This window comes from Micromys minutus, assembly GCF_963924665.1.
Source record: "Micromys minutus genome assembly, chromosome: 6".
NCBI lineage: Eukaryota > Metazoa > Chordata > Mammalia > Rodentia > Muridae > Micromys > Micromys minutus.
In genome coordinates this window covers 48,392,452-48,464,540 of record NC_137975.1, presented here as the reverse complement: position 1 = coordinate 48,464,540, position 72,089 = coordinate 48,392,452, and the positions used below count along the sequence as shown (strand labels likewise).

At 39.5% G+C, this 72,089-nt stretch overlaps 2 protein-coding genes across 2 annotated transcripts in view; both read right to left on the bottom strand.

Annotated features, from left to right (window-relative positions):
- CUBN (cubilin) overlaps positions 1–19,270 on the bottom strand; it is a gene marked incomplete at its 5' end in the record, with an annotated part of 201,706 nt that extends 182,436 nt beyond the window's left edge. Inside the window, 10 exons of the mRNA XM_080917996.1 lie at positions 2,151–2,252; positions 3,432–3,563; positions 6,025–6,187; positions 7,026–7,152; positions 13,660–13,763; positions 14,408–14,509; positions 16,717–16,755; positions 17,269–17,364; positions 18,625–18,754; positions 19,158–19,270. Coding sequence (XP_080774122.1) covers positions 2,151–2,252; positions 3,432–3,563; positions 6,025–6,187; positions 7,026–7,152; positions 13,660–13,763; positions 14,408–14,509; positions 16,717–16,755; positions 17,269–17,364; positions 18,625–18,754; positions 19,158–19,270 — 1,108 coding nt within the window. The remainder of the gene's footprint in view (positions 1–2,150; positions 2,253–3,431; positions 3,564–6,024; positions 6,188–7,025; positions 7,153–13,659; positions 13,764–14,407; positions 14,510–16,716; positions 16,756–17,268; positions 17,365–18,624; positions 18,755–19,157) is intronic.
- Positions 19,271–37,864: 18,594 nt separating this feature from the next.
- On the bottom strand, positions 37,865–71,138 carry TRDMT1 (tRNA aspartic acid methyltransferase 1; the record flags this gene model as incomplete). The annotated part of the gene is made up of 11 exons (XM_080918190.1): positions 71,034–71,138; positions 59,558–59,667; positions 50,733–50,809; positions 48,794–48,865; positions 48,187–48,252; positions 47,446–47,515; positions 46,628–46,711; positions 45,188–45,531; positions 42,395–42,452; positions 42,012–42,141; positions 37,865–37,965 (listed from the first exon to the last, which is right to left on the bottom strand). Exons 1-11 carry the CDS (start codon positions 71,095–71,097, stop codon positions 37,865–37,867), a joined length of 1,176 nt encoding a protein of 391 aa, XP_080774316.1. The 5' UTR covers positions 71,098–71,138.
- Positions 71,139–72,089: the final 951 nt, after the last annotated feature.

Below are 72,089 nucleotides of genomic sequence, written 5' to 3'. Positions count from 1 at the left end.
AAATAAAATGCAAACACCAACACTTTTTTAATGTTTTTTTTTTCTAAGCTTTTTACTTCCATGTCACAAAATTCAAGCAAAGACCATCAATGCGGCTGGAGGACAAAGCTGATCAATATGTTTAAAACAATGATTGAATCACTTAGTACCATTAATAATTATGAGTGAGATAAAGGATAAAAATAACACTAAAACATCCAGGATTTTCACTTTCATTCTGTGGTGCCTAGAACAAGTAACCCTTTTAATATTTTAGGCGATTCCACTAAATGTAACATCCAGAGACTTTCAGATTCCTTAATTGCTGAAGGTCACCTGTCACTGAGGAAATGAATTGCTCTTATCACTCTAAAAGAACTGGAATAATTCATGAAAATTAATATGATGAACGTAAACACATTTTTCCACCAGAAAATACTGATGAAAATGGAAAGAAAATCTCGCTGAAGAATTCAACTGGAATAAATTATTTAACTTGATGGATTTACAGCACAAATGGACACTGGTGTTTTTATGTCCCCTGTTCATAGCACTTTCAAGATTTGAATTTAAAAATAAGACATACAAGAATCTTTCCTACATAAAGGAGTGTGTAAAGCTACATCCTTTTATCTATTTCTTTTAAGGTATTTACTGAAGGAAAAGAGACTCAGACCCTGTCACACTCTGCCTGGACATCTGCTACAATCCTCAAGCAAGGTCACAGGCTACCGTGAAGATCAGTAAAGAGCGTGAAACGCTACTTCACATCATGTAAGATATGACCAGCTCTTGTCCATAAAACTTAACTATGTTCATAACTGTTTCATTTTGGCCTCCCAAACTGACTATTACTGGAGCTACTGCTGTCCGGAGTTCACAGAAGGGAGAACTGGAGTGTAGGAGCATGAGAGAGATGTCTTGACCATCATCAGTTAGAAATAGTATGATGGGACCAAAGGAGAAATCAAACTGTTCTCTGAGGAATGCTGCGCTTGACCACACCACATCACTACTCTGTTAAACACTTACTGATAATTTAGTCACTCATTAGAGTGCGATCTATACAACCATGTATGTACACACCTGTGCTCATGTGTATATTCTCATCTATGTATGCACATTAAAGATGCATTCATAAAAATAAAAATGAAATTTTGAAACATCAAGGAATGTGTCATATTATTTTATGAATAAGGTTGAGTCTAACCATTTGGATGGAAATCATTAGGTTTTCCTTTTGACACATAAACAACCAATAAATTCTAAGACTGTCAAAGATCCTGATCTATATATCAGGAGAAAACATAAGAGGAATATGACCAGATGATTTGTGAAGAGTTCAATAGGAAAGTCCCTTCTCAGCAGGAGGTTGGTGGGGAAAGAAGGAGGAGGAGGAGAACAAGAGGAAAAAGAAGAAGAAGAAGAAGAAGAAGAAGAAGAAGAAGAAGAAGAAGAAGAAGAAGAAGAAGAAGAAGAAGAAGAAGAAGAAGAAGAAGAAGAAGAAGAAGAAGAAGAAGAAGAAGAAGAAGAGCAACAGCAACAACAACAACTTACTCTTTAGCAATACAATTCTTAAGTCTTTGTGGTACCAGGGAAATATTAGTGATCCCCCCAAAAGAGACAGGAACCCACCTGATGCTAATCACAGCAGGGTCTACTTTCTATCTGAGGTAGCTTGATCCCACCCTGCTGTGCACCCCCATCAAGCAGGGAGCCCCGAATATCTATTGGAGCAAGCCTTTATAGTCAGCACCAGACTGGCAAGCATCTACTTGGGAAGTTACTATTTCATTTAACACAGTTGGCTGGTGCTGGGAGTCCTATCATAAATTTAATTTCTGCTTTCCTCTGCTTTGGTGGTCATTAGGCAGGGGGTGGGCTCGTAACCTGGGAGGGTGCTGGAAATGCCGATCTTGTTCAGAGACAGCCTAGAGCGTGGAGCTAGGCTCAGGTTTTGTTGGGAAGTAACTTGGAAACTGGCAATGTTAGTTTGCCAACTCAAACTTAGGTCAGGTTTTTTTAAATGGAGTCTAAATGTAAAAGATTCTGGTCTCCCACCTCTATATAGAAAATACTAGTACAAACTCCAGAGAATTTATATTTAGAATATGAAATTGTGCAAAGGGTTTGAATGACACATCCAAAGACAAAAGGGGGTGAGTCATTACCTAGAACAGGAGATGAGGAGCAGGTTGCATCTGGATGGCAGCCTCCATTATGGATCAAGCAGATGTCCAAGGGAGTGCACACTCTCCCATCACCACTGAAACCTAACCAAAGCACAGCAGAGGGTGAGAAACAAGGTCAAGAACACTGGAGAAAGACAATGGCTCTCTAAGCTTAGAACCCAGGCAAACAACACTGAAGACCCATCTTCAAGTAGATAGAGATATGAAACTCCACAAATGAAATCAATCAGCAGAAAACAAGGTTGGCATGGTTAAAAATCTTATAAAATAGCACTGTGGCTTTGGGTGTGCACACATATATATGTACAGATGTGTGTGTGCATTTGTAGGCTTATGTGCACAAATGGATGTGTGTGCTTGTAACTGTGAGGTGTCTTAGAAGTGGCTGGCTCTAAATTGACACATCTTAATTTCAGTGGCTAATGTCCTTGGAGGTACATTATTACAGATGTCTAAAGTACTATTTTTCATGTTATTAAAGGACCTGAGTGAGGAGAAACCATTATTGGAATGTATGGTTTTATACACACACACACACACACACACACACACATATTATATAAATACATGCATATATATACATATATATTCCCTTTGTTATATATAGTATATATACATATATATGTACAAATATTATGTTTATTATGCATATATATTATTGCTTAGAACTCTCTGAACTTCCTGGAGATTGGTTTTATTTGAACTGGAGGGCAGTCAGAATGACCTCTTTCCAGAAGAAAAAAAAACTGACATATATTATGTTTGTAAGCCCTATCTATGAACTGTCCACAAGTGTACATATTAAATAAATACACGTGAATGGGAACAGCGGAGTGATGGATAAATATTCTCATGGAAGCGTTTCCCAGTTCCGTGCTTTTGTTTGCTCTTGACACTGTTTTCTCTCCCTTACTTTACTGCTGCATGCTGAATCTACACTTTAAGTTAAGCATCCTAGGGCTGCAGAGATAGATCAGTGGTTAAGAGCACTGACTGCTCTTCCAAAGATCCTGAGTTCAAGTTCCAGCAACCACATGGTGGCTCACAGCCATCTGTAATGAGATGTGATGCCCCCTTCTGGTGTGTCTGAAGACAGCTGTGGTGTACTCATTTATTCATATACATAAAAAAATAAATGTTTTTTTTTTTTAAGTTAAGTGTCCTAGACCATTTTTCCCCTTAGAAATCATTTTAAAGAGAGCACTGATCCTCTTTCAAGGGCATTGCCTGGTGGTGGCATCAGGAAGCCGAGTGTAGTACCTGCTGGACAACTCCCACAGGAGAATGATCCAGGTGTGTTCAGGCAGGGGACCAGTGGAGCCTCCGAACAGCCACCATTGTTGATTTCACATTCGTTGATATCCTGGCATTCATAACCATTTCCTTGCCAACCTAGAAAAATATTGAGAAGATTTAAAAGATTAGCACTTGCTAACAACTTAACAAGGAAGAAATGCAAGTAGTTAAGGCATACACAAAGTCATTCTGAATTGGCCACGTTGTTCAGTGGGTAATGATACTTACCACTAAGCATGACCATCTGAGTTCAGTACCTGGGACCCACATGGTAGAAGGAGAGAACTAACTCCAATTTGCCCTCTGACCTCTAAAAGCATGTTATGGCATTTACCCCCCAACCCAAATAAATAAGTCAAATAAAAGTTTAAAGAATTAAAAATAAAATGTGATAAATAAAGTTTTGTTTTTCACAAAACTATAGATTAAAATGAGATATTTCTAACAGGTAGCTCAAAAATTACTTTAAACACATAGAATCTAATTCTGGTAAAAGTAGTTAATGGAGTTCACTTGCAGACTATTGATTAGATGTTAATTTTTAAAAAGTTTTGAATGTGACAACATTCATTAACTTTTAAAGGTAAATTTCTTAGCAAGTAAATTTACTTCTTGAAATCTCTTCTTTGTAGATAAAACCATCAACAAATTACAAAATGCAAAGAAAGACCTCCGTAGGCATTGCTTATGGGTGTGATAAAAACAGTTGGGCCCCTCAAGACTCATCTATGGAACTGCATTCTAAAAGTAATTTTAGCAATGTTCATACACCTGCAAATTCATACATCTGCTCCTGTACAAACATTGAACAAATCTTCTCATGCATGGTTTAAGCATATACAACAAATTATAGAACAATATGAAGAGTTGGGTCATACTAGTAACCTGGAGGAATGACTGCTTAAAGCTGTGCCTGTATCTGTAAAAGTAAAGAAAAATGGAGGACCAGATTAAAGGAGAAAAAAGTCATCTTTAAATTTTTCCTGTTGTAGTCTATTATGACATTAGTATTACTCTCATGATTCATGATTGTAATTGTATTTAAATATCTTCAGCCTGTAGCACATTTATAATGTCGGGGCTAAGTGGGGTATCCTTCGTAACCTGACTTAAGGAGATGATCATGTCTGAGGGTGGTTCGGTGAGCACACAAGGAATTGCTGAGAGACGTGTACTCCAGCCCTCATGACAGTCCTCACAGTGATAAGACATAGTACTTTGCTCTGCCTTTTTACAGATAATGCTTGTAGTTCCTAACATTTATAACAAACATATAGAGCCTTTAAGATTCAGCAAAAATAGAATGATTAAAGACAAAAGTGAAAATTTCACTTTCAATTTCTTTCTTACAAGTTCTGCTTCTCTTTGTTCTCTTCAAATAAGAAAAAGAAAAAGTAAGCACACACTACCCATCCTCTAATTTAAACCATGTGTTTTATTTGAAGTCTACTGTTTAAGGATTATCATCATAAATGACCTTCCAGAGTTCAGTGATGTGTGAGTTTTGTTCCCGCAATGCAAGAGAGGAGAACTTTCTTCTCCTTAGCTTTGTGAGTTCAAAACCAACACCAAGCAAGCACCCACTAAACTACAAGTGTCTAAATGCAGCTCAAGGTGTACATGTGCCTCAGTGTGACAGAACCATGGTGTACTCTGCAGTGCAGCTCAGATCCAGAGCCAGGCAGATCCGGATTTGGATCTGGCCTTGAATAAGCTTTATGAAGGTGGAGAAGTTATTTAATCTCTCTAAGCCTCGACTTCCCCTCAGGTAAACAACTCTCTTACCGAGACTTGGCATTTGTTGAAGCTGTGGAGTTGTAACAATTGTTTAGGCTTGAATAGCACCTTAATGGCATTTCCATAAAAGAGCAACTGCTAATATGTTCTTCCATCCATGTGCCACTCTCTAGGCATACCCAGGAGTAGGAAGCTGCTTATAAGCTCCTTGACATCAGATTAACAGCTAACCAACAGCACACTACAGTGCTTTGCTCATAGCACATGCCCTACAAATCTGTATCCAGTGGTAGAGAAAGTCCCATGAGGTTAAGTATACTGTAATATACTACCTCAGATTCTTCAGCAACTCATACAATGGGTTCCCTTAAGGCTCAGTCCTTGGGACTAAGGAAGCAGAACACTTCTATTTATAGCAAAGTTAGAGGATATTCAAGCATACACAAAAGCAAGAACTGCTGGTTTGTATCAGAGGCACAAAGTAGTCAAGGGATTTACCCAAATTTCTAAATACCTGACTAGTAGAAGTAGGATTATAGTGTGTGGCATTTTACTATCAGCTAACAGCCACAGCGATGCAAGATCAGACACTCCAAATTCTATGTCTAGTTGTGCCCTAAAGTTGGATGCTAGCACACTCTCTGGCAAATCTCCAACTCCAGGGACCTGCTCTACATTAAGGTGTCCTTGAGTAGGACATGCAGGGACGTTTAGGCACCTCTGAAAATGATCCTTGTGTTCATCAGTGGTAGAGAAAAATTGATTCCAGTACCTTGTCTGTGAGCTATTCAGAGCCTAACATGTGTCCCCAAGAAAATACCTTTTGGGCAGGCCCCACAATAGAAAGAGCCTTGTGTGTTGAAGCACTGTGCTTGTTCTGAACAAGGTGAAGGCTGGAGGCTACATTCATCTTTGTCCTCTGTACAGGAGACACCATTTGGCGGTGTTGTCCACCCAGCATCACAGATGCAGTTAAAATTTGGCTGAAAGGAAAGCAATAAAGTAAATAAAGGCTTTCGGGAAGAGGAGAGAAAGGGGCCTGAAAATCTCACCAAACCCTGAACTGTTCATTGTCCAAAGTTCATTTACATCAGGCCCATTGAGTAGATTCTCTTTCTCTCCCCATATGATTTGAGCATTTAGACTAGATCCTGGGAAAGAAATATCTTTATTTTGGGATAAAGGGATCCTATAATTTATCCCAAAGATGCCCAGGAAAGAGTAACTGTAATCAAGAGCTGTAATTACAGTCAATGGACTCAGCCAGCTATGTATTTAAAGGGTAAACACCCAACTAGATACAGACTTCGGACAATCATTTCCGTCTTTAAAAAAATAAAATCTCCACTCTTCAGTCCTCCCCTACACCCTTACTGCTAGAAGGGACTGTTTTCTATCGCTTAAGAATTCCTAAAAATAAATTCAAAAATAACTAAAATTCATGTAACATCAAACTAGCCAGACTACCCCGAGAGTTAGGCATCTAGGACCCAGAGCTGAGAGAAAGACTAGAGATCTAGAGCCAAAAAGTGAGCCATTCACAGGGACTCAAGGCCCCAAAACTCCAAACTCCAGACAGCTCCAGATGCTGTTGACAAAAGAGAGCCTGCATTACTTCCATGTCTTGTCACTGTTAAACACACAGGCCCGGAGGCCAGGCCTCACAAATTTCTGAATCCAGTTTTTGGTGTAGATCATCTACCCCTTTGCTTATATATGTCCTACTAAGGGATGGAAGGCACTTCACCTCCAGAGTCAGCAACAGCATGAGGGTCAGTGACTGTGGTTTCCAGGAAGGAGCACTGAGGGGAAGGGACCCACCTGTCCATGGTGTGTTCGTTGTAAGTCCTCACAGATGCCATGCTTACAGAGCTGCTTAGAGCCTTGTTCACAGTCATTGTATTTGGATTCACACTGAGGTCCATACGTATCAGGTGTGCAGTCACATCTGTTGGTTATACAAGAGCACAAGCTCAGGGGTTTGCAGTCTTTAATACCAGAATCTGTTCATTGGCATAAGTAATAGGTACCCGCCGTTGCAAACCACTAATGTTAATCATAAACCAGCCATGCAGTGTTGCCAGCTGCAACCTTAGGATAAAATACCTCGGCTCAGCTCGCCTCCGAGCGGAGCACTGAGTGATCATGTTATCTTTGCAAATCAACTGTTAGAGAAACATGACTCGGTGTTTCATAAGACTAGAGCAATAAATTATTGTCTCATCTCAGTCACTAAGCAGTACTGTCAAAGGTCAGGTATCTGTAAACCATGGGTGACGGAGCCCTTTCAAGGGAAAAGGAAAGATCAGCAAGTTCACCAAAGTCATCCTACAGCACCTACCAAGAAGCACAAGTGATGGTCTACGCCAGGTGCCTTACATTATAGAGGGCATATACATTCTTTCAGGAAGAGATGTAGTCAATAGTGGGGACATTTTCTTCACAGTCATGTTGTAATGCATAGCAAATATAATTACCTAAATTACCAAAATATACAGTACCTAAATACTAAGAGATGCACCATCACTAGAAAACGTGAGGTAAGCAAGAATCAAATAGGGAATGTCTGTATAGTTGTTGTGACTTTTTAAGTCACTAGTTTAGTTGTATATCTGCAAAGCATAGGAAAGAGAGATTGCAAGGTTGGCAGAAGGGACAAACGACTCACAAAGCTAAGTGTGAACAGACCCAAGAGAGTGAAAAAGCTAAGCACTGAGGGTGTAGTTAGACTCCAGCAGAGAGTCTCCCCAAAGGGAACTGAGTATCAGTGCTGATGCCAGAGAGGAGGATGAGGGAGGATCAGCAGGGTCAGTCTGTCTCTCATGCCAGTGACCTTGAGCTACTTTCTGATGGTCCTGGAAAAGAAGACTTGCTACATAGTAAAAAGGTTGTCTTAGCAAGATGCATTCAGTACGGGGAGTCCTGCTAATAATCACAGATGTCAAAGTGTGGGTATTAATGCAAGAAATGAATTTGAAAAAATATATCAAGGCATGCCATGGCTAGACTCAGGAACAATTGCTTGGGTGACACCTCTGAATCACTGCTACATAAAATAAGATCGATGTGTATTGCCAGAAATGGAGAGAACGGATGTAGGGGACCACATCTATGCACTTCCATTTAGCGCTGCCAAACTTGCCAACTGAGAACACAGAGGACAGTTAAATTCTATCTCAGGCAAACGAATATTTGTAAAATATGTAAGTATGATCCATGCAACTGACGGCACCACTATGCAATTATATGAAAGTTATTTAATTAATAAATTATGTCTAGGGGAATTCCAAGATTACTTTACTCATTAAAACCAGGCCATATAGTAATAGACTTACATTTGGTGTTAGCTCCCTATCTAGTAGACATTCACCCTTGCCCATGTTTTCCCATATGCTCTGTTATCTTTCCTCTCTTATATCTCATTTTTACATAGAATAGTCCTCCAGGAAAGCTAATTATACTGCTTGAGATTATCATACTTTTAAGCATTTCTTATACATACTTAAGCATTTGATTCATTGCTAAATATTTACTCTGTAAGTTTAACATGGAAAACAAAACAACTCAGAACCAATTATTGCAAGTTTTTCTAAATGCATTTTTCATGCAAGGAATATTAGGCTGTTTGGAAATCCCTGGGACTAGGTTCATGATGCCTCTTCTACAGGCCTTCCTCTCAAGGAAGCACTCAGAAGTGCATTTCTTTTATACCTAAGTTCTTAACCACTGGAAAAGTACTTATGATGTCAGAGGAGATTGGGGCCAAGTGCCTGAGGGCACCCTCTCTCCTTAGCTCTCATTTCCTTCTTCCTAGCTATTGTATTTGGAGCTGAGTAGACATAAATCATACAGTCTTTTTAACCAGATACAAGGTAGACTTCTTTCACTTACATTTAAACAATAAAAAAGGAGAAAGGGGAGAAGAGAATAAAAAGAGGAAATGGAGGAAGAAGAAAATGAAGAAGAAGAAGGAGGAGGAGGAGGGGTGAGAAAGAGGAAGGAGAGGAGGAGAAGAAGAAGAAGAACAAGAAGAAGAACAAGAACAAGAAGAAGAAGAACAAGATGAAAAACAAGAAGAACAAGGAGGAGAAAAATGAAGGAAGAGGAAGAGGGGTGTGGAGGAGGAGAAAGAGAATGAGGAGAAAATAATCCAACCAATTAAAGTATAAGCTTCCTTGCCATGATCTTCAAAAGCATGTGTTTTCATCTTATTTTACAGACATGCAGCAAATAAAATTGCCCACATCCATACAACCAATGTGTGAGAGAAGATGGGCAGAACCAAGGTCTGTTTTACTCCAGCACCATTATATTTCCGTGTTACATTTCTGTTCTCAAGGGAGTAAGGGAGTATGAAGACTTTCCACATGAGTGTCTTTTTACTACAATCAGTATTTGCATTTGAAATATGTTTTCAAAGTGATTCACTATGTCTTTCCAAGGAATGAATATTTACAGAGCATTAATAAAACGCATATGTGTGTTTTTAAACTACCTTACTAGTATTCCTGACTTTGATATTAATTCCTTTTACAATTTATTTATTTTGTGTGTGTGTGTGTGTGTGTGTGTGTGTGTATGCATGATGTGTAGGTTGGTATGAGTATGTGCACACCACAGTGTATGTATGTGTGTGTATGTGTGTGTGTGTGTGTATGTATGTATGTATGATGTGTAGGTTGGTATGTGTGTGTGTGTGTGTGTGTGTGTGTGTGTGTGTGTGTGTGTGTGTTGAAGTCAGGAGTTGATCTTTCTTACCATAGGATCCAGGGATCCTATTAGGTCATTGGGTTTTTGCAGCAAGTGTGTTTACCTGCTGATCATCTCTCAAGCCCTTGGTTACTAGTTCTTGTAAAAACTTTTTATTGATGGATCCATCCTAATAGAGTGAAACTAAGGTTTTGGGTCTTCAGAAAAAGCACTTGTGAATTGAGAAGACACCAAAATGTCCTTCCACAGTGCTAGTTAATTTGTCTTCCAGTCCATGTCTCAATATCAGTTCATACTTAACAACTAAGAAGAATTAATACATTTATTACCCAACTACCATCTGATACCAAACACAATTATCTTCTTTGCTTCAACTTCGTAATACTTTAAATTCTGCCAATAATATGGAGATAACACAGGGTGTACCAAGTCAGCATTATGTGCCTGGGGAACTGACATAGCCTGTGTTCTTCCTAGAAAGTCATGAAGGTCCACACTCTAAGTCTATGTACCATCCAGAGATGGCAGACTCAGACTCCAAGAGCTATCTTGCGAACAAAGCAAGTCAGGAGACAATCCAAAGCAACTTTTACAACAACTGGGAGACAATGATACTGAGAAAAGAAAACTGACTTTCTGTTGGCTTTCAGAGCAGCGGGGGACAAGACCCAAGCCACAGGAATGACTGGAAGAAGATGAAGGTTTATCCTGTTCAGTACCCGTCACTCTAAAGAAGAAATTATGCCAAAAACAAACAAGCACAGGGATCCCAACTAATAGCCCTTGCATGATGCCTCATCTTTGCAAAGATGTTTATAATTATGAATTGTGAATCTTGTGAAGAAAGACTTTCATTTCCCCAACTAAGCTGACATAGAATTTTCTATCTGAGGCGGGTTTGCCCACCACACCCACACATTGCTAACTCAGATCACTCAACAGCAGTTCATGTTTTCCTCATCAAATCCATGTAGCAGTTTTCCAAAGGGGCTTCTGGGCCCATTGAAACTACTGGTAACTAAGCATTTTAATGTCACAGACTTAACAGAATTCAGGAAATAGTTTAAATGCTCATTATTATATCACATACAGACTCACAAAGCAATAACTAAATTTTATGCTCATTACCGTTACATATTTTATCCCTTCAGGACATTAATTGAGGGTGGGTAATGGTTTAGTTAGTGAATTGCTTGTCTTGTAAGTATGAGGACTAGAGTTCGATGCCAGGAATCCATTAAAGAAGGAGAGGAGACTAAGGTCTAGGCATAGTGGCTTGTGCTAATACTCTTGGTATTAGAGCAGCAGAGGGTGGTAGATCCTGGGACTCCCTGGCCAGCCAGCCTAGTCAGCTTGGCATTTTCCGGGCCAATGAGACTGTCTAAAAGTAAAACAGATGAGGGACTAGAGAGGCGTATAGGCAGTTAAAGGCACTCTCTGCCTTTCCAGAGTACCTGGGTGTGGTTCCCAGCTCTCACAAGGCAGCTCACAACCATCTGCAACTCCAGATCCAGGGGAGTGAACACCTCTTCTGGCCTCTGTAAGCACTAGACATATATGCAGGCAAAGCACCCAGACATATAATTTTTTTAAAAAAATTACAATAACAAAAACAAACAAAAACCAAGGTGGATGTCACTCAGGGAGAGACATCTGAGGCTGCTTTCTAGCTGCCACATACATGTGCATCCATGCACACCCATGTATGCATCCAGGAAAACATACAGAGACACAAGTTCCTGTATTTACACCCCAATTGGTATTTAAGATCCAAATACTCAACTTGGATTCTCAAGGCCACATAAACCATTTTCATACCAAGTTAGAGTTAAATATTCTGCTCTCGAATGTTCCCCAGCAAATCTATGAGGGGCAGTATCTAGAAACAATAAAGAGCCCAGAGTCAGCAGAAGCCCTTGTGTTTACCTTTGCAGGGAAACAAGAGCAGGTCCAATACTGTCTTGGAAGGGGATGCTGCCTCCCTCCAAGTAACAACACTCTCCCTCCCTCTCTTCATCTTCCTCTTCCTTCTCTTGCATGTATCTCATTCTTGGCATGCAATGAGGAGTTGTGAATTGTGAATGCTACAGAAAAGCAATGCTTAAAACCAATAGCAATGGCTTGTGTGAATGGCTCCCTTTTCACCCACACCATCATGGCTTTACTGGCACAGAACATACCAAAAGGTGGTGATGATAAAGGAAGATTAGAATATCTAATCTCCAGGACATTACTAGACATTGGGGAGGCAAGTAATTATATGTGCTATGAGTCAGTTTGGGACACTTGTCACCGATATCTCCAATTGGACATTCTGCTTGATAAATGGTCATAAACAGAAACCCTGTGATAATGCTTTCAAGGGAATGAAAGTCAGCTGGAGCCAGGATGTGAATAGCAGCACTGTTATTGGGCACCGTTTCAATTCGATCCAAAGTCTAAACAGCAAAGTCCTCAAGTGAGCTCACGGATTGTCCTTCAAAGCCATGACTTTTGTTAATGTCTCAGCTCATCATGTAACACGGTCAGGCCTTTCAGATAACATAGTATTAGATGTAAGGGAGAGGGGGTCATTTTTGGTTTTGCACAATAATTGAATTTATAAACATGCCTCATAGAAGTTTGCATGAGTCAAACTTATTAACCTAGAGTGAACCAAAGTTTAAAAGCTCAGATCAAAGGAACAAAAGGACCATGATTAGTTTTTTTTGTTTGTTTGTTTGTTTTTTGAGAAAGTATGTTAAGAGGTGACAGGGGTTAAACCAAAATTATTACACTCATTTCTACAGGATCCTGCTACAAGACACCAGAGGTTTTTGGATGGGAGAAAATAATTGCTCCTTAATCAAGTTAGATTATTCTGCCCAGCAATGAGCAGTTCACTTGGCAGCAAAAACTGGTTTCTTAATCCTTATGGAGCCTCAGAACACAGGCAGCCAGCCAAAATATAGCAAAAGATGATGTCAAGTTCTTCTCAGAACTGATTTTATGAAACTATACACTAGTAAATCTGACAATGACCAAGCAAGAGCTTCCTGACTTGATTATCAGAATGTGCATTGGAGGCAGCTGGCTTTACTGACCAACACTGCTAAAGCCCAGTGTGAACACAGACGCTCTGTGGTGTCTAGTTCAGTTTAAGGGATGGTTTCCTGGGAAAGACTATGGGTGAGGTAATTGGAAGATGCTGTGAGTGTGTCATTTAACGAAAGTGAATCTGATAAGGGGACAAGCTGCATGGGGGACTGTAGCTGCTGGGACCTTATGGCTACTTGAGAATGCAGTAGATTGAGTCTCTGAATGTCCCTTCAGTCGTTGGTGCTTTGTTCAACTTTCTTACAGTGTGAATGAAGCACCATCTTGCAAGCATGCTAGTTCATGAAATTAGCACAGCATCGGGAAACAGGAGTCATGGACTCTGCCCATTCCACGTAAACTCATCTCATAGCTGCCCTTTAAGGATTTGATTCTTGCTCAGACATCAGCTCAGCTTGTACCACAGTTTTCTGACCACTCTGTGACAGTCATGATGGCCTCGTTCTTCCTCAGAGACACTGCCAAAATGACTTCTTCATTTTGAATAGTTGTTATTTATTTGAGCAAAACATATCTACGAATATGTTCAATAAAAGTCCGGTCATCCCTACGGGGTGCCCAGTTTTCTGGTACTATAAATGTTAACTTGGATACTTTTAACTATTTTTCTCTTCTGGTCCACCAGAATGACAGTTTGAAAAGAAGTTACCTGAAACCCCCCATTGTGTTCACACAGGTGGATCCACTCTGGCAGCCAAAGGGTGTTCCTGAGTAAACTGCACACTCGTTTACATCCTCGGAGCAGAAGAGGCCCTGCAGAGATGTAAAGAACCCAGTCAGGCACCACGGGACATGGCGTTTATGGAATAATATTTATACAGTCTGCTTAATGACTTATACGTGGACAATAAGTCCTTGGTAAAGTGAAAACACAATATTAATAATATTAATCTTGGGCTAAGATTCTTCTACAACTCAGATCGGACCCAACGGGACCAAGATGCTCCTCACAAGAGTACGGGAGGTCCTAGGAGGGAATCTTTACGTAGACCAGTCTTTATTTCAAATGCTGTTATGCTTCTGGGTAGTTCCTCAGTGATCTCGTTGATGTCCATGAGAGTGGTAGGAATTCTCACTACTGCTAAGGGAAGAAAACTCACATATGCACTGAGGATTCAGCCCGTGCTTTTCAGAGCTGAACCACTCAAGCCAGTGCTGGCAGTGCCATCACGCCCAACCACTCCCTTCTCCATCTGAGAGAGCTGCTCAAGATGGCACAGGGTTTATTAAATAGTCAACCCTGCCACTAGTTAGCGCAATTAACTGTGACTCTCGAGGCCACAGAATCCTAGAAAACTGGTGGATAATTACATGTGTCTGAAGGCATCCAAAGAAGCCACTGCTGGTTCCCTGCCAGCTGTTCTTTGATTTTTTCAGTGAAAGTCCGAGTGACTCACCTTCCACTGCGAAGGGCAGATACACAGAAAGGAGTCGTGTAGGTTGACACAAGTGCCGCCATTGCGGCAGGGATTGCTACTGCAGACTTTTCTCTCCACATTCTGAAATAAACAACAGGGCAGGTAAGTCAGTGAGAGAAATTGTGAGTGTCCTCAGTACACAGTGAAGGGAGCTTCTGTTAGCGTGTGGGCTTCTCGTCATCTGTGAGGGCTTCCTCCAATGACTCACTTCTCCTTGTAGTCATTTCTCTCATGAAAATATCACTCACGATCACTCTACATGCATTAGAGATGGATAGCAAAGAAGCTTCCCTGCTTCTTAGGGGCATCATTCATCTGAAAAATATGTGCTGCTAGATAGGAATAGAGATTTCAAGTGTGACTGTTCCTATTGCACTCAGAAAATGAAATGGAAATTTCCATGCTTTTGCCTAGTGGTCTTATCTCAGGTACCTCTAGATAAGCCTTTGAAAACGGATCATCTTTTATTACCACCCCCTCCTGTCACTGGCTCAGATGACTGTTTTCTTTCCAAGCCCCTTTGTTTGAAATGTGGCCAACTAAGATACACCTTTTGCCCTCTGCTCACCTGACCGCTTTTAGACCAGAGCAGCAAACAGGCCTACCTTTGTCCACACAAACTGGGGATCTCACCCTTCGTCAGCTACTGGTTTCTATTCTGTACAGTTTGTAAAGATTTGGGGGTGCAGGGGCAGCTGTGTCATAGAGGGCAGTCAAGGCATTTTGGTATATTGATCTTAGTCAAATCCTATTAAAAACAGGAACAACGAGTTTGTTACATCCATACGTATGTACCAACAAAGGCTCAGAGAAAACCAACTTAGTTCTGAGGCCAAAATTCAGAGCTAGTAGATCTCCAAGTGGCCCAGTGCTGTTTATGGCAAAGCCCATTCTTGCTCTGCCCTTGTGAATCCCAGGATTAAGCATGCATGTGTCTAGTTATGAACTCTGCTATCTTCCCTCCTTCAATTTGTCTCTATCTCAGAACCACCGTGAGCTGTGTCCATTAAAGGGCCAAAGGACATTGGTGAGAACATTGGCTACAAGCTTATGAGTTTTCTGGTGAATGAAAACAATCCAAGGACATAGATTTGGGCAGTGGGAGGGGGGCTTCTAGCACAAAGGAAAATAAGTTAGCAGTCAGGAGGAAGGGGGGTGGAGACTGTGCTGACCTCGTCCTATTCCAAAGCAGAAGGAAATTGACATTGGAAACTACAATAGCCTCGATCCAGATGGTGGCGGAGAGGACAGCGGAGCTTATGCTAACCATAATCTTGACCAGTTCTTGACCAGCAATGAAACTGGGAAGCACTTTAGGAGTTTGAAAACTCCCATGATGCTTTGCTCCACAGCATTCGTTGTCCTTCGCATGTTCTCATATGCTCAGCTATTCCCTGAAGCTATGAAGGCTGAGGTACAACCCATTGTCAAAGTGATGAACAGAGAACAAAAACTTGTGGCTCTCAGAGCAGGTATTATGAACTGGGAACTGCAGAAATGTCATTCAGAATGGTAAATATCGGCAGATTCTAGACATTTCTTTGTGCAGGAGGGTTACTATTTCAACAGAAGTTTTAGTCATTTGCCCACAAGGAAGGTGGAAATCATAACTTTACATATCTGTGTCCACACACGGCAAAGTTATAGTGTATTTGCTCTGGGAAGTGCTTCAAGCCGAATTACCAGCCAGTGCAGTTTTAAGGAACTGAGAACGCTGGTTACACCACCAATATTCTGAGCCCAGTGTGGATAGGCTATGAAGCTTTTTGAGACCCAGTTATTTATGTCACTAGATCACTAGATGGCCAAGCACACACAAGTAAAGCCACAGTGGCTTAGCTAAAGGACTGCAGTAAGGGATGGGGTCTGAGGGCTGGGAACTTAGTGACCTTAGGGTGGCATACTGCCCTGGGTTCTCATGAACATCCTAAGAGACATAAGCAGGAACAGGAATCAAGCAGTGGAAAATCAAGTCCTTGGTATTGATTATCTTCCCCTTAAAATGAAACTATTGACTCAAATATTTTACTATTGTTGTTGTTTTGTTATTATTATTATTATTTATTATTATTATTATTATTATTATTATTATTATTATTAGGTAAAATCATACTATATATCTCAAGGTGGTCTGTGACTTTTTGTGTACCCTAAGCTGAGTACAAACTCTCAATCCTCCTGGCTCAGTCTCCTGAGTACTAGGTTTTCAAAGGAGCAACATTCATATGTACCTTAGAAATACTGCTTACATATTTTGGGTGACTGTCTATCCTTAATTCAGAACTTACCTGCTGTAAGCTTTGAAAATCTCTCTCAAGAGCCAGGAGCTGTAGCAGTGGGGGAGGAAAATGCACCAATTAGCGAGCTCGGAGACGTGTCACGTGGTGTTAACCCCTGCTATGCTGCTCCTTTAGGAGCCCACTTCCCTGGGTATCCATTCATTACTTCCCCTCCCCCCTCCTTATTCCCCTCTCTTCCTTTCTACCAGTAAATGTTTAAAGGTCTTTTCACAAAGACCTGCAGCCCACTGATAAGCTGACTGCTGCTTCCTCCACATGGTGATTAAGGCACAAAGACCATGATAACCCCCTCCTTCCACAAGGGGGATGCTCTCAGGACTTAAACAAAGCCAAGTCTTTGCAGTGCTTACTGCTTTCTGCCACTACCACTCCCCAGCCTCCATCACAGCAATGCCACTTGACCCCAAAGTTCATAACTAAGGGTAAACAGCTAACAATGAAAGATCAGACAGTTCGCCTGAAAAGCACACTACTTACAAAGCTGGATTGACAAGAACTCATTTGCTCTTTCCGTGAGCGCAACGCGTATGTCAGCCTTACCTTCGAGTCAAGTTGGTGGACTTGACTAAGAATATTTTGAGGAAGACCCGTTGTATTCTTTTTTAAATCTATAATGTCATCTTTGTTTCTCTGGATCTAATATTTAAAAGAAAGAAGAAGAAAGAAAAGAAAAACAATATGAAAATATTTCCATCTTATAGGAGCAAGCACTAAACCTTCATTATTATAAATTCCAGGGCAATACTATATGTAATAATAATTAGACTAAAATAGATGTGGCAAGTTTCTGTTGACTCTTCTATAGCAACATATTGATGAATTTTTTATATGTATTCTCTCATTATATAATAGTGTTGTAGAGTGTGTATTAAGAAGTGTGGTAGGCTGGGGATATAGCTCAATGAGAGAGAACTTGCCTACTATGTAAAAATTCCCAGGTTCAATCCTTAATACCATATATACATACATATATATATATATGTATATATGTGTGTGTGTGTGTGTGTGTGTGTGTGTGTATGGCTTTGAATGAGACCTTTTGAATTTCAAATCTTGCCCCAATTATTTATTGTCTATTTTTGGATCTTAAACAGATTTGCTCACTTTGTAACTCATAAATGAAATAACAATAAACACGGTCATGGGGAAGTTCTGAGAGTTCAACAATATAACAAGTACATGACCCAGGCGCAGCTCCACTTGCGGGTCCTAGCATTATGGGGGATGCACAGCGTATAGTGTGAGTAACACTGAGCACTGAAAGATTCAGTAACACCTGAGAGTAACTTCCTGCTCTGCTGTGCGTATAGTGCTGCAGAACACACTTGTGCCTGCTCTGGTCCCCTCATCATCCCCCAACACACCTGTGCCTGCTCTGGTCCCCTCATCATCCCCCAACACACCTGTGCCTGCTCTGGTCCCCTCATCATCCCCCAACACACCTGTGCCTGCTCTGGTCCCCTCATCATCCCCAACACACCTGTGCCTGCTCCAGGCCCCTCATCATCCCCCAACACACCTGTACCTGCTCTGATCCCCTCATCATCCCCAACACACCTGTGCCTGCTCTGGTCCCCTCCTTATTCTAGCCCTGAAGAACACATCTGAGTTTTATGTGCCACCTATGGTCCCCTCCTCCTTCTCTCCCTGGTGAAGGAGCTCTGTTTGACTTTCTGGATTGTCTCTGAATTGTGGAATCTGTCCCTAAGCAATAAGCCTCCTCTTCTGGCATTGGCCCCTCTCTCCCCACCATGAAGTCTTTATTAAGGCTTCTTTTTAAGAACTCATCTTCCAGTTTTCTATGCTCGGCATTCAAGGTACTGACTAATACTGAACTGGTCAAATAAACTGTATATTAATAAACAAAGCAACATCTGTGTTTTTCCAGTGTATTACCTGGTGTAAACATTCTCCAAGGTCTTCATTATTTAATTTGATTTTCCCCAGGGATCCAGTTCTAAATTCAATGTTTTGGGCAGAACTTGTAAGAAACACTAAGTTTCCCTCCTCTGTAGTCATCCGAGGCCTATACAATTTTAGCAGAGATTTCATCAGTAATTAGCACATAGAATTTTAAATTTTAAACCAAGTTTTTGCTGAACAATGACCGACTTGCTGTACATATATCCACCTTGCACTCAGTCCAACCAAACCTACTCCGTTCATCTATCATTATTTCTCTGAGAATTTCTTAATAATATTTCCCAGGAATTGTAGATGTGACTCATTCACAAGTAGACAAAGACTATTTGTAAATCGGAAAACAGGTGTTTATACCAGCCCAAATCTTCTCCCCAGTGGCTTTTTTTTTTTTTTTTTTTTTTTTAACATCGCTGCTTTCTTCCAGAAACTGACTTCTCGGGTTACTTGTTACAGACAGCAAGGACAGACCCCAATCCCTTAGCAGAAATAAGGCACAGTCTACTTACTGGTGGAGTTCGGCGATCCTTTTCTGTCCCTTCGGCTCCAGTTTTGCAGGTTCGCCATCTAATTCGGCTATCATCAATAAAGTGACAAAACCCCAGAGAAAATGTGAGGACATGTTCCCCACCAGCCTCCCAGCTCTCGGGCAGGAGGGAGACAACTCCGGCCCACAGAGTCCAGAATTTGAGAGCAGCAAACCAGGAGGCTGCACCTCGGTCAGCAGAATATTAACTTTTCACTCTTTCCAAGAATGCTTAAGTTAGTTTTTTGCTTCCTGAAGAAAGTCAATGATCACAGATCTCTAGTACTGTTCAACTTGAAGGGGTCAAAATCTACCTTAAGCTATGTACAACTTAATCATTATTTGTTTAACCTTTGAAACAGTAACCAGCAGCTTTGGAAACATCCACTGAAGGAATTCTTGCCTAGGAGTCCCTCAGCTTTTGGTAAAAGGTGCTGGAGAAATAGAATTTCTGCAAAAGAAGTGATTTCTTTATCTCATACCATGAACACTTACTGCTAAGTGTTCTTCAAAGCCCCAAATTTAAGAACTAAAACTATAAATCGATTAGAAGACAACGGGGAAGAAATTATTCCTGTGAATTTGCACTCATTTCTCAGCCCTGAACCACAAAAGGAGGAACAGTAAAAGGGGGAGGGGGGAAAGAAAACAAAACAAAACAAAAACAAAAGAAGGATTCAGTGTCAAAATTCTAAACTGATACATGTCAGCAAGGACACTTTTCAAGAGAACTCAAAGACAACTTACATTTTCAAGTTTTTCAAGAGAACTTCAGGGTGATCAGCTTACAACAGTGGGGAGCGACAGTAAAGTGGCCCCATTCTCCAGTAAATAATCCTTACCATGGTCACATAGGCAACCCAAACTAAATCAGTAGGTCACACAGAAAGGCATGAAAGCACTAAGAGCATTTCTTTAGAAAGGAGGGGCTCAGAGGGAGCGGGGAGAGAATAAGGGAAGAGACAGAGCAAATACGACCAAAACACGTGAGAGACGTATATGAAATTGTCAAAGAAAAAGAACTGTATTTTTCAAGTCACTCATTGGAAACTTAACACTTAATGGAAGTGTTTGGAAGCCACATATGCCAAATGAGATTAATTCCCAGAACTTAAAACATATCCCACAATTCAACAACAAAGTAAGCAACACGATTTGAAAAAAGAAAGAAAGAAAGAGCCAAAGAACTGAGTGGGAATTCCATCAGAAAAGAGGTACAGACATTCGTGACGATAAGGTTAGCAGCTCTGGTCATCACCTGGTAAATGGCACCGCTGCTATAGGAAAGAGCACAGAGATCCCTCAAAAGTTCAACAAGCACTTAACTCGTGATCCGGTAATTTAACTTCTCATTTACGCCCATGACTATTGAAAACAGGGACCCAGAAAGTCACCTGCACTTCAGTGTTCACAGCGGCCGTACTGACAATGGGCAAAGGCAAAAATCAACCCAAGTGTCCGTCTAGGGATGACGTGATTAAAACGGGCACACACTGGATATAGGACTTTTGATTTTATTGTGATCACGTTGGCTAGACTGGTCTTAAGCTTATAATTCCTCTGCCTCCACTTCTCCAGTGCTGGAATTACAGGTTCATACTGCCACAGACAAATTACAATGAAACATTTTTCAGCCATAATAATAATAATAATAATAATAATAATAATAATAATAATAATAATAATAATAATAATACTACAATGTGGATAAAGTAAACTAAAAGAAAACCAGTTACATGAGGTGCTTGGATGAGTTTGACTTATTGATAGAGAACGGGGAATGGCAGTCTCCCCAGGCTGGAGTGCAGAATGAAGGCTCCCTGTCTAATGCCTGCTGCAGAGATCCACATCGAAAAAAGATGGTTATGTATACTTCCTGGTGAGTTACGCACTGACGCCCTAGTTAATCCTGAGTTTCTGCCATCTGAGCATGCTGCACACCATAAAGAGAGGCTACCAGAACCCAAGAGAAATTCCCAGGGGCAGAACTCCAGGGTCTACAAGCCTAGCGGGTAAATTACCAACATCAGGGCCACAACTTCTCTTCCAACAAGCCGCTCAAGGCCCATCTCAGGGCTCTGGTTCAATATAGGTTTTGACCAAGTCAACAGCAGCTTAAGGGAAGAGTGGCCTGTCTTCTAGAAGCTTTTGGAGAAGAGTCAGCTCTGACAGCATGCTGATCTTTACATCTGTCCTCCTGTTTCTTCCTTCTCCTCCACTTGGGAAATTACTCTAAATTGCAAATCTCTCTCTCTCTCTCTCTCTCTCTCTCTCTCTCTCTCTCTCTCTCTCTCTCTCTCTCCCACACACACACATACACTGAATACATAAATAAACCATCTATAAGAAAAAGTATTTCTTCATCTCAATTCCATGGTTTTAAAAAGACAGTATTTGAAAATGTTTGCACTGCCATTTAAATTTTAAAAATCTGAATTTCTCAAATTTAGCTGCACAGCTGGATATAAAGGATGAATGTGACACCTTTTTACTCCTGTCCTATTTGGCTACTATAATTCAACTAACACAAACCAAACAGAATATATTTCAACTTAATTTTCTTTTGAGCTGATGTTGAAATAATAGGTTTTGCTGTTTGCTTTAAGAGACAGCTGTGGTGTAATGTGCTGGGGAGATGGCTCAGTGGTTAAAAGCATGTACTGTTCTTCCAAGGGACCAGACTCTCCCTTCCCAGCTCCTACATCACTTAGATGAACTGTCTGAAACTGTAGCTCCAAGGAGTTCTTACAGCTCTGGTCCATGTGAACACTAATACACAAGCACAAATTTGCAAACACATAGACAATTTTAAATATAATATCTTTTCAAACAGAGGGGTTAAATTAACACATAGTATTTGAGGCTGAACATAAAGGTTTTAAAGTTTCATTAATCCAAATTTGCAGTGAATCATTTCCTAGACCTAAGGTCAGATGGGACTAAAACTTTTCTAAAATTCCTAGAACTTAAGACATTTTTTCAAACAGAGACTATTTCAGGATTAGGCGTTTGGTTCAAATTCCCAAATTCTTGGGAAGTGAACAGAATAATGAGGGGGGAAAAAGAAGCAAGAAGGTTCAAAAATCAAAGCTTTGTTTTGTTTGGTTTGGTAAAAGAGAAAAATAAAATTGCTAGAGTTGCCAAGTGGGGCTGTTTCATGCTGCTGTTGCTACAAACCCTGCCATGAAGTCCTTTTGTTTTTCTCGTAATGTTTCTTGTGTGTGTAGGTTTTCTGGACTGACCATTTGTTATAGGGTAGCAAATTTTATTTAAGAGTCTCTATATCTAAATTCAAGGATCTATATCTTGCAAGTATGTTCTCACAACCTGTGTACAACTATTCATTTGTTTAAGAGTATTTTTCAGGTAACAAGATAGAAATTAAAAAAAAAAAAAGACTACATAGTAAGCGATTCTAGATGATGCCATTTCAAAAGCCAAAGTTATATTTAATAGAAATGAATTAAGAGTTGTCCAAGTTTCGGTGGGGGCACCATCAATATGAAACCTTGAAAGAGCATTTATGACAAAGATATGACACCTCATTTGGATGATTTCCAGAACCGCATGCTTAAGACACATGACCTCTTATGGGTGTAAGCTATGTTTTTAAGCATCATTGTATTAGTTTGCTTTCTGCTGCTGAGATCAACCACAACAGAGGCAACTTATAGAAGGGAGGCTTTGCTTGTGCTTGTGATCCCAGGGGGAGTAAAGGTCGACTGATCGCCATCACGATGAGGAAACATGGCAGCCTCCAGGCAAGGAGGCAGGAGCAGCAGCCCAGAGCTCGCAGCTTGAACTGCAAGCAGAGAGAAGACATGGCAATTGTCAGACTTCGAACTCCCCATTCCTGGCCTCCAGTACTCTCTCCAACAAGGTCGCACATCCTAAACCTCTCCACTTGGCGACAGCAACTGAAGAGCAAGTGTTCAAATGTGCAAGCCTATGGGAGACAGTCTCATTCAAACCCCCCACAGCATATCAAAAAATGATATAAAATACTGCTGTCTGCATTGAATGCTCTAAAACACCCCCCACTAGCTTTCTCATAAATCCTAACAGATAAATGTTACACAGTGACCCAGCCTTAGACAATTTAACCACTGGCAAGGAGATAAGAGGGAAGTTTGACAATGGGAACTATTTGGCAAGTTTACACATGATAAGATGGGCTGGTGTTTTCCGGTAAAGAGGACAATTGAGACTCTCTAAGGCCTGAACAAACCTATTTCTTGATTATGCTTTTCCTAAACATCCCTGACTCAGCAGATTGTCAGTCTTAATACACAGTTCTTCTTTTACAGCATCTTTCCTTTTCATAGTCTGCTTGTTGTTCAGCAGAGTAAAATCCTCCCTCTAATTCCAACCAAAGCCTGTGATTCTTAGTCATCTTTTACATTAGGAAAGAAAAACTGGGCAAATTTCTCCCAAGGTCTGGCTGACCTCTGATGAAGCGCTGGGGAATTCTACGTATGGCTCAGCTTTTCCTCTTGTGCGCCAGCTGTCTCTGTAATCAGTGTGAAAGGCAATCGCTCATTCTGGGCCATTATTGCTCATCCTGTTACCTTGCTGCATGCAGAGTTTCCTCAGCAAAGATGAAATCATTTTACAATGCAGGACATTCAGAATAACCTCCTCCCCTCCCCAAACGCTCCCCCACCATGAAATTCCAGTTTTGAGTAACGAAGGTCCTGTCTACCTTCTCAAAGCTAGAGACTTAATAAGGGGAAGTTCCCTTCCTCCAAAGGCTCACTTCTAGAGAAAACCACACAAAAGACAGGAAAAGTCTGGGTTCTGGGCGATATCTATCATCTGGGGTCACCATCCATTCTCATTTCTCTGTTCTGTTTCTACATAGCAGAAAGAGAATCTCAGCGCATAAGGGACATGAAAAGGCACAGCACATTTGATTTCTGGGATGTAAGGATGGTTCTCTACATATACAATGTGGTTCACTATATATACAATGTTGCTATGGGGTCACATACTAATAAACAGATCCAGTTTGTCCCTCAGTCTCCACCTTCCCCCAGGTTCAGGTTCCTTAAAGTAAAACAAGCAAATGAGAAAATCAACAACAAAATACAGAATTCATGGTGGCTCGCATTTTATTGTAAGACCACATTAGGTGCAAGTAGGTGTGTATGATCTCCATACTTGGAAAGGAAGATTCCAGAGTGGAACCATTCCCGGTGGACTCTGAGGGACCAGGAGATAGGAGTGTAAGGCAAAGGTCAACTTCTGTCTGAAAACAAGGTAGGGTGGATCCGGGAAACAAACAAGGCCACCTGAGGAGATAGAACAGAGATTAACTCACATCCAAATATCTCCAAGAGCAGTCTGACCAAACAGGAGATCAGTAAACAGGATGGAGTGGATTTTTCTTGGGGTGCTGGCCTGGCGGCTGAGCCCTTGAATAAGGGGGGTTTGTTCTAGAAGCTGCTAGATATTGAGGAAAGAATCCAAATGTGAACCATATTGCCTACACCACCCAAGAATGCTCTCAAAATTTTTTTTAGTTCACTAAAATAAACCTATTAGGCCCGACAAAGTTCCTAATGGTGTTTGTTACACACACTGGACTTTATTCTTCCTTCTTATTTATTCTCCTGCTTTAGCCAAGAACAGGCAAATGTATTCTGCTTTGCTGCACACACTGCACTTCATGGAACTAAGGTGGGATCTGCTGCTCCTTCCAAATGGTCACTGCATCACTGATAGATACATCAATAACCTCTCCTCTCCCCTTCTCAGAGTACAGGCACCACAGACTTGGGTACAGATGTCCCAACCCACACTCCCTCTTCCCCAGGTGTAGTGTTAATAATCCGAACGACTTCCTCTTTTCTCTGCTCTATAACTTTTCCAAGATCTTGGCACAATATTTGTTTTTTTCTGTGATACAAGTCCATCTCCTTTTATATTCTAAATTCTTAATTCTGCCTCCACTTTTTAACCTTAATCTTTTACAAATGAAAATTCCACAATCATCAAGAGTGTACATGGCAGTAAACATTGGTGCACAAGAGTTGCAGAGGATGGGGAGTAGGTTAGAAAAGGGCCATTGTAATGACTATACCACACACACACACACACACACACACACACACACACACACAGACATACCACACACATACACCACACACATATACCACACACATACATACCACACACACATACACAACCCCCTCACACACATACACACCACATACACACACACACACCACACACATACACACCACACACATACACCACACACCACACACACATACACACACACAGACATACACAGACATACCACACACATACACCACACACCACACACACACACACACACACACAGACATACCATACACATACACACATACACAAACACACACACAGAGAGACATACCACACACATACACCACACACACACCACACACATACACACCACACACACACACCACACACATACACCACACACACACACACACACACACCACACACATACATACCACACACACATACACACAAAGAGAAAGACAGATATATATATACAGGGAGAGAGACCCCACAAAACATTGTTGGAACACAGCAGTCATGTGAAGAATGATGCCTATGCAGGGCAGTGTGAGCTGAGCAAGAGCCCATTTGAGTCTCAAAAAATTAAGTACTTCTTCAGGTTAAATCTTGGGGTTTGAAGATGCAGAGAGAGAAATAGGGGAGCAAAGCTTTCAGGAGGACTACAGAGCTTCCAGAAAATGTGTATGTGTGTGTGTGTTTATGTGATTTTTTAAGTTTCAAAAACAACCAGGAAGTCAGATCAGGAAGGATCTTTAATTGCCATTTAATGACCCTACCTCTTTAAATGATGGATAATTATACTAGTTTTCCAGGGACGAGATGAGCACAACCACGTTAATGTTTTCCAAGCATCTCTGCTTAGAGAAGTCTGAGATCCAGGGTGTGGAGACTCGAGGACAGGAAAAGAGACTTGCTTTGAGGAAGCCCTGGCTATGGCAGTACACCAGCTGATGGGGGGCAGTAGGAAAGGTATCTTGGCAATAGTATCTGCTGGGAAAATAAGACACACTTCATAGTGCTTCAAGTATAAGGAGGGGCAACATTCATGCTTCTTGAGGAATTAGGAGGATAGGGTATCAGTTTTGAGAATCAGGGAAAGATTACGAGACGGAAGCTGTAACCAAGAAACAGAGAGCCTGGAACATGCACCGCTCACCTGCTTCCAGCCCGCATCCTCCACTCTCCAAACCAGGGCGGAGGAAAGCCCGGAAGTGGCCTAGACCAGAACCTTGTTTCTCCAGATGTGCCAGTCCAGCCCAACTCAGGCTCAAACATCTGTTTCTACTGTGGGTCTACCGAATCACAATTTTCCCTCCATAGACATCCCCATTCACAATCAGTTATAGCCATGACTGTCACTACAACAGGAGAGTAACTGGACTTGTGTGTCTGTTTTTCTTCCTCTTCAGAGTTCTCTGCAACCCTACCTCTCTGCTTTCTGGCTCTACTGGCTAAGAAAGCATTTTTTTTCTCATGATCCTAAATCTTTTAATTTCATAACTTATTGCTAATAAAATTAGCAACTTCTATTAATTTAAAAATGTGAGAACCGTTTTCTGACATTGTCTTTTGTTTCCTATGAGGAGTCGGTTCTAAGTTCTTTGTCTTCTCTTTGATGGTCTTTCTAGATCTCCTTTCTGACGGACACATTCTCCAGGATCCATTAAGCCTTTTCTGAGCACATCAGTTTCAGCTTAAGATACTAGAGATCAGACAAGCAGGTTGTTATAACCACCCAGCTTATCACAGGACAGCTTGGTAATTTCATGGGAACCTCAAATTTAAACAAGGCCTCTTCTCTTGAGCATTCACTTCCTTCAAGAAAAAAAAAATTCTTAAAATTCGCAACTAGGATCAAGGTTTACTGGATATTTCACTCAAAAGTGTACAGAGTGTTCCAAACTCTTTTCCCTAGTCTTGGAAATTCCCTGATGGGCACATCAGTACATTTTTGACAACTGCTATTTTATAGTCCAAGGCCTACTAGATTGTCCAATGAGCATTGTAGAAATTCCATTTTCTTACAGTCATAAAAGACACTTGTTGCCTAAAGTTGTCAATTATAAGGGAAATTATCAAAAAGGTAAACTTTATGGCCTTCTTTGGCTTAAAGTTGCTGTGCAGATCTGTGGTGCAACAGGGAAGGTACGTTCCTCAGGCAGACATGACAACATGGGACAGACTATGTTCTGGCAGGCTGTTAGGAAGACAATATGCTCCCATCTGGGAAAGATGCCCAGAGCCAAGCATGTGAAGCCTAAGAAAACAGTGTTCAATTGGTCCAGCTGTGTTGTTTTTAGCGAAAAGATATAAAAAGTGGGCTATTGTGTCAGGTTGGAGACCATTGGATAAAGCTCTTGGTGTAACAAGGAGCTTATTAAGTAGCTTGGATGCTGTGGTCCTTACGTGATACTTGGAGCAATTGGACATATCTATCTGGAGAGCTGCATCTATGTGGAAGTCTCGAAGAACAAAACTAGTTGAGATGGAAAGGTGCCCCGAAGCTGCTGACGAGACTGATGGCCCGAGGATAATTGCCACTAACTTCAATCTCTTCAGAGCTTTTCTAATCCATTTGCACATCAGTTTAAACCAAATAATAGACTGAACCACAAATTTCTTCAGTAAATACAATATTTGTGACTAGAATGATCCCTTGTAATCTTTGAAAGTCAACTCATTCTCTTTCCTAGGATTGTTGCATTACTTTAAAACTACATTTATGGGGCTAGAGAGATGGTTGAGCAGCTAAGACCTCTTAGTGCTTCTCCAAAGGACCTAGATTCAAATCCCAGCATTCAGGTTGCAATGCCCTAAAGCTCCAAATTCAGGGAAGTTAGATGGCCTCTTCTGGCTTGTGTGGATACCCAGACTCAAGAAGACACACATAAATAAAAATGAAACTTTAAGTAACTGCATTTATTCATGACACTGTACATTGTTTGTTCATTTTAGTTTTTTTTTTTTTTTTTTAAACAAAATGTCAAGGCAACACAACATTTATCCAATTGTCCTTGTTTTTCCATGGAAGATACACTGAAATGATTATCGAAAAGTATTTAGCTTAAAATCATTCACTTGCTTACTTCCTTGGAAGGGCATCATTATCACCTAGAAAATGACCAGATCCACTCCTGAGTTGAGATTTTTGAATGCAGTGTGGTCTTGAGTCACTAAGTGTAATGCCTGCATTTGTTCCCCATGCTTGTGACTATAGTGACTGCAATTATCTCCAGGGAGAAGGAAAAGGCAGCACAGGTTGCCTTTCCTGTTGGATATTCAGTGTTGGACAATTCAGTGTTGGCAGGGGAGGTCCCTAGCAAGTAGATTGTTACACATTATTGAGGATTTGAGAAACTTTTGTCTTATCAAGTTTTTTTTTTTTTTTAAACAATAATAAGCCTGCCAAAACCAGTTACAAGAACAACCCAACACCTTCTAACAAGAGAGGGAAGAAAGTAGAATAAAGTTTAGGTATGAAACTTGGGGTGTTGATAACACGTGTGATCACATGGGCATACACAGGTACCGTAGGGTTCCTCAGTTAACATGTTCCATAAAACACAAAGATGTCCTGGGCATCTCCCATCATCGTGAGACAAGGATTTCTTACAAACACAGCATAGAGCAAAATCAGTGCAAATTTCTGGGATTTGGGGTTCTAAAAGTTAGTTGAAAATAACACAGTTCTATAGCTCCTGCTACCCCTGGTAGATCACTTCCTGAGATCATCACAGCTGGATTTCAATAAAGGTGTATGGTAGTGGGGTAAAGGTTGTCTTTGGTGGAGACATCTATGGATCCCCATAATAAGATAATAATTAACATTATAATAATAAGCTGGGCAGTGGTGTTCATATGACCATTCATATCTGGAAGCATAGGCAGATAGATCTTTGAGTTCAAGGCCATCCTAGTCTACACAGCTCAAGGCCAGCCAACTGGGATATGTTGGGAGATTCTGTCTTTATTTATATATATTACTTTATAAAACAAAATAATAAAAGTTTAAAAAATGAAATCCATTCCCAATCAACTTGAAAGGACAAAATTAGATTTTTACTTGTTGATGTCTCGGGTTCTCTGAACAGGACAGTGGCAGAACATTAGACACTATTTGTACTATAGTTGAAGATGCCTGCACCCAGATTCCACTGTGGATGAGTGAAGGAAGGCAACAGAGGCAGAAACACTTACAGTCCATGTGTGTTTTATTAATTTTGTCCCAAAGAGGGCACAGTACATTTTCAGCAAACATTATGGTTGACGAGAGGAGATAAGTGTGTGAGAGTCTCTCTATAGAGAGATCAATTTCTCAGATCCCTGGCACTCCTCAGACCTCTTGTGATTTTAATTAGGAAGACACAAATAAAAGTGGCACACAGAGGCACCTTTATCTTAGAGAAAGCTTTGCTAGGCCTGTATGATTTACGATGGGAGTGACTTAACAAGGCTGATGCTTTCCAAAGGCCTGTCATTGCTAGGGGATTTGTTAATTGAAGTGCAGCACCAACCCATGGGAAGACTTAAAGTGTTGTCATTGAGGGCAGGAAGAAGAATGGAATGACCTCACCTCTAAGTCTTTTCCAGTATCATTATTCTAAGATCTATATAAAACAAAACCTTTGCCCCTTTGGATGTTTTTTTTTTTTTTTTTTTTTTTTTTTTTATGGCGGCTTGGTCTATATTTATTACAGAGATACTGCTAAATCAGGCTTTGTCAACAGTTCCTAGACTATGTTTAGAAGAGTCATAAACAATACCTTAAGAGCTATACACAATTCTGGCATTAAGCACTTTCCCCAATAACATCAGCTTGTTCCTGTGTTGGCTGACTAATAGAATTATTAAAAACTTCCTTGAAGTCATGAAAGAATTTATAATGATGATACTCGGCACATTAATAGTCAAGTCAGGTAACCAGACAATTCTTTATTAGGCATACACTTTCTGCAGCCAGGAGAGGTGTCATGAGTGCAGAGCTGGGTAAGAAACAGCCTTTGTCCTCTAGCAAGAATGTCTAGGGTATGGGGGTTTTATTCCATTACATCAGACTGTAAGTGAAGCTGGAACTGAGCTAGCTTTCCCAGTATGACATACCTTACTATTGCCATCTTTCTTATTGAAACTGTGATTGTATTTGTTTTGGTATGACAGGTACCCAGATTATTATATACAAAGAAACTCTGGCTCTCATTTTATTGTAGTCATTTTTGACAAGCTCTTACTATAACCAAAGATAGCATAGAAGTTTGTAGGCAAGGCTAGTCTCAAACTTATAATCCTCCTGACTCAGCCTGTCAAGGGTTGCTTTTATAGGCTTACACCCTCATACATATGGGCCCTACTTTAATTTTTTATCTTAGAAGGCAATCAATCTATTTATATTCACCACAGAGGTCTTAGCTTACGTTTATAAGCTGTTATTCTGATGACAGTTTTGTTTGCAAGGCTTTTGTTATTTTGGCCTGCTTGACTTATCTTGTCCTGCCAGGGTCTCAATGGTCCACTGATGCTATTGCTTTAAGTGAAAACGTCATCTTCCTTGGGCCAGGCTAACCTGGTAACTCTGATAGATCAGAGTATATGACACACACTGAGGAAGACTTCCTGGGTCAGTTTGATCTCCTTGACAGTACCATTGAGCAGGTGTCAGAACCTGAGGGAAGTGGAGTCTGTGCTTGGATCCTTCTCCATAGGGCTTTGGACACACTGCTAGCAGATGATGCCATGGAGCTGGTGTTATGAACAAGATGCACTTCTATCTGAAGTAGGATGCACCTTCCCTGTCAATATCTGTTGCTATGATGTATGATGGACATCACTAACACTGAGTCCCCTCTTTTCTGTGCCGTAGAGAGGTCAGGAGGCATCTTGTAACTGTCGTTCCTCTAGCCATGGGAACCCATGTCAGCTTGAGCTTCCCATCCGTGGAGTTCCAATAGTTCTTGTCTTATTATGGAACAATATTTACATAGAGTTTAAAATTGTGCTGAGAGGAAAACTGGTGGAGCCTAGAAATCAAAATACAGTAAAAATGTTTCTATCTGCACACATTCCCTAAACCAAAAGCACATCCCGGGAGTTAATTTATGATCATGTATTGTACATTTGAGTAAATTTGGCTACCTAAAGATGAAACAGAAATAGCCAAACCGTTCTCAGGAGACTGACTTCAAGTTTGAACTTCATTTTGTGATGCCCCCTATGCAGCTTTGATTCCAATTCCATGATGGCCACTATGTCTATCCGTTCAACAAACATTTGAGCTTTCTATATGACAGTACTACTAGGAAAACAGCTGGGGGGGGTGTTAAAAACTCTTCACGGTAAGCTGAGGTGCCTGAGTGAATAAGGTGTTTACTGTATAAGCACAGCAGCCTGAGTTCCCATCCTCACCATTCACGGAAAAGCCCAGCATACATGCCTGTGATCCCAGGGCTGGGGAGTGGACAGGAACAGGCAGATATCCTTGGGCTGCAGGGTCCACAAGACTGTGAGCTCCAAGTTCACTGAGAGATCTTGTCTCAAAACATAAGGTAGAGAGTGACTAAGATGCTTGATATTGATCTAAGCATATATATATATATATATATATATATATATATGTATATATGTATATATGTATATATGTATATATATATATATATCACTCACACAAATCTTTACTCTCGTCTTCATGGTGATTTGTTTTCTCCAAAGCATGAAGCATCATTGTTCATCAGATGCAGCTTTCCCTGAAAAGCAGGTCTTTACAAAAGTTGATGATGGGATACCTAGTGCCCCCCCCCCCCAAAAAAAGGTGACTCCGACCTTGGTACATAGGGTGTGAACTTGGGAGGCTTAGGAAAACTACTGAAGTTCATGAAAACCAATTTTAGAATGAAAATGTTTTTTTGTTTGTTTACTGATAGATTTGATGTGACAGCAACCCAACCCAGTTGAGAAATGCCTCGTACAAAGATTCTATGAGCAGCTGATCTGGACTCATTTGAGTGTCCTCAGTAAAGAGGAGAAGTTTAAGAATGGATAAGAATCTCTGAGAAACAAATGGTTTTGACAACAAAGGGTAGTTGAAATCTTCGAGGACAGCTAAGAGTGCAGCTCCAGACCCACCCTCTTTCTGCCTCACCACGTCTAGGTGATCTCATCTGATTACAGAGCCGACCCAGCTAAACAACCACATTCACTCGTAGTTTCAATCCTTCCCAGTAAGAACAGATGCCAGCCAAAGGCAAAGTGAGTACACAGGAAACCATGTGTGTGCAAGCAAAGGCATGGGAAAGATATAACGCTAAAAAGAAGAGTCTTATGGGAAAACAGCCTCTCCCCTACTTTTTGTAAAACTGTTTATGGTACTATTTACAGGGAAAATAATATTTTTGAAGCTTTACAGTCATGTTGTATTTGAACATGGGGTCAGAGAGATGACTCAGCTACCAAGCCTCCTGCCCTAAGTTCAATCCCTCGGACTCCCATGGGAGAGCTGACTCCTTCAAGTTGTCTTCTGATCCTTATATGCATGCCACCGAATGTATATGCACGTGGGAACACACATACAAGCACAATAAATACATATGATGAAAAATTTTAGAAATGAAAAGAAGACTCAGAAGCTATGGTAACTACAACACACTTATTTGAGAACATGGAGAAGGCAAAACAGCTTTTTGCACAAGCCTGTGTTTCTTGAGCAAATAAATCCAAAGCTAAGAGAAACAAAAGAGTAATGCTCAGCAGGGGCATAGAAGTAATGTACTTTATATGTATGTAACAAAATATCACAGCGAGCCTCACTCTCCTGCAGAATTCATGTGCACATTAACAGAATGTGCCCAAGTGGGATGTTACTATGCAGTACTGTAGAGCCTCAGTATCTAGCTTGCTTTCTGTGGCTTCAGGATTTAACTATGGCCAAAACATGAGTAAAAAAATCTCAGAAATGACCCATAAGTTAAGAACAAATGAAAAACATACAAACAAAAAGCACAGAAAAATACCCAGCATATACTCCTTAAGAATTTCTTTTCTTTCCAGGAAACATGGTGGCAAGCAGTTGGCTGTTAGAAGCTTAAGATGGAAGATGTCTAGATGTTTAGTGTCCCATGTAAAGCATGTGAAGTGTTCTTCCAGATGACAACTTACAGGCACATGCCAGACAGAGTTGAAGAATGAAGAAAAATAATCAGAGGAGAGATTCTTGTCGAGCTGCTATGATTGTATGCGGTGCACACAGGCAGTGATTGCTGGCAGAAAGGCTGAAAGGGTCAAGGGACCTGAAGGCCAAATCTTTGAAAATAACCCAAACCAGTGTAATCACAGGCTTCAAATCCAAAGTCCACTTCTCAAAGTCCAAACCCGAGGGCAGTGGCACTTAAGCAAGCTATGTATTTAAAACAGCTCCCAGGTGAAGAGCAAATTACATGTAAATTCTTCTCTTTATGTCCCATGGCCTTCACTTCTCATGTGTGTATGTGTGTGCATGCGCACGAAAGTTGAGATTCAGACCTCACACTGTCATTAAGGTACAACCCCTGAACAAGTTACGGTTCTGCCCAACAACTTAAGGAATACAAGAAAGCACATTTAAAAAGATGATGTGAGCTGAAAACGGAGCCTTGTGTTGACTTGGCTTGTAGAAACCTCTTGGTTCTCTATAATGAAGTTTTCAAGACCAACCAGTGAGCAGAATCCCTTTGGGTTGGATGGAGAAACAGTTCACCTGCAAAGTACATCTATTAGTATGTGTGCTGTGGGCTGAACACAACATCTTTTGTTCTGTGCTAACACAACTAAATCAGTTGTAATGTCCTTGGTATCATTTCTTCCTCCCCAGAATCCTCCCAGCTAACATCTTGATCTGAGTGATGCTGAGATTTAAGCCAAAGACAAGATGTAATTTATTTTCAAGCACTCTACCCTCTAACAATGCAACCAGTATTGTCTGTATTGGGCGTGGCACCACGCATCAATACGTGGGTGCTTAGTAGGGGAGCCAGCTGCTAGAGTAACTGAAAAGCTTCTTCATCAAGTACATTTACCTCTTTAAAAAGCTAAATTGGTGCAGTGTTGCACTTCTCTGGGTCATGTTTGCCTCACACTCATGCTACCAACTAGGTATATCCTCTACACCAATAAGCCAGGCATGGCGCGACTTACCTGGTAATCCCAGCATCTGGGAGCAGAGGCAGAAGGATCAGAAGTTCGAGGTCATTCTCAACTACATTGCAAGCTTGGAGTTAGTTTCAACTACAAGAGACATTGCTTCAAAAAGAAAGGGAGGGAAGGAGGGAAGGAGGAAGGGAGGTAGGGAAGGAAGGAGGAAGTGATCATTCCAAACAGTTATCTTAGTACTTTTAGCATGGGGTAACCCTTCACCATTTATCCTTTCAACTGCAAATTTCGTTCAAAGGTTCTAGCTGTTGAGGACAAACTGGACCGGCAGCTGCATGGATCTGCACACTTTGCTAGGCAAGAGCAGTTGTAGCCGTGGGGTAATGGCTAGAACTCAATGCACTAGGTCCTCTGGAAAAGGTGTCTCTTTCCCTCCCCTTCCTTAGACTTCATCGGCTGCTCACAATGGTCCAGTTTCACTCCTAAGACTACTCATCTGCCAAGCTATTTTCCAATATACGTCATCCTGTTTGTATTAATTTTGATCTACTCATCCGTTTGGGGCCTGTAAAGCACCAAGATTATGGCAAGGAATAAGTACCTTAGCATAATTATATAGCATAGCACAGATGGGGCAGGAATCAAACCCCATTCCCTGGAAAGAACTAACTGTAACTAAGTGCTTGTTATAATATTGTTCAATTGGGTACTGGATCTTATAATTACAACATAATTGTAAGCATAGTATAATATAGCTAAACCATAAACCATTTTCTTTCTTTTTTAAAAAGATTTATTTATTTTATTTATATAAATACAGTGTTGCTGTCTTCAGACACACCAGAAGAGGGCATCGAATTCCATTACAGATGGTTGCGAGCCACCATGTGGTTGCTGGGAATTGAACTCAGGTCCTCTGGAAGAGCAGTCAGTGCTCTTAACTGCTGAGCCATCTCTCCAGCCCCAACCTTTTCTTGATAAGAATTTTTCATCAGTAAAGATAGCCTACATGAACTTGCACCACGATGACTTCAGATTGTAATTATGAGATTTTAATGAGGGTCATCTTTAAAATCATATACAAATGTACAGTGATGGTTGATACATACATAGCTTATAGCTTTGATATGCCAATATTTACCTGAGTTCAGAAGTCATTTTAAATTTTCAGTATAATCTAAGTAATATAAAATAAACCATTCAACAGACTTTAAGTGTACAGTTCAGTGGCACTAAGCACATTCACCATGTCCAACCAGCAATGCCCCCACCTTCAGAACCTTCCGTTCGTAAACAGAAACTCTGTACCTGCTAAACACTGACTTCCTAGTCCCCTCCTCCCAACCCCTGCAAGCACTGCCCTCCTTACTGTCTCTGTGAACCTGACCCACAGCGGAATGAACCCACTCTTGTCTTTTCATGACTGGATGATTTCATTAGCAGGTCCCCAAGGCTCCAGGTGATAGTATGCATTATAAAGCCATTCCAGGCAGTACTGACTTGTATTCTAGTATATGTCAGCAACACATTTTATTTATCTGTTCATTACTGATGCCATGATTGGACAGAGAAAAAGTTAATTCAAAGTCAGTACTATAAAGGATGGGGTAGCACCATAGGAAAATAGCAGCATGGTTTCCTTCCTTACCCTTACTGGCACATAAGCTGTGCCATATGCCTTAGACAAATTTAACCCGAAGGCTGACAAGGCAAAAGCACCCTGGTAATAACTAACTAAAAGGAAGGATGTACAAATGAAGGTAGGACAATGAGGTTTTATCTTGAGATTAAGATTAACAAAGAAGCCAGATTTAGTATTGCTGGCCTTTGATTCTAGCTAGCACACCGGAGGTTGGGGCAGACAGACCCCTCTAAGTTAGAAGTCAGACTGGATTAGATAGCAAATTCCAGGCCACCCAGGGCTACACACTGAGACCTGTCTCAAAAAAAAAAAAAAAAAGAACCTGCATTTTTCCATTTTTCAAAGATATGATTAAGAATTTATGAACATTTTTTCTAATACATTCTCCTAATTGATGTCTATGTTAGATGATGATTAGGTGATGACAATTTGGTTTAAAATGTATACATTTGTCTAAAAAATGGTGGATGAATTAAGAAAAAGAGTAATATCTTAAGAGTCATAAAATGTTCTAACTTTTTAAATAATATTAATTCTTTGAGAATGTCGTACAATTTATTTGGATCATATTTACACTCCCTTCTCTATCCACCCAATTTTGTGTCCTCTTAAAAAAAGTCAAGCCCCATTTGCGTTGCTCAAATATTCTTGAGTATAAGCCTACCCTGGGGTGTGCTCCACATACCAAGACTCACACCTTCGAAGCAAGCAAACTGACTCTTCCTCTCTCAGCAGCTGCTGAAGTACCAACAGCCTCTCAGCTAGGGGCGTGCCTGGGTACCCACTCTACCCCGCTCCATGCTGGGATCCTGCCTGGGATTCAAGCTCATGCAGGTCTCTTGCATGCTGTCCCCTAGCTATGAGTCCACATGAGCAGTGGTCCTGCTGTACCTGGAAAGCACTTTTCTAAAGTCATCCACCACTTCTGGCTCTTACAATGTTCTTGCTTCCTCTTCTGCAATGATCCCTGAGCCTCAGGCGGGAGGGGAGTGACAGATGTGTCCCCCTGAGGGCTGAGTGCTCCATAGTCTCTTGTTCTCCGGGTTTCTGTATTGCCATCTACTGCCTGACGCTTACCTGTTGAATGTTTCGGGAAACACTAATCTATGGCAGAAGGATAACTAACTCATCAGGAATCATTTAATACGATGCCCACTTAACAGAATACTAGTAGCTTACCCGCTCAGGCCCATGACCTATCTAGCCACAGGTCTTTGAACCAGATAACATGGCCAGGTATGGACCCTATCTCATTGATCAGGCCTTAAATCAAATCATAGAGCAGTTGGCTATTCCCGTGACACTCATGGGCATATCTTAGCAGGATAGCCACTACTGTAGTATCCTGGTTTATAGCCAGTTAAGAATAATGGTTATTTTTGTTTACAGTAGCATAAACAGCAGTATGAAAGCTAGCCAGAAGGGATGAAGCTTCCAGGTCTACATGCAATTAGTTTCTCCATGTTATATAAAACAATTTTTAAATTAACATACAAAAATATTTTTTAAGGATCAATATATGATTCATGTCATACTTTATAAAGTACTAATATAGATATAAAAATTCAAACATTCTTAGATTTGTTTATAGCATGATATATAAAAGATATTTAATATAAATGTTTAAAGCTTTACAAAAATATTTGCCCATAAAGCAAAAACAGCAATGTGAAGTTTGTTAGACACAGTAATATAAATTTAAGGAAACAATTTGATATGCACACTTAAGTTCCCCCTGAATTATCCACTAAAATGCAATTGAAATAATTTCGTTGAATTTTGTAAGAATTAATTCAAGATAGAATTCTGGAATTACTGTGTAGAATTAGAGGCATACTATGATGCCTCTCAGAGGCATCTGCAAATCATTCGCACAGGACTGTGAGGAGCTTGGCTACCACATGCACATTGAGGCTGTTGCCAAGCAGCCGGTAACGCTGCTTCACTGTCGTCTTCTCAGGAAATCCTAGAAAACAGAGGTGGCATTTACAACACAACCACTTACAATCCGATTTCCACAGATAAAAGATTCCTTTTAGTAAAAGCACATGGTTATTTTATAAATAAACCCACACCTTCATGGTCCATGAAGGCCCTATGTATAATGGAGGGCCTACACAATGTATCTATCACCTTGTGACACTGTGGTTGTGGTTGTGTGTACTCGTACTCTTTGATGCTCACACAATGATGAAATTGCCTGAGGACACAATTCTCAAAAAAGTATATTCATTATTAAAACACAAAAGATGGTAAATTGCTAATAGGACCATGAGGTTTTACTAATAAATGGGAATTTGGAGACCAGAATACTATATAATATCATTCTATAATGTTAAGACAACGAGATGCTACATAACACAATTATACCTCATAATATCAGAGTATGGTTAATGCAAATATGTACTCAGAGTTTACAGAAACATATGTGTTAAAACACTTTGGTTGCTACTAGTTTCCTTGGTAGTTGTTTTACTTAACAGCATTTTTATAATTTACATCCCACAAAATTTACCTCTTAAAAATATGTGATTCATGCATTTTAGGATTGAATTCACAAACATCTGCATTTTCATTACTTCAAAATAAAATTTTAAAAAAAATCAAGCAAAGAAAACAACAACAACAAAAACCCCAAATCCCTTGTCCCGTCAACAGTTGCCCGGGGTTCCTTCTCCCTGCCCCCCTACAACCTCTACCTTTTGATGCTACTACAGATTTGGCTATTCGAATTTCATATAAATGGAACCAGGTGACATGTTATGTCTGCCTTTTTACAGTTATCATAATGTTTTTAATGTTCATTCACATTACAGCAAGCTCTAGTACTTACTTTTTAGTACTTAATAATATTTTAATGGATAAAACATATTTTACTTATCCATACTAATTGGTAAACATTTCAGTTGTTTTCACTTTGAGATTTTATATATAAGAATATATACAGATTATTAAGGTTTTTACTTGGATAAGTATCTGGACATAAAACTGCTGACTTGTATATTACGTTTAATGTTTGCAAAGATGTTACACTAGTTTACTTCACTCTGATGGATATGAAATAATGTTTCACTGTGGTTTGACTTACATTTCTCTAATCACTGAAAATGTTAGGCATTCTCTTCATGTGTTTATTAGCTATCTGCCTATCTTTGAGGAAATGTATATTCAAATCATTTTCACATTTTAGAAAATATTTATTTATTTATATGTGCAGTGATTGAGTTTTTTGTTTTGTTTTTGTTTTGTTTTTCTGGTTTTGCCCACATGCATGTCTGTGTACTCACAGGCAGTTGTGAGCTGTCACGTGGGTTTGGGAATTAACTGAACCCAGGTCCTATGGAAGAGCAGCCAATGCTCTCAAATGCTGAGCCATCTCTCCAGGCCTCATTTTCACATTTTTCAGTTGGATTATTTTCTATTTATTAAGTAGTAAGAGTTCTTTATATATTCTGTAGAGTACTGGTTTCCATAATTTGCTTCCATAAACTGACTTTCTCCTATCTGATTTAATCACATTCAGTGAGCTTTGAAATAATTAAGGCGCATCAAGAGTAGTAGACTTTCATTAGGTCCAGTTGCTTTACCAATACTATACTATTGATTGCACTAAGACAGTGGGGATCACTACAGTAAAGCTGCAGCTCCAACTGAGCATGACTGTAAAGCCTGTGTCCTACAGATAATAAGCACAGCAAGCACACGGCTAATGCCAAACCGACTTAGTTCCAAATAACCAGGAGGACAGATGTGCATACAGACAATCCTTTACCCAATCCTAGGGGGTGGCCTTAGTGATATTTAGATGACATTAAGGGAAAACGTTGAGTTTAGAAACAGAATTTTGTTTTCTACTGATATAAAGTCTAAGCTAAGTGATGGAACAATTACATAGTTTTTAACTTAAAAGGTGTTGTTTTTAAGAACTTAGATGTATTAAAGTAATAATGTCTTCAAAACTAAAACCATATAGGAAGTACAAACCTTTCTCCCAATAAAGGTTCGTGTCTCTCACTCAGCAAGCTAGTCACACACACACACACACACACACACACACACACACACACACACACACGTAGGCAATCACAAGACACCAGGACAAAATGAACAGAAACATCAATAGGAATCCATTGTTGCCAGGGGACAAATGGCTCGGATGATGTCCATTTTTGTGCCCACAGCCGATAATGTTGGAAACACATGAAGGACAGCTGAGATGGTAAGAGATGGGCAAACTGTCAGCACAAGCACAGTATGTATTCTAAAAGAGCATCCAGCAATTCAAATATGTGACATAACAAAATATGAGGCCAGGGATTTGAAAAGGAACTGAGTCAGCCCAGCTCCTCGGCTACAATGTCTGCACTTTGTGACATCAACTAAGACAAGGAATGTCTGGGTCTTTCTCCAGCAACAATCTTTAAGCGACTGAGCCCTGAATGAGATGACCAAAAAGGAAAAATAGAAATCTTCTTCTTTTTAAATTAAAAAAGACAATAAGACACAATTACAGCATTTCCCTTTTCTCCCTCCAATCTCCCCTATTCTTCCACCCACTCTCATTCAAATATGGTCTGTCTTTCTTAACCACTGTTATTACACATGCACATGCACACACACATACACATACATACACACACATACACAATGTATAAATATATAGCTAAAAACTGCAACAATGATAAACTTTTAAAAAGACAGGAGTCAAACATAAGCCAGTTGCTGTGGCTATGCTCATAGAAGCATCAAGAACAGACAGTGAAGTGCTCAGCTTGTCAGTGAGCAAGAGGACTGGGATCCAAGACCTGGTCCTTACATTTGTTATTTCGAATCTTAAACAAGATCTCTTTCACCTCACAGGGATGCACCGATTGCACTACTCCCTGGATTTAATAAAGCTTCCCTTCTATGATCAAATCCTCAAGCAGGGTTCTCAGAGGCAGACCTTTCCCTTCTTGCCCTAGAGCAGACTTTGTTGCCCTAGGTTGTCTTTCTCTTTGCCAGTTTAGCCAGGTATGAAGAACACTTTGAGGCCTTGGTGTTAAAAAAACAAGGATCTGTCTCTTAGTGCTGAGAGTGAGGATGGCAATGGAAGTGGGGGAGGGGGAGATCTTGGGGCCACTATAAGAACACACAGGGAAGTGTCCAAGGCTTCCTGGGGCTAATCCCTGGATTTCCTGCACTTCTGTGAAGTTAGGACTTTGCCTTCCCTTTATCTTTGCTTTTGTATGTGAACTCCCCTGCTGTAGGTCCCCCAAGGCTTTTGAATGCCCCTTACATTCCTTGTCTGGAGAACAAAGTCAAACAACTGATAAGAATGTATCTGGCCAAAATGAAAAACAACACAAATACAACCCTTATCCACCAACTAGCCAACTCAACCACCCTTTACCTTCTTCATTAGAGAAAACCAGTTGAGCCCAGCTGAACCTATCCAAGCCTGGTTGTACTACCTGTAATCCCTGTTACTGAAGGGGCTGAGGCTGGAGGATCATGAATTTAAGGACTTCTGGGGCTAGAGAGCAGGCTCATGATTAGTCAACTTAAAAAGTATGTCTCAATATACGAATAAATACAAAGGGAAGAGCTGGAGGATGTGGCTTGCTTGGTAAAGCACACTTGAGGCCCGAGTTAATAAAATAACAGCAAAATAAGCCTATTGAAGGGTTCCTGCCTCCAGTCTAGTATGGAGTTACCAAGTCAGACATATGGAAACAAGAATTTAAGTAGAAAGGGAATTCAACCAACTTTCACTACCATTCTGCCCTCAGGCTCCTCGGGGCCTTCACTAGACTGAAGGTAGAGGAGAATGAGGGGAGGAGGGAACTGACTGAAACGTGGCTGATGTGAAGACAAGGCAGGAAAGTGCCTGAAGAATGCGGAACAGAATGGGGCATTCACAACCTCAACTGTCCTGGCAGGGATTCACTCATAAAATACCCATGTGAGTGGCTAAGGAAGTGCGGAGAGCTTTAATGAAGTAAACTTGTGCACTACATGGGTTTCACATACCAAATTCTGGAGGAAATCCCTGGAGATTTGCAATTTCTTTAGGTGTGAAATATCGCAGTTTAAGCATTGACAACTTTGCTATCTTTTCTTCTGGTGGCAAATCAGTAAGAGATTTATAGATATTCTCAATCTGTTAAAAAAAAATCCAAAAGAAATTAAAAGTTCTATATGACCAGGCTTAAGATTTTTACATGTTAGGCAGCTTAAGACAAGAGATCAACAAGCAAAAGAATCACTTCCCAGAAAAGAAATTGTTTGTGTCTGTGCATAAGTAAAATATGGGCCATCTGTTGAACATTTGAAATTATTTTAGTAGTCTTAAGTTAAATGTTTACAGTAACGCTGTTGAATGCAAAGTTTTAGTTTAACAACATACATTGTACCTGCACATCCTCTGCAGTCTGTAACACGGAGCCCGTCCCTTCTATGTAGCTTCCATACCTGAAAAAGGTAACATGACTATTATGTAACACCTGATATATTTTAATGCCAAATATTTAAAATAATTCTTTGTGTGTATATGTTCATATACGAGTGTGTGTTCATGTGTGTGTGTATTCATGTGTGAGTGTGTATATTCATGCATGAGTGTGTGTGTGTATGGGTATGCAAGTGTGTGTGTACATGCATGTATGTGGAGGTCCAAGGCCAACCCTGGCTGTCATGTCTTCAAGCACAATCCAAGGTTCTGTGGGGGCATGCTCTCTCACTGGTATTAAACCAGCAAACAGGTCAAATTGTCCAGCCAGCAAGGCCCGGGATCTAGTGATCATTTCCCCAGAGCCAGGAACACCAGTGAATGCCACCATACCTACTACATCTACATGTGTTCTTGGTTCTTACTGGGGTCCTTGTGCTTACTGAAAGCACCACACTCAATAGGGAATCACCCAAGATTTTTTTTCTATAAAATATTTTTAAGTGATAAAATATTTATAGAATGACATGCATTTATATTTTTGAAACATTTTGAATAGTAACATATAAATATGCTTTATAATTTAAAATAAAACAAATTCTATTTAAGCTTTTCCAAAACTAAATGTGGCAATTGAGTTGTATAAAGACCACTGAATGATGTCTTAGTATTTTTATATTAATTGTTATATCTGCAATGTTCCTTGCTAGAAAATACAAACTATATAATAAAGGTTCCTGCCACATAAAACCAAATGTATAAATAAAAACATACCATTACTATTATTTTGATAATGCCTGAATTATAATTTCTTCTCAGGATCCCAAACCTTCTGCTCTCTAGTAACACATGTGCACAGTCCACTGAGCCTGAGCTTAACTCATTAGACCTGTACTCTTTTACTATCATTTTCATTCAAGAATTAGTTAAAAATTGTACAGGAAGTATAAAGTACTTGCGAAATGAAAGGTATGTTGTCAAGCTGCCTTTCTATCACATGAGCACTCTCACTCCATAGTAAGGACAATTTACAAATTAGAACGGTACATCAGGGAAAAGAACTATTCTTTCTGCACCACCTTTTCATATGCTCTATACAGTTAAGTGTGAGTGTGTGCACACACATGCACACCATATTTAGCAGAAGAGAATGCCACAGTAAGGTTTTCTTTATGTCATCTTTATGATAGAAAGAATATCAAGATTACTTTTTATTACAAAATTGATAAGCACTATTTTATGAGAGTCCTAAACAGAACCTATTGGACTTGGTAATAGACAAGAGCTGAGTGAAATCGTCTTAAAGTAATAAATCCTTTCTCCTAGAAGCACAGGGCAGATCATAAAATCAGAGTGAGTTTACATGGCTGCAGGACAGCCCTGTCTTTTCCAGAGACAGAAAACTAGCAGAGAAAAAAATAATACAAAAAAGGCTTGACTTGTCACATCACACCACTGCCTAGCCATTTGGGGACCATACACAAAATAGAGAGAGGGTCTTCAATTTTCTTATCCTAAAATTCCCAGATTCCCCCATCATTCTAAGATTTTGAAAAACTGACAAAGAAAATTGTCATAAGTCAAGAAACCCAGAGCAAAAGCCTAAATATTCAATAATAGAAAACCAATAAAACAAATTATGAACCTTTTTTACCAACAAAAAAAAGGGATTTTCATATTACCATTCAACAGTATCCAAAGATTACGATTATCTTCCCAGTCAGCAGTCACCAGTTTGGAAATCCCTCTGTGCCCTCTTACAAAAGATTACTCCAGCGGGGCCTGTTGATTGTTTTTGCCCCTTATGGGGGGGTAGAGAGTGTCATGGACTTCACCTGAGTATCTAGCTGTTCCCTGCTACATGTGCTGTGTAATTCTGCCTTAATTGCACATGACCTTGGGGGTGGCAGAGTAAATAGGCTCAGGGAGACTAGATGAAGTAAGTCTTACATCTGTGTACATACAGGCAAAAATCCATCCTCCTTACTGGGTAAAGACTTTCCGGGAGCAGTCTTCTGGGAGGCAGGAGCATCCCACCCCTGAAAGTAGTCCATCACCCACTCATGCTCCGGAAAGAATCGCGATAAACTCAGTGATTCCATAGAGCTAATGCTGCTGGAATCGCGCTGCAGTGTTGGCTAGGGCCTTATGAGAACTGGTACGGCAGCCATGATGAGAACAAGCGTTATGTTTGGCTCAGGAAGCAGTACTAGCAACAGCCTCTTTGGAAGGTCAGCTCGCACACTGATGTCAGAGGCTGGCGGCCTCAGACAGGAGATGGCCAACACACATATACAGTAGGGTTTTTATTATCTTAGTAACTTCACTTTTGACATATGTGAATACATTATTTATTTAAAAGCCTAGATAAGTTTTAAATTTTAAACTGTAACTAGATTCAATTTTATTTCTTTTGATTAAAATATAATTTTTAAATATACTGATAGACATCATTTTTGAGGTTTAATGTGTCTCACAGAAAGGTAATAAAATTAACAATTCACAAACTATGGAAATCATGTAAACACAAGTATTTAAGCTGGACAAATGGCCTTGTTTTTTGTGAACATTTTGTGGGTGGTGCACAGAATGTTCTGCACAAGGAATGCTCACTCTTGGTCTAATTGCCAATTGGGGAAAAAAGTCAAGTCTACAACAAACACTTCACAAAAATACTTCTTGTTCTGAGAACTAAAAGACTAGCTATGAAACACGATTCCTTCAGATACAACACAGAAGGAGTCTCTTTCAAACTTACCCTTTAGTAAAGCACATGGACCTTCTGGAAGTAGGCCTGACAATATCTAGTAAGAGAGCGTACCGCAGCAATAACTTTGGTGGTAAAAGGTACTGATCTGTGTCATCATCTTCAAGGAACTCTTTCAGCATCTGCACAGAGAGGTCACTGTCCTGCTGGCGTTTCCTGTCAATTTCTTCTGCAGTCTCAAGCTTAAAGAGAATGGTATCTTTTCCAGAACATTGTGTGCTGTTGCTATCAAAGCAGACATCTGGTTCAGTTCTTTTCACCTTTAGGTCACTTTCTTCAACTACTGCACATTTTTGTGGCTGAACAGTTACAATTTTGGGAAACTCCATCAGTATCTAGCATTATATTAAAAAAATACACAAACTGTTAATGTTTTATTTAAAATAAGAAACAAATCAATATGTTAACTAAATTCATGCAAACCTTTTAGCTTTTATCAGGTTGATGTTAAAAACAGTCTAGTTTGCTTGCACTGACATAAGTTACTGTCAGAAGTTATTAGCCACCCAGTCATATAAAGTGAGCTGCAGAGCCTTTACTTCACAGAATTCCTGTTTGTTGTACTTACTAATGGAAAAGCTCACAAAATTTAAACACAGCAGCACTGCTGGAAAAGAAATTTAAAAGCAACACTGATGCTGGAAAATGCACATGGATCTAAAGTTTACCAAGCTCCTTCATTAAAAAGGAAGTGCTAAAGCATCCTCAAATCTAAAACCAAACTCAGTGTTTTTCACTGAAAATGTCTATGCCCCATGGGGGTGAAGGTGGGCAGAAGGACTATATTGGCAACTCATAAGCTTGTAGAAACTTCTATTTTACAAATGAGAAAATATTAGAGAAATTGTAGTTCTTACTATAGGACTGACTGGCTGTTGAGCTTTATTCGTGGTGGTTATACAGAGCAAAGTTTATTGAGCCACTGAAATAGTTATTTTTCTTCCTTTCCTATGGAAATGTATAAAATCATTCACCAAGAATCTCGGCTTAGCAGTTGAGAATTTGATGTTAGTGTCTAACTAATTATTACTACACTTTAACCAAGATAAATAATACTGGTGTCAGGGACAGTATAATAATATGTTTAAGCAGGCCAATTAAAAGATAGCACAGTATATTTTATCATAAGTAATCACTGATTAATGGTTTTAACTGAAAAAAGGAAAAGACAAATATAACAGTTATGGAAGTTATGATGGGACACAAAAAATAACACTAACAATAATTTTTACACTTACAAAGCCTTTGTGAGGTTTGGCTTTGTTTGGTTTAGTGAAAAGTGACATCAGGAGAAGCAGGGGCCTGAAAATGGACATGAAGATGACCTGAACTATAAACTCAATGGGTACAGGAGCCCTACACAGTTACTGAGAAACTGGCAGACTGAGATTCATTCACAAGTAAATAGTAATATCCGTACAACAACAATACCTGGCCAGGGGCCTGGAAAGGGAAAGGTTGTGACTGAAGCTTTGCTATGAGAAAATACCGTAGCCGTGAGTTTGGAATGCCGAGCTGTAGGAAGAACAGAAAGGCTGGTTACCAAGTGAAAACTCAGGAGGTTTTAGCATCTTCAGCACCTAGAGTAAAGACTCAGGGAGACATGCACATAGTTTCTGCCAAAGCAAATAACATGATAATAGTAAAAACATTAAATTCAAATGTAGCCATTCTTGGTAATTATTACTTTAATTTTAAAGAGGAGGATTTATTCTAGAACAGGCGCTGATATGACAACTTATGTGTTAAAATTTTCAACTAGATTTTCTTGTCACTGGTGGACAAAGAACTATATAGTACAGCTGCTGACGATAAGAACAATAACAAACAACAGCACTCACAAAATCAGTCCTTCAAAAGTTGAGTGGTTTGATTTCTTACATGAAATGAAAGCAATGCTTGCAACCTAATGTCACATAATGCAAAGGAATTATAAATAATATGCCTACTTTGCTTTCAATCTTGAATTGAGCATTAATGAGTACAAGACATCCAATTTACATGTAAAAGTTCTATATATTTTCAAAACCTACAATGATTTATTTTCCAAAAAGAAAATGCATGAGATTTAATGAAGCTACTTTATGTACAAGCAAATCAACAAGCATACACCATGTTCGTCAGAAAGTGAGATCCATGTCTGAGCTAATTTCACACTTACATGAAATACTAAATATAGATCTATTTTGTTTATTACAACAAATTCTCCTAAATGACACATGTATAAAGGTTTGAATTGTGGTACCTACAGAGGAAGGAGACAATAGGAACTCTTGATACTGAAAGCCACAGGCTTCCAGTGTTTGTATCAGCCGCCCTCTGGAAAGAGAAAAAGAGTCAAAGTGAAAAGCGGCCAGCCCTTAGAAATGGTATTCTTACATAAGAGCACAAATGACACTTACTCATCAGTAAAACCCGACTGTACTCAAGCCCTTTAGAGACAAGGCTTCTAAGTTAGTCCTTGGGAAACTGCATTTTAATAGTAAGATAACAGAGGACTCTCTAGAACAAGTAAATAAAGCTGCCAGACAAGTTCCGATTGATGTCAGCCTGACGTGTTAATTAAAGAGCTCTAGAACTGCAGCTACAGCTTCCCAGGGTCACATAAGAGGGACAGTTACAGCAGCAGGTGACTCAAGGACTTGGGGAGATGTAGCGTTTGTCCACACAGGACTATCTGACAGAGTCCTGCCTCTGGCTTCTCCCATCTAAGTAGGGCAGTAAGTCTTCATTGTGAGACCACTCTTAATGAAAACATTCTACCTAGAAATACTTACTACTAAAAACAGTGCTCTTTCTGGAAGATCAAGGTAAGAACAGAACAAGATTTTGTAATATTTTAAATTATTGGTAAAAAGCATACTAATTAATAAAGCTTATATCTTATAAAATGTCAGAATATATACTTATTATTGAGATCTTTATCTCAGAACAGTGCTTATCATACAATATAGCAAGTCTAAAACATATGCAAGACAAACATTTTTTACCTTGTAGAAGATACTTCAAAACCTTTGACATTTTCTAAAAGGATATACTTGGGTAATTTTTGTAATCTAAAAACCAAAAATAAACAAAAAGACAAACATTGAATAAAAAGAAATTAAAAAAAATCACAACTTGTGAGAAATGGGGTTTAAATAATTTTCTAGATCTTTTAAAAATGATTGTAACTATTTTATTCATTTTTCTCAAGACATGATATATACTTGAAAAAGTTCACACTTGAAGAGTTAATTGCATTGGAGTACATCTCAAAATGTGGGCTTTCATAGGGCTTCTGCGCTGCGAACCTCAAAGGGCTGCCATTCACCAGCACGGGCTGTCATTCAGCGGGTGGTGTGGTTCACTAGCACTGGAACAACTTTAATCACTACTACCAATAAGTAAAGGCAACAGAGTTTAGCTGGTTACTGAGTCCTGTCACTCACTACGGAGGCAAGCATAACACTATAAAACACTTGCTGTTATTTTATAGTTGTGGCAAAAGAAGGGTGCACGTAACAACCACTAATCTCTACAAAACAACAAACACTGCATCCTTCCATACCCACAGCTTTAAATCTAAGGTAAGTGTACAGGAATCTGAATTTTTACCTTGGGAGAATATCTAGAATATACAAGAAGCTATTTGTCCTTGGATCAGTCATATCCCCCTGTAGGCCAATTCTAAAACAGCAAAGAAAACACATGAGTTTATCAAAAATTGTATGTAATGATATCAAAAAGACTTAGTCAGTTAAAAGAATTTAAATAAGTTGATCTTCACCATAAGGAACAAATGAAAGAAAAGAAGCTGGTTGAGTGGGTAGCAATCTGGAGCAGATGCCACTGGAGATAAGCACCATTTAAGCACACTAAACAATGAGGAATACCAAGATAATCCTGTCCAACGTAAACAGACGCTTGATCTCAGGGTTTTACTTTACAAGCAGGAATCGCAGCTTAGGCAAACTAGGGTCAGCACATGTAAACAGGAGGTACTGGGCTCGCAAACAAATCATTCAAAGGGTCACAATATGGTCAAGGTCCAAGTAGAAAGGAACACTTAGACTGGGTCTGAATAACAGAAAGGAAGATCAGGTTTTTAGACTTCAGTGCTTCATACTCTGAAGCTATGTGACATCCCTGTGACTTCCCAATACCTGACACCAAGGCTAAATCTATCAGTGGGTCTGAGGCTTATTAGCTGGGGATTAAACTGCATTTGAACAGATTCCTCAGAAATCATCAGTTTTTATGTTCTGTTTCTTTCCACTCAGAGCTGGTCAGAGCTGGTCAGTGCTGGCATCAGCAGCTGGAATGAGGTATACAGTGAAGACACTGAGTTCACGGAGCTGCAGTCTGTCTTACACACACTAGGCTACACACTCCCATAAGCTTAAACCTACCTTCATATGGAATGCCATCTGCCACTTCTGATAAACCCCTACTCTCCTTTCAGACACAGCTCGGATCATGCTTCTGGAAAAATTTCCCTTTCTAGGCATGATACATGCCATTTTTTCCCTCTGTGTTCTCGTGGTACTTCCAGAGTTCTTACAGTGCCAAATACAATTTATATAATACTAATTTATGAGTCATCCCTTTCAACTGTACTCTGGAGATCAGCAACGACAGCATCAAACACATCACATGACATGTAATCATAATAAACCCTCAAGGAGATAAACTTCCTCAAGTTCAAAGATGTTAGAAAGTAATATAAGAATATTTTCTTGAATCAGAATATTTGTGACCTAACACTCAGTCAGTCATATTAATAGGATGTATAGAAATGAGTACTAAATAATGGCTCTGACCTTGTCTAACTGTACAGTTTCGGGAAAGTTAACCTATCTACGCCTCAGTTTCTCACTTTCAAAATAATAGTAACAACAAGACCCTATTACTATAGCCACTTAATTTATTCTTTAAAATAGTAAAAATGATTTAGGTATAATTTGAGACATAGTTCCTTGAGACACATTTTTAAAAGTTACTATACAAATCTGAAATGAGAAATTATAATGTGGCTATGAAAAATCTGAATTTTAATATTAATTTTGAGAAATACACAAATTGTAAATACATGCTAAACTAGCTTTGAATTTTTCATGCTACTTACATATAAAATATTTAAGGAAATTTGGTTTCACCGATCAGAATTAGCTATGAGTGCCCAAGAACAAGTACCATTATCTGAAAGGAAGATAAATGTACCTTAGATATACCTGTACTATAGTATCACATATTTACTGTTGAGCAAATTAGTTCACTATTTTGACTATAACTATAGATTCCTATGCTCCATGCTGAATTATAAACATCTAAAATGAGGGAATCCATTTACAAAGTATTTTAAAGCTTTGAAAGTATAGTTATGGTCTTCAATTTTCTTTGCTCTTCCCTTCTCCCTTCTTTCCTTCTTCTATCTCCCTTTTGGGGGGGTCATGATTTGAACCCAGGGTCTTATATGTGCTAGTCAACCATTTTCTTAGCTGTATTTCCAGCCCACATACTCTTCCTAAAGAAAAACCACACTTATTACACATACCTTGTGAATGGCTGACATGGGGGGCTCATTAAAATCATATTGAAAGACAGCTTGTCAAACTCTTCCAATGAAATACCCTAAGAAATAAACATTTAAAGAAAAAAAAAGCACATAGAATGAATATAAAGAGAACTACAGACATCAGAGATCACAGTTTACACAACACGGTGCTTTCCAATGCAGCTTTATACTAATGTCCCAAAGCACTCTTGTGAGGAAGCTGTAGGAAGGGACAGTGGCTTCCTCCACAACACTAACTCCTCTGTGAAGACTCCTGTGTAACTCTGCTGCTCTTGGACTCGACCATGTAGAACTTTGTTTTGTAATTATCCATAACGGCAAAGGTCTGGGGGATCTTGAGCGCCCGCCCATCAATATGCTTCTCTGTCAGTGAGTGCGAAGCAGTGAGCAGCTGCACTCTTGTCTGCTGTTCTGTCCATATAAGAGCAAATTCAAGGGCTTCGTGTTCAGATATCAGCAATTACTTTATTGTTTTGTCCTTGGCACAAGGAACTTCAAATGATTTAGAAAAGGGAAATTAAAATGACACCTAACTTGTTCTACTTACACAAGCCTATAAAACACATATATGTGTGCACACATAGATCAGAAGATAAACAATAAGAACACGTCAGGGACTTGCCAACACTCCTTTAAGCACCTTTGCTAGAAATATAAAAAGAATAGAGCAGCATAGCAACCTCTATAATTCTTATTACAAATCTCTAGCAAGTTTAAATATTTTGGAAAAGCAGGAAATGTATGGTTGACCTGGGAACGAGCCAGTTGTCTCTGTTAAGTTAGTGACATACACAAGGCCAGGAATTAACACATGGATCTTGAGGAAGTACTCATTTTTTTCTAATTTTATTACCAGGTTTAAATGTTCAAAAAAGGCCACTGAATTTTATGAATGCTCTCAGATGTTCTGTTCCTCTCTCCAAAATGAGGAATAATAACATTAAATAATAACAAGAAACTTTACTTTTAATACTAGTAAATTTCTAAAAGGAAGGCCACTTTGGTCGCATCACGAACATCCTTCAGATGTGCTTCTGATCACTTTGCTCATGTTTTACTTATAGCTATGAAGTCTATACTTAGAAGACAGTGGCTTTCCCATCTTGTAGCATAGGTGGATAAACAATGTCGACTTACAGCTGGCTGGCTACTCCTTAGCCTACCATGCCCTGTGCAGGTATTTTATGCACTTACACTTACAGCACGTGTGTGCCTTCTGAGGACTATACCAGTTACCATGCTAATGTTTTACCTTGAAACCATTTACCAGTGTCAGCTGAGTCCCTTTCATCCTTTATCCCCACTTTCCTGCATTCATCTGTTCACTTTATAAGTACAATATGTTCGTCCATTCAGCAACTGTACCATTTACATGGCAGTCAGTGTCACATACAACAATGACCAAACTCAGTGAAGTGTCTGCTTGTGACATCTATGCAGTAGTCACTAGTGATTTCCCACTTGTGAGCTTGAGAGATTAACCGAGTATTTGATTTTATCTAGAGCTTTTTGACTAAGGAGTTCCACATGATAACAGACTTCTCTGGCAGGCTTTCCAGAGAAAGCTGTCTTCTTCAAGGCAGACCTGATGCAGTCAAGACTGTATTCCAGTGTCTGAAGGGAGCTGCAATCAAGGTCTTGCTGCCCTGGACAATCAAGCTCTTAGCGTAGCTATCTGCTCAGTCTCAGAGTGCCCATTCATTCCAAATGAACTCATTTCTTCATTCGAAATCTTCATATCTGAAGTCATGATATTGCCTGCTAGAAAAAAAGGAGGAGACTGAAGGACAGTCCTCCCCCACACTATCTCAGTACCAAGCACACTTCCAGGCCTAGGCCTCCCACTCCCCCTGTCCTCATGCCTCTGCTCCCTAATCAGGGAGACAGCCTCCAGCAGACACAAGGTTAATGAATCCCTGTCAGGGTCTCCTTAGATCCTGGCTGGTATTTTATGACTTCACCTGCATGTGTTAACTGAAAAGGTCAAAGTCATAGAGGCAGAGTAAGCTGGTAGAAAACAGTAGCTGGTAGAAAGAGTAGCAAGCTCCAGGTAAGCCCCAGGAGTGAGTCAGGGCTATTTATTATACAGTATGGTGACTGACACTGTACTTGAAACTGCCCAGCAGGCTTGCACAAAGTAAAAATGTAGGGAAAGAATACACTAGTTTGCTCAGTGTGATGTTTGTATATGCTCTGCCCAGGGAGTGGCATTATTTGGAGGTGTGGCCTTGTTGGAGTAGGTGTGCCACTGTGGGCATGAGTTTTAAGATTCTATTCCTACTACTCCTAGCTGCCTGGAGCCAGTCTTCCACTGCCAGCCTTCAGAAGAAGATGTTGAACTCTTGGTTCTGTCTGCACCATACCTGACTAGATGCTGCCATGCTCCTGCCTTGATAGTAATGGACTGAGCCTCTGAACCTGTAAGCCAGCCCCAATTAAATGTTGTCCTTATAAGAGTTGCTTTGGTTATGGTATCTGTTCACAGGAGTTAAACCTTAACTAAGACAGAAGTTGGTACCAGAGACGGGGTATTACTGTGATAGGCCTGACCATGCTTTTGTTTGTTTGGAAGAATGTGGATTTGGAGACTTTGGATTTGGAAAGTTATGGGATGCTTTAAATGGGGCTTAATGGGCTATCCTAGTAGGAATATGGAAGACTTTGTTACTGAGAATGATATGAATTGTGCAGACCTGGCCCAAGAGGTTTCCGTGGAGAAGAACTTCAGTATGTAGCCTAGAGACTGTTTTTGTGGTATGTTGGTGAAGAATGTGCCTACTTTTTGCCTTTACCTGAAGAGTTGGCCTGAGGCTAAGGTGAAGAGACTCAGATTAATTTCACTGACAAAGGAAGTCTCAGATACGCCCATCATCATAGACTTTGTTCTTTGGTTAAGTCTCATGAAGAGCATGTTGAACAAGCATACCAAGGTTAGAAAGGAAAAATATAAAATGAATGGTTTGGTTATTAAAGGGGCACCAGGAAGTGAAATGGAACTGAATCCTATGTTCTAGGAGATAACAGATTAAGGGACTTTGGGACAAGATTCTACCCAGCTAATTTTAAATTCAGGCATGGTGAGTTTAACCCCAGAAAATAAAGCCAGATATCTGATCTCAAGGCCAGCCTAGGGCAGAGCAAGTTTTAGGTGAAGAAAAGCTCAAATCCAGGTGTGGTAGACACCTTTAATCCCAGAAGACAGGCATGCAGATCTCTGAGTTCAAGGTCAATCTACAGAGCAAGATGCAGAATGACCAGTAAGCAGTAAAGGAGTTGAAAACACAAAGCTAGTGATAATATAATAGAACAAGAGCACCATGTTCCAGATCTTGCCTTTGGAGGAGCCCTGAAGTTCATGTGTGAATTGCAGACATGCAAACAAGAAGCTATAACATTGAAGTTGCACTGGAGACCTAAAGATGTTAAAGATGCAGAGTCATGGGATATCTGGTAAGGAAAGCTGCTGACAGGGAGTGGGACCAGCTCAGGAGAAAGAAGTTTGTTACAGTCAACAAAGATGAAAAAGAGTAGAGATCTGAAGACGGCTTTGACATTAGACATGTTTGGCGTTTACCCAGCTGGCTTCCTGTCTTGCCTTGGGTACTACTACAGTTAACTGATTAGCTGAATCACAGAAGAGGCTTTGAACTTTGGATTTTTAACATTGTTGAGACTGCTAGAGACTATGGAGACTTTGGAAGTTGGACTAAATATACATTTAAATTATGCTATGGCTAGGTATGGCCCTCATAGACTCATGTGTTGGAACAAGCCTATGGGAGCCAGGGAGTGGAATGTGATGTTTTGTATATACTTGGCCTAGGGAGTGGTACTATTTGGAGATGTGGCCTTGTTGGAATGGGTGTGCCACTGTGGGCTTGGGCTTTAAGACTCTACTCCTAGCTGCCTGGAATCTGTCGTCCACTAGCAGCCGTCAGATGAAGATTTTGAACTCTCAGCTCTGTCTGCACCATACCTGCCTGGATGCTGTTATGTTCCTGCCTTCATGACAAAGGACTAAACCTGTGAGCCTGTAAGCCAGCCCCAATTAAATGCTGTCCTTATAAGAGGTGCCTTGGCCATGGTATCTGTTCACAGCAATAAAGCCCTAAAACACACAGTTTAATCATTTCACTGCATCATATGTGAATACATAAAAATCACATGCCATAAATATATATAAAAAGATACTCTTCCATTCTGTTACAAACATACATGGTAATGAACTGACCTTCTTTTAAGTGAACTAAAAGTGACTCTCCCAGCCCTTTCCCTGTTTCCAATAATTTTATAATTAATGGTTACCATTATCTATTAAAACTAGCAAGGAACTCTAATTAACGTTTGAATTCCTCAAACTTCTGATATACATCTGGGATCTCAATAGGTCCAAATATACAGTTTCTCACCATTTCTCTCAAAGAGTAAAGCAGATGTACACTGAACTGTTGGAACTAAAACATCCAGTGTATACAATATTGAAAATTAGTTGATTTTGGTTATATTTAGTTACATGTACTTTAAAATATTTACACTAAATTTAAATTTCAGTAATCATTTTAATAAAATACCAAGGGATGCCATTTGCTATTTTACAGAAATTATAGGCCCTAAATATACCTATGTTTGGTGTTGAATCAATTCAGAATTATGTAGTTGGGTATTCTTTTGGTGGACAAATTCATACTGCTACCTTCATGATGAGAAGGCTATGCCGATTGCCCATGATGCTTATGAAATACAGTGTTATTAGTTATTATCATACCTGGCACTGTAGTCAAGGCCAAAATTCTACAGACAGACAGACAGGTCATGGCTTTAGATGAGAACCTCCTACTATTACTCTGCTAAACTGACTGCTGGTGAGGTGTTGTTTACCCACAGTAGTGTCTCTCCAGCCTCATCAGAGAAGCTTCTGTTTGCAGTAGATGGAGATTAACAGAGACCCATGGCCAGTCAAGGAGTAGAGAATGAGAGACTGTGCTGTGCTCATCCTTAAATTGGAAATCTGTATATCTGTCTCTTTCCCTCCTTTCTTCCTTCCCTCCCTCTCCCAGGGGCATGGATCACTTCAGCAGAGGTGGCAGAAAGGCTACAATGAAACAATGTTTTCTTGACACAATAGAGCAGTTGCAAATATGAACTCTCAGCAGCAGTAACTGCATACACAGAACCTGCAAAACTCAGGACAGACAAAACCCCAGCATGGATGGAGGTAGGCGGCAAGCTCCACTCCAGACTGAGTAGCTACTAGTAACTAATGGCGTGGAGTAGCAGTATTGATTTCCTTCAAGTTCCTGGTAGACCTGGTAGATCTGCTCTGATCCAGTGTATCTAAGATTATCTATCCAAGAATACAAAGGAGGCACAAATTAGACTTGATGAGGTTTTTTATTGTTGTTTTGGTTTTTGTTGTTGTTGTTTTAAAAAGACACACATCTGGGCTAGTGTGGAAGAAAGTCAATGTGGGAGGAATTAGGGGAGGGGGTGAATATACTCACAATATATGAAATTCTCCAAGAATTAACAAAACTGTTTTTAAAAGATGATGTTAACTTCATATGACTCCATCTTATAATGTTCATGGGGAACATCTGTTCTCAAAACCAGTGATAGGTGTTCCTCAACGCATGACTACTGCCTGCCACCTTCCGCACACTGAGTCACAGGGTAGGAAATTTCATACAGGTTCAAATTTTTCTCAGCTAGTTGTTTTAAATATTTTATTTTACTTTTTAATTCTGTACATGGATGCTTGTTGGGAGGGTATGTGCCCATGAGTGCAGAGGCTGAAGAGTTCATAAAGGGGTGTCAGGACACCTGGAGCTGGAGTCACAGACAATGGTGATCCACGTTGCATGAACACTGGGAACTGAACTCACATCCTATGGAAGGGCAGTGTGAACGCTTAACTGCGGAGTGATCTCTAGACACTCAGGTTTGGTTTTGTTTTTGTTTTTTGAGGGGATAAGGAAGCATAAGTAACTGTAATATGTCCATATAATTAAATTATACTTATGGATAAAAAGAAACTAAGTCCTGAATCATATTGCAGTGTGAATAAACCTTGAAAAAATTATGCAAAATAAAGATGGTAGGAAAAAGCTCACATGTGATTGTTCATAGCAAATTTCGAGAGCAGTCAAATCCATAAAGTCAAAAAGGAGGTCATGGTTGTTAAACTGGAGGTGGATAGGAATGGGGAGTGGCTGCTAATGGCCTGCTTTGACATTTTAACATTGCAAATATTCTGCAATCAGAAAGTGTTGATACACAGACAACTTTGTAAAAATACTAAAACCCACTAGGTATATGTGTTAAAGGTAGGCTATATAAAGCTTTAAGGTATGCTATAAAGTATATAAAGTATGTCTCAATTTAAAATTTGCTTCTACAAAAGTACAAGTTATAAGGACTGAGCCTTCATATAAAATACAAAACAAAACAACCCCAGAACCCCTAAAAAGCTATATTAAATACAAGCAAGAGAGTAATAGCTACTTTCTTCCTGTTACTATAGCAGACTCCAGTCAGTGCAGACTACATTGCTCAGAGAGACTGGAGAATCAAAATGCAACCTGTGACTGCCACAGCTTTCTGCTAAGTAATAATAATTAGATGGCAGCAAAGGGAGACACCTCCCAAATAGAGCCACTAATATGTAAGTGCAGAAGAGACAGTCATTCGGGAAGGAGGTCAAGGGGACTGGTATTGTGTCATGGGATGAAGGAAGTTACCCAATTTGCACAGCTGTCCCAATGAGTCTCTGGCTATCAGTCTGTGTACATAACAGTCAAAATGTCAAAAGAGGGAGGGAAGAGCAAGCGTCAGGAAGAACAATTACTGAGAAGATGTAATTTCCAGACTTTGCACAAAGTTAGGACTCACTTAGTATGGCAATAATCCAATGGAGAATTTTTATTGTCTGAATTTAGTATATATTAAAAACTATAACTATCAAAGATATGTTATTTATGTAAGAACTGACTTATGTATACCACTGAGAAAGAGCCCAGAAACACAACCCTAAATATGTAATCTATTTCTTCTAACATGCCAAGGACACTAACTAGAAGAATACTCTTATCAGTGAATGATCAATTTCACGTTCCCTTAAGGGGAAAAGTGTCTGTAACCCATTCTGCATACTGTACAGCATTAGTAACTGAATGGATCATAGATCCAAATGTATAAACAAACCTACAAATCTAAAAAACAAAACCAACAGAAAAATTTGGAGAATGAAAGGGTTTCATACAATACACTGAAAAAAGTCCCACATAGGGGAAAAAATCCTATAACTTCTATACCTTGATGGAAACAGCTAAAGAAATAGAAAGACAAGAGATAGAATCAGAAAACATTTGTTATGCTCATTATTGAACAAAGAAGTTTAATCCAGAAACCATATATAACTCATAGCTGAGCAATGTAAACTGCATACACTTCGCATGAATATTTCATGCATGAGTACTTCAGAGCATGTAGCATGTGGCTTCATGAGAACTTTGGTGTAAAAATTTCACAGTAAGAAAGTGAAGGCCTTATTTTCACAAGAAATATTGGTCTTTGATGCATTTCCCTTTCCTTCCCTATGGATAAACACCTAGGAATGAAGTTACTAGGCCACATGATAGGTATCTTCAAAACTGTAAGACAATGATTATCTTCCAAAGTAGTTATATCTTCCATGACCTCCATCGATGTCTCTGAGAAAACTTACTCACATATCAGCCAATACTTGCTTCTGCTAGTCTTCCACAATAAGAACATGGGTAAAGGCAGTTGCCCCTAAGCCTCTTGTTTAATCCTCAGAAGGTACATGGAAGAAATAAAGGACCGACACTGCAAGCTGTCTTCTAACCTACACACACACACACACACACACACACACACACACCATTGTATGTAGTCTCTGTCTCATACAGACACATTACAATAAACAGGACGTTTATGTTCATATTTGTTTTACTTATTTATTTTTATTAGAAGTTACTTCTTTCATACAGTTGAGTTGTGATCATGGTTTTCTTTTCCTCGTCTCCTTCCAGATCCTTCCCCCCCACCTCCATACCCAGCCGTGTGTGTGTGTGTGTGTGTGTGTGTGTGTGTGTGTGTGTGTGTGTGTGTGCCTTCCTTCTCTTTAGAAAACAAGCAAGCCAATGATAAAATTTCTTTTAATAATGGATAAAATGTAACAGACAGAGAAAAAAGAAGAAGGAAAAAAAAGTACGAGAAATACAGATACATGCACACACACAAAACCCATAAAAACAAAAACTGGGAACTATAATAGGTGAGCAAAAGAGGGATAAGATTTAAAATGAAGCCCAACCAAAGCAGTATAAGACAAAATGTCAAAATTACGACCAAGTTTATATTGTATTGGCCATCTTTGCCCATAATCTTTTTTAAACAGAGCCATGGCAGGTGCAGTGAATCAACTCTGGCAAGTTTGCTAATGAGCATTGTTACCAGGTGCATAAGAGCTACATGACTGTTAACTGAGTGTGAACCATTAAAGTTTAGATCACCACAGAACCAAGCATCTGCAAGTTTAATGTGCTCTCAACTTGTCAATCTTTTCTTTCAGACTTCCCTCCTGAAGTGAAAAATCTAATAACTTATACTCTATTCTGATAGAATTTAAAGGATTAATTCCTCTTCTACACTTTCCATTTATTTATTATTATTTATTTTCCATTTAAGCCACAAGAAACTGGTATTTAGAAATTGTTAAAATTTTCTTGTTAAAAATGCATTTTCACTGCTCTAAATGTATTAAAATAATAATATGTACTTACTTCAATTGTTTTTGCCAGTAAGTGTGTATGAGGAAAATTATGCTTGTATACTTCATTAGCAACAGTATTCACATCAACAGCAGCCACCACACGTGCAGGGATACAACTTTCTGTAATGACAAACGGGATATCTTCAGAGGTCTTCAGTATCAGCCCATCATCAAGAAAAGCCAAAATAGCAGAATCTAGCAGTGCACTGAGTTCTCCTCAGCTACCCAGCTGGATCTCAGAGCATAGTGACATAGTGAGGAATGAGGCACAAAGCAAAGGTTCTCAGTTCTCTGTTAATCTCTCTGGCAGCATTCTGAGTGCTAACAATAAGAGTTCAACTTTCTTTTTCTTTTCTTTTCTTGTCTTTCTTTCTTTTTGTCCCCATTAATTAGTTAATTTATTCACTTTATATCCGGATCTTAGCCCCTCTTCCCCTCACACAGTCCCTCCCCTTTTCCTGTTAAAGGGACCCCTCCCCCACAACTCCATACCAACGTACCCTGGCACCTCAAATCACTGCAGGACTAGGCACATCTTCCCCCACAGAAGCTCAACAAGGCAGCCCAGTTAGGAGACCAGGATGCCAGGGCAGGCAGGCAAAAGAGTCAGGCACAGCCCTTGCTCCAGGTGCTGAGGAACCTACATCAAGACCAAGCTGCACATGAGCAACATATGAGCAGGGAGGCTTAGGTCCAGCCCATGCATGCTCTTTGGTTGATGGTTCAGTCTCTGGGAGCCCCCAAGGGTCGATGTTAATTTACTGTTGGTCTTTCTATGGGGTCCTTCTACTAACTCTTCCATAAGACTCCCAGGCTCTGTCTAATGTTTTACTGGGGGTTTCTGCTTCTGTTTCAGTCAGCTTCTGGGTGGAGTCTCTCAAAACTTCAACTTTTTTAAAGTGTCCTAAGAGATAGCTTTCCTTTCTCATCAAACTACATATTAGGCCAAAACCAGTTTTCCAAGTTAAAGAAAAACCAAGAATGAATAAAACACTCTAAAAAGTCCTATTATTCAGAATTTCATATAAATAAATTACCATGTGTTCTCACCTTCCCATGTTAAAATAAAGCTGGTTCATAATACCACTGAAAATTTTAATGTTTATTTTGTAATAACAGCTCCAATGAGATATAATTTACACACAACAGAATCAGCTTGTTTAGAGTTCAATTTTTAAGTAAATTCATTAATGTCCAAATGTAAAAGGTTCAAAGTCTAAAATCTTCCCTTTCTGACAGCATTAAAGGACGGAGAGAAGAGGCGCATATAAAGGTGCACCTTGTAGCTAAGGAAACATGTTTTCAACACATCTTCAATTCAAAGAACCATAACATAGTTTTGGTTGTAATAAAAGTTAGAACTCTGCAAATATGGCTATGGCTATACCTCATGGCTACCACCCAGTTACCTCAAAATGTACAAAATCAATTATGCATAGACCCTGTTCAAAATCTGGAAAAATCATGGGGAATTTTAAACATAAAAACTCATGAAATTTAAGAAAATCACCAGTTAACACAACAAGATAACATAGTAGATCCAAACAGCCTTCCCTCTGGTAGCCAGATGTTGATTCATAACCAGCTTTCCTTGCTCTAGACATCTAAAGAGAAGGACAATCAGGTCTAAGGAGCTAGGACTCACAAAGAAGGCGCCCGCACAGATCACAGGCAAAAGGCAGAGAAAGGGTCACAAAGCCATTGCAACCTTACACAGGAATCCTAGGAAAGATGGGGTCAAGAGAACAGAGTGACTTAAATGCCTCCAAGTAAACATTCCCTGTCTGCTAGGCCCGAGTCACTCAGCAATCTCCTCAGGTAATTCCTGTGAGTGGAAAAAAAGTCTTCTGTGCTTTACACGTGGCACTAGACTACTTAATACCACGGGTGGCTGCCTCTGGCTAAACTTAAACTTAATAACTAGTTTCTTGATTTAGAATATTTGAGGCAATAAATTATATCTTTGTTAAAAAGCATAAAAGACCTCAAAACCTAAAGCAAAAGGACCTTTAAGCCAAAAGGTATACAAAGATTAATTTTAAAAATCACAAAACTTATTAATTGAAGTCACTAATTACTTTGAGAACTCAGAATTTGGCTTTGCTAAATATGGTAAATTGCAATCTTTCTGGTACAGCCTGCTTGCTGCTCTCCACAAAGACAGACAGACTGCCTGGGGGTGCTTACTATGACTTTCATCTTTTTCCAGTTGACTGAACATCTAATCATGTGCTGAATCTAGATCACAATCAATAATTAATTTTATGTTCTTGTATTATATGCCTGGGGGACATAAAACCTGACAAAAAGCAGTGGCCAAATGAGTGTTTCATCTGTGGATCCAAACCCTGATAAACTGATTCTCAGGAAGGAATGGAGCTTTTGCTCAATAAGCAAGTGCCCTGTCCTCATGGACCAATGCACAGATTTTAAACTATTATAAAATTAGAACCTACTGCACTACCAAAAGAAGTAATTTCCATTAGGAAAGAACAAATGAGCAAAAAAACCAAACCAAACCAAAACAAAACAAAACAAAAAAGGTGGAAAGTATCTGAAACCCAGGCATGTTTTAGATTTGGAATATCTGCAAATATATAGTAAGACAATGTGAGGCTAGGACCCAAGTATAAACACAAAATACATTTGTTTCTTATATGCATAGTACACATAGTCTGGAAATCATCTTAATTTTTAAATCTTATTCATTTGTTTGCTTGTTTATTCATTATATGTGTAAGCCTTTACTCATTGAGCCACTGCTGAAACATGTTACTGGCCCTCATTTTTATATAAAATGTTTTGTTTTTGTGCATCTTTTATACCAAGCAAGTATATGAGATTGGAGTGGAATTTTCCACTTTCAGTGTCAAGCTGATGATTAAGTCTTTGATTTTGGAGTATTTCACACTTTGCTATTTGGATTAGGGTGCTCAGTACCTAGACATTACTGACAATAACTTCAACTTGATTTTTCAAACAATGTTTGGGTATAGCTATGCTTCTAGGAGTAAATTCATCTAGTAAAACAGTAGGAAAACCTTTGGATGGAAGACAAGTTTTAAAATGCAAAGCTTAAAATGTCAAGGTGGACAGAATGCTCTAGAATTTAGCCCATGTGACTCTTTTATGTGAGACCCAAGAGTAATTCTCAAAGCAGCAAGAACTGGGAAAGGAACCTAGCAGGATTTTGGAAGTAGGAGGAGGGTTGTGCTTTTTGCCCTCTGATTCAATGCTATACCTGGGTTTTATCTGCAGTTACTTCAGTTAATATTTGGGACCTCATACTTATTACCAGAAGCGCTTTTGTTGTTTTAGAAGGAGACAGTCCTCTGGTCAGAGAAACACAATGCCCGCTGTGCAAAAGCTGTTAGGCTGGGTCTGCATGGAAACCATGGGGACTTCACACTTCACCCCTGAGGACTGACATCTACAAGGCAGGCTTACCTCTGACCAGCAATCATTCTCCTTCCCTTTCTGCAGCTACTTCTCAAGACACTACAGGGAAGAACTCAGCTGACAGTGAAAGCTACAATTTCATTCTCTACCCAGCCTAATAAAGAAACGTTTCATGCACAATTACTAAGTGGCAGAAATAACCAATAGCGTTTACATTCAAATGGAGAATTAAGCAGTTCATGCTGAAATAAACAGCTCTTAAAACGTTTTGTCTTTCTTTATCATCTACTTTCTGATCTGGCGCTCATAAAGGCTGGGTAAATATTTGAGTGACCTCATACTCACACCTGAGACATTTAACCAGGTAAGTATGTTAACACTGACCTCTAGTTGTGAAACAGTAGATCGGTGAGTCTATCTCAGGTCTATTCTCTCATTCAGAGTTAGAGCCTAACTGGGAATAAAAGCACTAAATATAAGTGACCTGTAAAGATTTTTTAATGTTAAATATTTGAAACTGGGGCCACTAAGACAAGTAAAGGTATCTGGGCCAACTGAACCTGACAATATGCACTTGACCTCAGGGACCACAAATGAACACAAAGCATGTGAAACATGCCCCCAAAAAATACATAATATTCACATACATATGTGTATAAAATTACTTTTAAATGTTTTATTCCTATTAACAAGTATGCTTCCTGGCTTTTCTTAAAAGTTGTTTGCATCTAGATACTGCTAAGAAATTATTTCAACACATAAATGAAAACTTGCATAAATAAAAACCCCTCAATGATCCACTTAGTGTCCTCTGAAAGTCTTACAAATTTAGCTAATCGGCAGCCATGTTTACTTTGGGTCAAGACACGCCCCAGAGTACTGCTACCAATACCCCACATAGTACAGTAGGCTATGCAGGAGTGTGCTGAGATCTGAGCTAAGATTCAATTATGCTTTTGACACTTCATCTTAGAACTGAAACACTGTTTTTCAACAAAATATAGAAAGTCAGGGCAGATCCGGAGAAGTGACACAGGAGAAATGGCAAGTTACTGTATAAAAAAGGAACACATGAGGGAATTCACAGCATAAAAAGTAAAGCTGTCACATCAGGAAATACAATTCAAAAAATGTACGGAAATTTTGAGTTAAACTTCAGAAAGGAAATTGAGGCACACACACACACACACACACACACACACAAAACAGAAACAAATAAAACCACAAATGTTTTTCCAGGAAGGGTTTGCCAGGAAGCAGCCACTACCGCGCCCCGTTGCAGACATGGCTTCCTGTCTGCTAACAGCGCCCCCTTCCATGAACTGCTTCCTGTGTGCTACAGCGCCCCCTTCCATGCACTGCTTCCTGTCAGCCCTCATGCTACCCTGAAGCTTTCCTCAGATTAGCAGAGAAAGGCCATTTGAGAGTCCTTTCGCCAGGGCCACAGAGTGAGGCAGACATTACCCTAAGTCCTTAGACATAACCCTTAGGATTTAGGAGTATTGATTTCCCAGGGCAAGCACTGCCCTAAACATGTGTTTCTCAATATAGTAACTGAAATTAGGAACTAAGCTAAGCCAGCCCCACCATCAATGGAACTGTATGAAGGACAACAGCGACATTTCATATTTGCATGATCTGACATGATACACACATATGGGTGGGTATTAAGCCTGTGACCAGAACAACTGAGGAAATTAATTTATTTCTAACTTCATCTTAATTTAAATGCAAATAGCTAATTGTGGCTAGTGGCATCCGTTCTGAGCTTATAGTCACCTGAATTATCAATACAAGTCCCAGTCAGCACTGTGCAGTGTGTAAACAATGGGAAGAGAAACTCATGTTGAAATTCTCACAAGCTACACAGCATTTGGAAATGTACTCATCCCTTCTAGACTTCAATTTCCTCATTAATAAAATGGATATTTAAAACAGTTCCCATAAAGGGCTCCTATAAAAAATAAATGAAGCCAATAAAATATCTATCAACAGGAGATACTCAGTAATTATTAAAAATTCCACTCACCACTTACCATTTACCTGAAATAAGTTACAGACAAAATGGCAACGTCAGCAGCTTAATTTTTATCAATATTAAAGCTAGGAAATGAGAGCAATGAGTATTTTCCACTATAACTATTCAGAGACAAATTTGAGATGTATTTTTTAAAGATTCTAGAGTAGCATAAGCAGAAAGCCTTCACAACAGTAAGTAGAAAGCTTTAACCTCCACTACAAATAGTAAGTAAAAGCTGACTAAAATCTGATCACAGAACTGAGAAATGCAGGATTTTCCTGGCTGTGCTATCAGCTCATGGGGTGACAAGAGAGAACAGGGATGGGCAGGGCAGTCCTGTCCCTCCCTCCCCAATTTGTACTCCTTTTCTGTCCAACTTGCAGGAAGACAGTCCAAACAAAAACTTCTCAAGATACTTGCTGTTCCCAACACTCAGTGTTTAGGAAACGAGGGTGAGTCTCCAGACCATCTTTATGATCAGTCAGTCTTTGACCCAGACCTCAGTGCTGACTTCACAGTCAGAAGCAGAAAACTAATGCAATAAATTTTATTGTTCTCCATTTGCTTTTTCTAACAACTATATTGTTATCTACATGGTGGGCGGGGGAGGGCTCAGGACATGGTTCACTTGCTAACGGTACTTGCTCTGAAGCCATGAGGTCTTGAGTCCAAATGCCCAGCTTTCACATAAAAATCCAGGATGGCTGTGCATGCACCAATCCATAAGGAGGAAAACTGAGACATAAAAAGGGGACACTAATTCCTGGTGACATGATAGATCAGTATTTCTCCCCAAAGTAAGTTCTCCCCAAATTTACAGGTGGTCTTTAAATGAGTTTATATTTACTCAATTAGTTTGGGAGGAGTTTTTTCATTTGCTGAAAACACTTCTACTAGCCACTCAGGTAAATGCACATTAACACATCTTTGCTTCTATGAAGAAATGCATTTCAAATGTCATCTTCCTAAGCAGACAATATCAATGCAACAACCTGAGTGATCAAGTAATCACATATCTGCAAACAAAAATATATCTTTTAATCAATATTCCCCAGGTGTCCTGGGGTAAAAAGGAAGAATTCTTCAACTCTGGAAGCAGGAACTTCTTAGAGCAACTCAATTAACTATGCCTATGTGTGGATACTAACTACAGTAAATAAAGAGAGGTCTGTAAATGGTGCCTCCAGTATTTTTTAAGAAACATGTAATATTTTCAGCTCAACAGTCTAAAAATTTTTCTGATTATTAGACCTAGTCTGGAAATTTGCACTAAAGAAAAATGTGGACAATTGCGTATATATACATGTAAACTACATGCATGTATTGAAACATATATTAAAAGACAATCCACATCTATTAGTACAAAGAAAGTAAAAACTATACTGTTCTCTGACAAAGCTAATTACAGAACATCCTGTTAAGTCATGACCCAACTGTTTGAAAGTGTCTGTGTGTGGTTTACACAGACATCAGGGAAGACAATACATTATCTAAAGCTATCTTCACGGTGAAATTTGCAGGAGATGCACTCTTGCTTCTTTGCACTATTCAATTAAAGATGATGAGGATAAACTCTTCTTGGTTTGTTTGTTTGTTTTATTCGGTACAATTGGTTTTGAAGACAGTACACCACCCTGAAGCCACACTGTCTTACACTTTGGATCCTCCCAACTTAGATTCCAAGTTCTAGGTTAATAGGCATGCCTCACCATGACCCCAGAGTTACTGCTTTTACAATCAGTACAAGTCAAACATCAAATTACTTTCCTTATATATGAATAAAATGATTCAATATTCTTTTTGTTATGAGACAGAGAAATAAGAGAAAAATATCAAAAAGAAATAAGTGAGGATACTCCATAAAACACAGCTGTTAGGCTATGAACAAACACATAAACAATGGTAACTCAATGGATGACTCTATCCCAATGACTCTATGAAAAGAAAAGCAATTAGCACATGCCCCAAAATGCAATGCTTACATGCAGAATTCAAAATAATGAGTCAGTAATATGAACACATGCTATACTGCCAATTCTGTATGTGCCTCTTGTAACTTGCTTTGAGGAAACAGAACTATTTGGTAAATGTCCCACCACTATAAAATATTTACAATGTTCATTGCTGGTGTTTTCTCAATAATAATTTCTCTATGATTGACAAATTCAGGTAAAAGTCAAGGAAAACTATAGGAGAGGACAATAACAGTATTCTACCTCTAGTTAATTATCAAAGGTTGTCATAAAATATAATTATAGGAGATACAGAGATGGTGCAGCAGTTAAAAATCACTGCACTTCCAGTAAAACCCAGTTCAGTTCCTAGCACTTAAGTTGGGTAGCTTACAACCACCTGTAACTCTAGCTCCAGAGAATCTAACAACTTTTTATGGCCTTGTTCAGTGTTTACACATAGAGAAACATACACACACACACACACACACACACACACATATAGTGTTGTATAATGTATACACATCTACAATATGCAATATAAAAACTACACATTATATATATGTACATGTTATTGTATACATTATATATACATATATGTACATATATGTATATACATATACACATCTATGACATATATAATACATGGTATCACTCATCACAAGATCTCCAAAACTAACATGAAAATCCTGTTTTAATGTGTCATTCTGAGTCCAGTTTGCTTGGCACTTCATTTTTTTTCCCAAAGCATATAAGTTTCATTAATATTAACTTAGAATTTCAAACACATAGAATGTTATAAAGTTAGCATAATTATGACCTGATTTTTATTAATGAGAAACATTAAAGTGAAACCAGTTAAATAGAAAGAAGAGAATATTACTTAGTGGCATTATACTGCCTATATCTTTTTCTTTACTCTCACAGTGTTTGTCCATCTCACAGATAAGACACCTACACTTAGAACTGCTAAATAACTTTCAAATTTTCACACAAGCGTTATGAGTCGATCCTCATTCATCTGAATTCAAAATAAAGGCATGCTTTATCTCTTAAGGAAGCTGACTGACAGCACTTGAAGGCCAGGCAGTTCCAAACATTCATCAATTTCTTCCAAAGGTTATTTTAAACAATATACAATAACTTTCTATAACTTTATGGCTTATAACAGTAAGTGCATGCATGCATGTGCATGTGTCCATGCACACAGAGACCACAACAGGATGTTGGGTGTCCTCCCTCAGTGCTCTCTGTGTTAATGCTTTGAGACAAGGTCTCCCAAAGTAGCAGACACCATTATCATGTGAGCTCTTAGGATCATACCCTTTGGAATGCTGTGGCTGTAATACATGTAACTATGCCTAGCTTTTTACATCCATGCTTGGATTTAAAATCAGGTCCTCCTCCTTGACTTGGCAAACAAGTGTTCTGGCTCATTGAGCCAACTCCAGGACCTATAAATGTTTTTTAATTGATTTATACTCTTACAACTCTCTTTTGATATATTATTGTGTTGTAAATTCATAAAAGAATGAAATAAAAATGTTTGGAGTTTGCCCACTCTTTAGCATATACCCAAGAGAATACAAAGCAATAATCAGATACTTATATGCAAATGTTTAGAGAGAGAGAGAGAGAGAGAGAGAGAGAGAAATTCATAACAGCAAGTAAGCTGAAAATCTTTAAGTATCTACTAATGATGGATAGACAACACATTTTGAGGTATTGACACATACTACAACACAGATGAACTTTGTAAACATTGTGCAGATTATTAAACTAGACATCAAAGAACAGTTAGATTATTATTTTATTATGAGGTACCTAGAAGAGACAACTCATATGCCCAGAGTAGAATGGAGACTTCAGTATCTTCAGGAAGAGAGGTGCAGAAATATTTTAAGTGGGTGCAATGCTTCTGTCTGAGATATTGAAAATTTTTGGTAAACTAATATTGTCTATAGTTGTATGACTTTCTAAGAACACTTGCTGTTGCTGAACTATACACTGAAACACAAAGTGATACATTTTACAGTGTGTATATATGTGCAAACACACACAGTTTCAACAATAAAATATTTCATTACAAACATTAACTAGAAATGGACAAATTAGCATCCAATATTCTTACTACTGTTCTTCAACTAAGTTAGTGAACGAACCAATGATAGCAACAGAGCAGTGTGGTTAAAAGATCTGCTAGACAGAGAGACCTAAGTTAGGATACTGGCTCTAATGATAAGATAGCTTATTATGGACTCAGAACAGGCCCTGACATGTAGATGTCCTTAATAAAAGTTAAAGCCTGCTGCCACTGTGATTAATCTTTATTAACTACATAAATGCAAGAAATCATAAATACAAGAAAATCACCAGATTGTACTTCACTATAGATAAATCTAAAACCAAAGTTCATCAAACATATAAACACTAAAAAGTTTTAATAATTAAGTATTAATTACTTGTTATTAGTTAATACGATTAAGACCTCTTTTATAAGCAATCCCCAAACCTAATATGTAGGGAGCTTTAAATAACAGGAAAAGTTACATTGGATAACAGGGAAAGAATCATATAACAGGTCATATATTAACTAACATTAAGACAGGTGAGAAAAGCTACTGTAGAAAAGGTTGGGTTTGCAATCTCTATGAGAAAACAGCAGCAAAAGTAAAAGTAAAAGCTAGAACTAAGAAGAGACTTACAAGAGTGAAGAAATACAAAAATCTCACTGAGCTCCATGAGGCTAGACCAGAGGGCTCTGTGTAGACAGAAAACATAGCCCAGACAAGACAGGGCTGTGATCCTAATGTTCATTGTTGGATAAATCTAAAATTTATAAACACATCTCAAGAAAAAAAAATAAGGATTTACACTTGAGTGAACTGTGTTTGGGGGGAGGGCAGGGGCACTAGAAGAAATTTACAAGTTCAAAGAGTAAGTTGTTGTTATTGGTGACTTATAAAAGCACTAAGTGACTTTTAAAATCCTGCTAATTAAAAGGATGGGGGGAGCTAAAATAATACAACCTTAGAAAATTAATAGGTCAGTTAGTAGAAGGTTCCTTAATTTGCTTAATTTTACTATGATAAATGAATGTAAAGACCAGAAACGTGGTAAAACAAGCAATATTTCTAGTCTAGTATAGAATTAAAAGTCAATATTTGCTGAAAAATGTACAAGCTCAATCCACTTAGCCTCATGTTACTCTTGATACTAAAAAAAGAAACAATTAAGTTTCCTTTTTGCATTTGTCTTCTTCTTAGCAACTTTAAAACATAAATGCTCATGTGCACACACACACACAACCACTCTATATCCCAAGTGCCTAGCATACAGTACTTGTCAATGGAGTTAACCAAGTAAATATTTGTGAGTTATCACAAAAGTAGATAGATACCAAAGAAATTGAGAAGCCTCAAAACCAAAGTGATAGTAAACTAATTTCTAAGTAGCAACAATATATCAGGCACATTGCTGTGTTTAATTCTCGAGACCCCTTTCTGAAAGTTCTGTTTCAAGGGTTTAAAAACCAAGTAACAGTGTCAAAAAATGTAAAGTCAAAGTCGCACTATAGCAAAATTTGATCTCAGCTCTCTGACATCTATGTAGGCCTGCAGAAGGCATCCTTCGTTCCACAGACTTAACCATGCTCCTTCTCCCTTTTGCTCCCCCTTTACACTAATATTTATACATTTCTATCTTGAAGTGTAGTTATCCTCCTGCTCCAACCCATCCCTGCCCTCTTTCGTGACTTCCTCAAGCTCAATGACAGCCAGCCTAGAATTTGGATTTTGGCATTGGGCAAAGGGCCCGCCCCTTGCCTTAACTTGGTCTGAAGCAACTTGGGTTCATTTGGCTGCACAGGCCCAAGAATGCCGCCTTACAAACAGTACCCTGGGGCACCGTCCTGCTTAGGCTACAAAGCTTGGGGCCGGAGTAGGGGAGTCACAGCCAGGAGGGGCGGACCGGGGAGGAGCACTAGGGTGGTTTCCAGGGCAACCGAGGCCCGGCGGCACCAGGTCCCGCCCCGCCGCTCCGCCCCCTCGGTGGCGCGACAGCCGGAACCTTCGGCCCCACGGGAATCAAAAAGGAAAAAAAGACTGTTCGCTCACCTCGCAGCGCGTGGTGCATGCCACCAATGCCACTGTACAGCTCCAGGACACGCAGAGGTTCCATCCTCTCGCAACCGCGACCGCGGCCTGGAAACTAGGCCTACCGGTCCAATGCTTCTACTCCCCTACATCCGCTCCGCTCCCTTTGCTTCTGGTTCCGCAGCTTTTCAGTTCCCCCAACCTCCAGTTCCTCCCGCTGCAGATTAAGAGAGCAGTTTGGAGGCTGGGAGCTAGCAGGGGTTAGGGAGGGGACAAAGGACAGACAACTATTAATAAGGCCTCCCTGCCGTTCCTTAGCCTGATTTGTGCTTTTCTTGTTTTGTGTTTTCTGCAGCCTAGAGTGAGAAAGAAACCCTCAGTTGAGAGCTGAAACTGCTGTTGACTTTGAATTAAATTACTGAACTGCTGTTGGCTTTGAATTAAATTACTGATTAGAACATGGTCTTTTTTTTTTTTTTTTTTTTTTTTTTTTTTTTTTTTTTTTTTTAAATCGCGGGCTCCTTTTGTTCTTTTCAAGTCTGACCGGATCAAGCATTTCTTTGAGGAGTCTTGGGCACATATATGCTCCCTGGTGTACCTGTGCTGGAGTATAAAGTTAAATCCTACCAGGCTCTTCCCTAAAGAAAGCTCCAGAACGACAAGTAAGTAAAGCAGAGCCCTATGGGCCCATTAATAATAGGGAGGATGCTGACTATAAATGAAAATAGGATTCGCCTTATTTACCCCAAGACATGCTGCTTTTTTTCGTTTATTGAAAATAGATTTTCTTCGACACATAATATATCCCGATTACAGTTTTCCTCCTTTACTAAAGTGCCCCTAGCTCTTCCCCACCCCCATCAAGAGCCACCTTTTTTCTGTCACTCATTAGAAAGCAAACCGGCTTCTATGAGATAATAATAAAATGAAGTAAGACAAAACAAAAACTAACAGTACTGAGCAAAGCAAACAGAAGGAAAAAAGCAGAAAAGGCACAAGAAACAGAAAAACTCATTTGCACACTCATAAAACCACTAAACTGGAAACCATAATAATACATGCAAAGAAAAAGTAGGG